Source organism: Myxocyprinus asiaticus, chromosome 47 (assembly GCF_019703515.2).
Source record: "Myxocyprinus asiaticus isolate MX2 ecotype Aquarium Trade chromosome 47, UBuf_Myxa_2, whole genome shotgun sequence".
Classification (NCBI taxonomy): domain Eukaryota; kingdom Metazoa; phylum Chordata; class Actinopteri; order Cypriniformes; family Catostomidae; genus Myxocyprinus; species Myxocyprinus asiaticus.
The window spans coordinates 24726472-24788224 of record NC_059390.1 but is presented as its reverse complement, the minus strand read 5'-3'; the positions used below and the strand labels follow the sequence as shown (position 1 = coordinate 24788224).

General features: G+C 36.0%; 1 protein-coding gene across 1 annotated transcript; it reads right to left on the bottom strand.

Moving 5' to 3' along the window:
* Nucleotides 1-15930: 15930 nt before the first annotated feature.
* On the bottom strand, nucleotides 15931-51708 carry LOC127436859 (protein kinase C theta type-like). The gene is made up of 19 exons (XM_051691308.1): nucleotides 51629-51708; nucleotides 44894-44914; nucleotides 39532-40066; nucleotides 33806-34005; nucleotides 33100-33160; nucleotides 31924-32104; nucleotides 29297-29328; nucleotides 29091-29176; nucleotides 28243-28372; nucleotides 26662-26771; nucleotides 25102-25237; nucleotides 21583-21743; nucleotides 20799-20972; nucleotides 20599-20690; nucleotides 20415-20477; nucleotides 20170-20308; nucleotides 17295-17483; nucleotides 17031-17159; nucleotides 15931-16914 (listed from the first exon to the last, which is right to left on the bottom strand). Exons 3-19 carry the CDS (start codon nucleotides 39647-39649, stop codon nucleotides 16756-16758), a joined length of 2160 nt encoding a protein of 719 aa, XP_051547268.1. The 5' UTR covers nucleotides 39650-40066; nucleotides 44894-44914; nucleotides 51629-51708; the 3' UTR covers nucleotides 15931-16755.
* Between the last annotated feature and the right edge of the window lie 10045 nt (nucleotides 51709-61753).

Below are 61753 nucleotides of genomic sequence, written 5' to 3'. Positions count from 1 at the left end.
TTGGGTCAGTTGTTCGTAAAACCCTGAGTCATTTCTTTTGTTGCCATGGCGATTAGTTCTCATGAGGACAGGAAGGCCAGTTTCTAACCTTGTCAGTCAAAGCTGACCCATCAGGCACAGATTTACCTGCATCACAGACCTAAAAACACAAGACCGCTACGTGCTCCGCAAGACCTCTCAGGAGAGAGAGAAGGAGACGTGACTGCAATTTTATCTTGACGGAGACCACACAAACTCACTTACTGTGTCTGTGCTACAGGGTCTGGTAAAGGAATGTTTCAGACTCAGTGCAAGTCCTATTACTTCAGAAAAGAATTTTGACTCATACCTCAGTTTGTAATAACAAACAAAAATGGCACTTTGAATGGAAGTCTATGGAGAAGGGCATTTCAGATAGTCTCAGAGCAGAAATGTGAAGCTTGCATTTTTATTTAAGCATTTACATTAATTCTTCTGAACAAAAATTTTGTTATTTGAGCATTAAAGTTATCTTAATAAAAAAAAGTCATCCTTTTAGTGGTGGGACTACTAAGGTGAAGTTTGCTCCATGTAGATTGTGCTTTGCGGATAGTTATATCACATCCCTTTCTGGGATCCTTGCGTGTCATGCAAAAGTTACCAGGTTTACTGGCTTTACATGGTCATAACCAACATGATCACCTTATTATACGTAGTTATTCGTAGTTACTCACATGTAAAATGTATATATAATGTACATTTTTGAGACGTTTCATTTTTTTTCTTCTTTTTTTTTTAAGTTTAGTGTTTGTTAAAGTGATATAATCCTTTGAAACGTGTTGAATAGAAGCACCAGAAATAAAACAGAACAGAATGAAATGCTATAATGTTATTTTAGATAAATGTGTCAACTGCATTAAATAAATGTGATGGCATTGAACACCAGCCGATTTATTCTGGTGTTTCAGTATTTATAGATTTAATAAGGATTCGTAAACATCTATAAAGTTGCTTATAAGTAAAATTATTTATGTTTTAGATGCTGTCAATACATCAGTATTCTACATTTCAGTGTCTATGCAAACGTAAGCAAATGTACATTTGCTAGAACCGCACTTTACGTAAGAATACATACGAATACTCATGAGATCACGTTGTCATAACACGATGCAAAACATTGGATATAGCATTGCACAGCGACATAGAAGACTAGTAAGCAATTTATCACACTGGTCTCATGCTAACACGTGTATTTTAGTGTTTATCCTGGTGCAATGTCTCGCCCCATAGATATTCATCTTAAGTGCATTACTGTAAATTATTTAGCTTGTTTTACAAACTGGAAAGAGTCAAAATGATTGCCTGTGGTATTCAACAGCATGTCACAAATTCGATCGATAGAGAGTGACTTCACTCCAGGAATTGAATTTGGAACATTCCTTTTTTAAATTCAGGTCAGAGAGCGCAGAAACGTGACATATATTGAAATGTGTCATAGGAACGTGGCAAAGAGTGAGACTACCTGAGTCAACTGCATATATCAGCCAGAAGATGACATCTTTTATGTCATTATGGTCTGCTATGGCCACATAAGGAAGCCTTAGTTCAATTACACAGCACTGGTGACGGGAATGAGCCAAAAAGGAAACTAATATGTGAACCTGTTATGGAGATTAAAGGTTTTGTCCATGGATTGTGTCGACACTGAATGGAATTGTGCATTTAACAAAGGGATAATCCAACATCCGTTACACGCTACTGACATCACCTCGTACTACATTGTGAAACAATACATTCAAAACAAGATGAATGAATGAAAGATGCAGGCAGACAGATGCATAATGGTGTTTCTTTAACTATGGGCTCTTTTGACCCTTTGAACTTTTAGAAAATGAACTCCCACACTTTTCATACTCTTACTAGTTTATTTAATTTGTCTACTAACAGTGGATATACAGTACATGCATTACAGGAGAAATGTTCTTTTTTTTTACTTCACTAGAATTTCCACAATGTACACAATGCACAATGTAAAATTTTCACACAATAAATATTTACATGGGTTATCAAATGCATAAAAAATAAAAGCGTTCATAGTGTAAAATATGCAATATTTATAAGGATTGTTATATTCCAAGATTGAAAGTCTGGGTGGGGCAAGGTAAGACAATAAAATCAATACATAAAAAAAAAAAAAATTATCCTGAAAAAATAAAAAAAAATGTTTCCAGACTGTTTAAATGTGACCTTACACTGTTCATTTTTTTTAATTTAATTTTCAAAGGCTGTATATTTAATGCAATTTTATTTTAATTGTATTTATTTTCTTATTTTTTTAATTTTTATTTTATTTTATTTTATTTTATTTTCAAAGTCTGGATAGTTATTTTTTTTTTTTCTGAATATATTTTTTAAATATTCAAGAATATTTTTTTTAATATGACTGACTACATTAGGTTATATAAAGTCATTTTTAATGGTTAAATCAGGTAACAAATGGATCATTAAGGTAAAAAATGCATGTTACCACTTTTTACAGTGTGTAACTAAAAGTTCAAATCTGTAGTTTTAATAAAAATCAACCCCAGGTAAAAACAAGTGACCGTAGTTGAATAAATACCAATTTAAAAACAAAGTATGAATATGTTTTATACACTGAATGAAATGTGAAAAATCCTTGTTTTCCCCTCAGACTGTAAGGATGAATAGATCATTGGGTTCATGGGGTATTAAGATAGTCAGAGATGGCAAACGGGCACAACTGTCCTCGCGTGGCACGCTGCTCTCTTTCACGTTCTCCCTCCTTTTTTTCTCTTTATCCCTCATTCACGGCTGAATAATTAATCCCAGCGTATGCTCTGTTCAGACTCACATACTCACGCTCTATCTCTCCACCCCACTGCAAACCTGCTTTAACATGTGCACACTACCAATGAAAACACAGAAATGAAACAGAAAGGTTTAGTCAGCATATTTTTTTTTTTCACAAGAGACTACATGTAGTCTTTTATATAGTCGTGGCATCTTTAAAGGTTTCCATGGAAAATTCTTCCATCTATCCATCTGTATATTTCAAACTTTTTGGACAAGTTTTTTTCAGGTCAACATAAAAGTATGTCTTGACGAACTTTCCTTTTTTAGTTTCGTTGTTCTTTTTCTTTATTTCTTTATAATGCTGAAGAAAAACAAAACAAGATGATGTCTTGGTCTCATAAGCTCATTTACCAGTTCTCTCTCCAAGTTATTGGATTTGCACAGTGGAGGAAGAATAAGCCGGCTGGAGAGAAAGAGAGGGATGGAGATGAGAGTGGAGAACAAACATTCAGGTGGATTCACTTCTCACATTCACTAGATGAGGCTTGGTTTAGTTCATCCTTTTTTTTTTACTTCACATGTAGCCTCAAAGGAGTGACTGTGTGCATCAATAAATCTATACCAGTCTCTGAATGTCATCCTACAACTGTCCCTGGAGTCCTGAGCTGACAAAACTCAGGTGAGCGGCAAGCGCATACTTATTAATCGTGCTAATGGATGAAAATAAGCATAGCTGTTTGATTATGAAGCACTGACCCCAGGTTAACTGTGTCTATGTAACCATGTATATGAAGTACAGTTATCATTACTACAATTGCCCAAGCAAATCTGACTTAACTGAGTTACAAAACATCAAAAAACTGTCTTTCCCAAACATTTGAGGATGCACAGACACAAGTACGCACAAATACAGTTATCGGCATAAACTATTAAAAAAGGACTTTACACTCATTTACACACTTTTGTTAAAGTAAAATTGCAAATAGTGGCATTTCCAAAGAGTTAATGTGTGCAAGTATGGCCTAGACATCTAACAATGACCACAAAAGCTTCATTGTGCTTCAAAATGTATAGGAAGTATACTGTCGTGAGCCAGTATAGCATATGAGATTGTAATCATTTTATTTTACTTTATTTATTTTATAAATTTTATTTTATTTTGGGGGAAAAAAAGGCTAGACAATGTCTTGAATTGATTAATTTTTTTGTTTTATTTGATGCTATTTTTGTTATTTTTATTTAATTTTCAAAGCTAAACAATTCCTTGATTTGATTTGATTTGATTTCCAAAAGCTGGATCATTTCATGAATTTAATTTATTGTATTTTTGTATTATTTTTATTTCCAAAGGCAGGAGAATGTATTTATTTTATTTTATTTTATTTTCAAAAGCTTAATAATTTCTTACATTTATTTTATTTTTCATTTTATGTTCAATTGCTGAATAATTTCTTACATTTATTAAATGTTTTTATTTTATGTTCAAATGCTAGGTAATTTCTTGAATTTATTTTTTTATTTCAAAATCTGGATAATTTCCTGAATTTACTTTTATTTTATTTTTAAAGGCTGGATCATTTTTAAAATTTATTTTAAAGATTAAATTCTTTATTTCATTTTCTAAGGTAATTCGTTCTGTATCACAGAGAACAGAAGCAACATTGATGTAAACATGTGAGTCTGTTGGTGAACTCATTAGACGGCTCAGTAAATTTCCTTTGCCCTCTTTTGCGATTATGTCATTGGACTGGACAGAAATCCAAAGGAGGAAAATAAACAAACACTGCATTTGCTAGACTATTACATCACAATCACAAGGTTACTGGCATTGTTATGCCAGATATGGTTTGGCAGTATTTCTGACTTACATCCCGGAGATTGTGAGGAGGGAAAATGACGACAATTAAAGTGATTTAAGCTGTACAGCAAGTAGATATTCAGCTTTGGCTATGTTATAGTTCACACAAAAAATTATGATTTTTTTCATCATTTACTCACCCTCATGTTGAGTCAGAAATTATATTTTTGGGTGAACTATACCTTTAAAGATTTACTTAGTGCTAATGTCACTGTTTCAATGCTACTGTGACTGTATTTCTGAGCATAGTAAACATAGAATATATTCTTAAGTATGAGCAATCGTAATAGAGACGCTTGCCTTATCAAACACCACTGATAACAGTGAATTTGCCTTGTGACCAAATAAATACATAAAATCAGAAATAAAGCAAGAGATAAAAGTTAGAGGTCACATCATGAGTTTGTCAGGAGCTCTTTCAATATTACCAAAGTGTTTTTGGAAACTCCAGTATCAGTCTTGTGTTAATCCAGTGTTCCAATATATTGATATATAAAGCTGCTGTGATTGGTGTGTGTGTGTGTTTGTCCAGAGTTGCTACATCGACAAACTTGAGGCAAATGTTTGACTGTTTCGTATAGGCCTACATCTCATCAACAGCCTGTTACAACAAGATGAAAGCACATTGTGTGTGGGAACAACCCTCTGAACTTCCTGTTTCTCACTTTTGTCTCACTTACTCAAGGCGTCACATTTCTCACATTCCCTTTTGAACCATCAATGAACGTCGAGAGTTTCACATTTCTGGCAATGTGAGTGTGTTAAGTAGGGCTGGGGAAAAATATAGATTTTTCGATTAATTGCGATCTTCATTTGAACGATTCCAATTTCGATTCTTAAAGTCTCAAGATCAATCTTTTAAAGTTTTTTTTAGTTTGGGTTGTTTTGATTATTATGTCTGTTAAATAAAAAGCAACTGAACTGTTGGACCCCCTTAATATTTCCGTAATGTAACAAGTTAGAAGGTTCCTTGTATAATTTGTAGCATTAACTGAGAGAATTTATTTCATATGTAAGCAAAATGGACATTATACTGATATATAACCAAACGAATCCGAATCAAATCGAATTGAGAGCTTGTGAATCCAAATGTAATCAAATTGTATTGCTGTAATGCACTGCTCCTTTTTGAGGAAAGAAAAAAAAAAAATAGCAAAACAGATACACTATATTGCCAAAAGTATTCGCTCACCCATCCAAATAATTGAATTCAGGTGTTCCAATCACTTCCATGGCCACAGGTGTATAAAATGAAGCACCTAGTTATGCAGACTGCTTCTACAAACATTTGTGAAAGAATGGGCCTCTCTCAGGAGCTCAGTGAATTTCAGCGTGGTACTGTGATAGGATGCCATCTGTGCAACAAGTCCAGTCGTGAAATTTCCTCGCTACTAAATATTCCACAGTCAACTGTCAGTGGTATTATAACAAAGTGGAAGCGACTGGGAATGACAGCAACTCAGCCACGAAGTGGTAGGCCACGTAAAATGACAGAGCGGGGTCAGCGGATGCTGAGGCGCATAGTGCGCAGAGGTCGCCAACTTTCTGCAGAGTCAATCACTACAGACCTCCAAAGTTCATGTGGCCTTCAGATTAGCTCAAGAACAGTGCGTAGAGAGCTTCATGGAATGGGTTTCCATGGCTGAGCAGCTGCATCCAAGCCATACATCACCAAATGCAGTGGTGAATGGACTCTAGGGCAGTGGAGACGCGTTCTCTGGAGTGACGAATCACTCTTCTCCATCTGGCATTCTGATGGACGAGTCTGGGTTTGGCGGTTGCCAGGAGAACGGTACTTGTCTGACTGCATTGTGCCAACTGTGAAGTTTGGTGGAGGGGGGATTATGGTGTGGGGTTGTTTTTCAGGAGCTGGGCTTGGCCCCTTAGTTCCAGTGAAAGGAACTCTGAATGCTTCAGCATACCAAGAGATTTTGTACAATTCCATGCTCCCAACTTTGTGGGAACAGTTTGGGGATGGCCCCTTCCTGTTCCAACATGACTGCGCACCAGTGCACAAAGCAAGGTCCATAAAGACATGGATGAGCGAGTTTGGTGTGGAAGAACTTGACTGGCCTGCACAGAGTCCTGACCTCAACCCGATAGAGCACCTTTGGGGTGAATTAGAGCGAAGACTGCGAGCCAGGCCTTCTCGTCCAACATCAGTGTCTGACCTCACAAATGCGCTTCTGGAAGAATGGTCAAAAATTCCCATAAACACACTCCTAAACCTTGTGGAAAGCCTTCCCAGAAGAGTTGAAGCTGTTATAGCTGCAAAGGGTGGGCCGACGTCATATTAAACCCTATGGATTAAGAATGGGATGTCACTTAAGTTCATATGCGACTAAAGGCAGATGAGCGAATACTTTTGGCAATATAGTGTATATAAAAAAGCTGTTTCCTTAATAGCACTAAACTTTTCTGAAAGCAGAATTTGTAACTGTAGACATTCTTAATAAATTAACCTAACTGCTACTCACTAGGCTCAACTAGCTTAAGGAGATATAACGTTAGTCAATATCTCTGAAGAATAAAAAAACTGAAACTGACACTACAAATATAGTTTCTATATAGCGTAATTCACTTAAAATAATTAAGACATATTGGAAGTTTACCAAGACTGATCTCACTGTGAATTTGGCGATAGTATGTCAAAAGTTCTGCTGCTGAAATCGGTCTGTGCTTACCGAAAATCAACCATTGTCCCCAGTGACTGAAGCTGGAAGTGTTTTTAAACCTATGGGCATGCGTGAGCCCCAGTTTCAGAGTGAAATGTCCACAGAGTGGCCCTAATATAATACTTAGAATACAGTTAACAGGAATGCACATTTTATTAAGTATACTGTATGTCCTAATCCAAACCCCAACCCTAAACCTAAATGTCAGAGGCTATTTGCACTAAGTGTAAAAAGTGTTAGATGATATTACACTGTTTAAATACTAGCATACAGTATAGTGGCATCACTGCAGCATTTTTATTGTGTTTATTTGGAGGAGTCCCACAGACACCCTACATCAACCCTTACCCCTAACTTACAAAAATTCACCATGGTTTTACTACATTAACCATAGGAGCACCATTGTATTTTTCTAGTAAAATTATAGTAACCACAAAATTAAACATGGTTACTATATTAACAACATATGGTTAATTGCATCAAAACTATATTTCCACCAAATTACTACAGTAAAACCATTGTTAATTTAATCCAGATCAAATCCTTCTCTCATCTCCTCAACCTTCACTGTGACCAAATCACTGCGAGGAATCACTTTTTTTTTCACTTTATTGGCAAGAAGTAAACTGCAGGGATTACTTATATTATCCACCATTATGGCTCGGCTACGATAGACGTCCAGAAACAGAGTGCAATGAATTACATAAACGATAGCATTATTGTGCTAACAGGTGTGTGAACATGTGCTGAAAGTTCATTAGACATTTTGAGAGTTTGTTCATTTCAATTCAGCATTTGCCTTTGTGAATGTTGCACGTGTTTTGAAATGGCATTATTACTGAGTATAAAAAGGAACGGTGTTTTACCTGAACTGTCTGTGAGTAGTGACGATGTTTTCAACTGTTTTCATGCTGTGATGCTAAATGAATCAATTCTACAGTGAAAGTCCATAATTATTAGATGAGACATGTACAGTAGTGAGATGTTTTATGATGTTTGAAATTAACTGTATTCTGATTTTCCTCTTTCCTACATTTTTCCTGACTTTCACTTTCTTTTGAGTGTCTTTGCAGAATGTGCATGTCTCCCCTTAAAGGGAAAAGGTGATTTGGAAAACGGTGTGGACATTAATTCAGTATCAATTACATTTATTTGTACAGTGCTTTTAATAATACATACAGTTTTATAGTTGCTTTACAGAGAACATTGAAATTTTGTGTATGTTTATAATGCATGTCCAAATAAATGTTTATTTCTATTGCATGTAGTTCTTTTTATACGGTGCAGTTTATTGTGTGGCTGCTAATACATTGTTATTTCCTACACAAGAACAATAAATTCAATCTGTCAACAGGATCAGCTGTTTAGTCAACACTAAAACATTTCATGTAGGTTATAGCATTTAGATACGGAGATTATGTGTGTAAACTAACAACTATAAAGCTTATTTAGCTTACTACACAGTCATCTCCCACTAAATAATAGTATTTTATCAGAACAACAGCAGCATGACAGTCTCATCACCTGAGTCCTGTAATACACGAGCATCCTGCTGTCTAGACCTCCCCTGTATCTGCAGTAAGTACATAATCTCAGTACAACAAAATCTTCAGGTTCTGACTACACTCAGTATATGCTTTAAAATAAACTTAATTATCTACAGTTCTCAAAACATGTCCAACTTTACAGCTGTGAAGGCGCTAATAGGCTACATAGCTTTTAAGATCAGTCTGCTCGGGTTCTTCCTTCGATGGATAAAGACTCAACAAAATAACTCAAATGGTTCTATTTACGATATTTGTCCATCAACCTGAAACCCATTATCATTAACAGATAGGTGGGGAAGAACAATATCACCTCGCTATAATTCTGTGATCATTTGTTCGCGAGTTTCTGTCATTTTTAATGCTGCTTTAGTACAAAACATAATGACTGTTTACGCTTAACTGGAAGCTCCACCAGCATCGCCGGCAAAGCATCACAGGACTCAGGAATATTATGGATTGTAGTGCAAATAGTCACTCCGCTCTCCATTCTCTTGACCCACTAAAGGTCTAACCTGTTAACCTCTAAGCGTCTCTGCCCCATTGCAAAAAATTCAGATATGCCCACCTTCAGTTGACCCCTGAGAAATTGGTTGTGGCTGTTGGGCGGAGTTAGTGTAAAAAGCCTTCGCCAACCAGATGGGCTATTTGCACTTAGTGTAAACAGATGCTCTGAACTTTTACTTTAGAGCTAAAATGCAACTTCTGAAAGGTACCCAACATTGTTTATGTGGATGCAATTACTTACTGTTTTCCATGGGATCAGAACCCGTATCTCTGAGGTTTCTCATGCAACATGCTATCAGTAGCACCACAAGAAAGGATAAATGTTCTTAACTCTTAAACGCATACCTTGGGTCTTTACCTTACCCCACACCTCTTTAGTATTCCTTAATCTTTCTCTTATGAATAGCGTGACACACAAAATTGCACACACACACATTTTTTAATTTGTTTTTATTTTTTTTTATAATGGCTTAAGTACCAACTGAGTACCAAATGAGGGACATTTGAGACCCTAGGTATGTAATAGTATCATTTTTTTTTTTTTTTTTTTTTTTTTTTTTGCAGTTCCATAAATGATATTTTTATGATTATTTCATATATATATATATATATATATATATATATATATATATATATATATATATATGTTTTCTATCATAGGATATCTATTTCTTTGTTTATTACAAGAGAAATGAGAACTATATTCATACAAATAAATACTATATTATGTTGATTTTTGTGTGACAATGGTAAATTATCAGTATCCCATATGCATGTACACATGCATATTAAACATGCTATTTGTTGACTTGATTTACATTTTACATTGCTATTTGATAGAGAAACAATGTGGAAGTAAACTATTGCAAGTGTAACACATGAACAGTTAGATATGACTATTGTCATTTGGGTGTACTACTGAAATTATGTAAGTTGTGCATCTATTTAGATTCAATTCGTGCCTGAGAAAATACTTATGGGTAGCTTTTGTGTTATGTGTAGTTCATTATGTTTTTGACAGCCAGTAGCGTCTCATGAAGTTTCAGTATGAAAGTAATGAATCCTATTCTAGATTTATCCTGATTTGTTGCATCAGATCTATGATATATAAAAAATAAAACATAAAAATACATCAGTATATATTCTGTTCTATTATTTTCTAATATAATCTTGAAAATGTAAAAAAAAAAAAAAAAATCTGGGCATTTTTGTAGATCCATTTGTGATAGACATATGTGCCGTGTTACTAAATACCCGAATATGTAAGAGTGTTTGGTACAATTCCCATGCATTTAAGGGTTAAATTGATGCAATAAATATCTGATGGAAGTTGGCGCTAGTCAGTGATTGCACAGACTGTGGCCAATGTTTGGTACTGGAACATTCGGTATCAACATGTTGAGTTCCCATGTGATCGTGTTGCATGGGTCACAGCCGCCCCTGTGGAGAAACATTGTGCTATGGCATGCTGATGCTTTAGGCCAGCCCATTTCCTCTAGTTCAGCTGACATGCAAATAACCTTGTATCATGCCAACTTAATCTTAACCCTAATCCCGTTAGCACACCAAAAGAGTAATGTATAATTTCCTATTCATGTCACATTATGCTGTTGGCTGTTGGCCAGTGTTTCAGCCTAACAACAAAATCGAATAATCTACATGCAATTTCCATTGTGCCATTTCTTAATGTATTATCTCAAATAATGTACTGACTGCAGTATGACAACTTTTCGAAGTGGTCAAATATATTGCCCGGTGGACGATAAAATGGGCCAATAGATTTACTTTGAAGGAGGGTCACAAGCCATATCTAGAAATCAGAATATCACAGAGACGTATGTGTGGGCTCTTAGTAGGTAACACCCAGAACACCCTAGCAACTGCATAGCAACATGCTAACAAACACTCAGGACACCTTAGCAACCACACAGAACCACCCAGAACACCATAGCATTGTGGTAGTGAGTTTTGCACGGCCAGACATCACATACATTATCTCCAGAAAATTTTGAAATCTAGTTATTTTCCATTTGGTGCAACTAACAGTGCAGAAACCACACAAATCACTATTAAAAATGTCAATTTAGATTAAGAAAATATGGTTTGGGGATGCCTCCAAAGCCCACTGTCAAGTTAATTTAGACTGTCAGTCATACGTCATCAGAGGCTGCCTAACCAAGTGTAAGAAAGCATGACAGACTTCTGCTGGACTCTTCAATAGCATCTCATTGTTTAAGATATAGGAAGGCTAATCTTGAATGTCTGTATGCTGGATGTGTGTGATTGTTCCCTGCTCTTGACCCTGTTCTCTTTATATCCCATTACTTCACACAGCAATCCTGACCCCCATCCAGATTAACTTACGCTCAACACTGCACTGTCAGCCAAGCACGTTGAGCACATTCAAGAAGAGAAACACAAGCCTACATTCAGGTACACACAAGACACTAACAGATGCCAACCTACGTGCACTGAATCATGCAACATCCCAAATGAATGCTGCCCGTATATATCTTTGCCTGTCGATAGATAGATGGATGGATGGATGGATGTCCTTGATCAAAGTAACTCCTATGTGCATTTGTGTAAGTTTCATAGTCTTATAATTTACTAATTATCCTGTATGTGACCTGCTGCATCATTTTGAGTCACTTTGACCCCAACATGATCAAATGGAAAAGTTGGCATGTTGTTTCCAAGAGTTCCAGTACCCTACTGGCAGAGGCGCAAGAAACCACCTCCCACCTCCCCAGAAAGCGAAAACATTAAAGGGGCCGCCAATGTAGGTATCACATACAGTCTTCTTCTTTCGGCTGCTCCCGTTATGGGTCGCCACAGCGGACCATCCGTGATCTGCATATCTGACTTGGCACAGGTTTTACACCATATGCCCTTCCTGACGCAACCCCCAGTGGCTTGGGGACTCTCACTCATACCTACGGGGCAATTTAGAGTCTCCAGTTCACTTAACTTGCATGATTTTGGACTTGTGGGGGAAACCGGAGCACCTGGAGGAAACCCACGTGAACACGGAGAGAACATGCAAACTCCACACAGAGAGGCCCAGTTGAGCCGAGGTATCATATACAATACATCCTCGAAAATAGGTGGTTGCACCAATACCTACAGGTAACATCTCCTATCAGACATTTTTGCATCGGCTCCAGTATGTTTATCTTCCCCTGTGGCACAGCCGGAATCATGCTGCATCAGCAGCACAGGAGACACGGGTTGGAATCCACATTAAAACCAGAAAGTAATCGCATCCATATATTCACCGACAAGCGTGAACATTAAATTTTTACTCCACTGATGGTTAGGCTGGGGATATAGTTTATAAATAATGCATTCCTCTTTACTTTATTACTGCCTGTACAGCTGGAAACAACACACTTCACAATTATCTTTTGGCATCCTTCCATGGACATTACACCCTGACAAGTTATTTCTAACAATAGCAACTTTTCTTCTTGCAACTGAGAGTTTATATCACGCAATTGTGACTTTATTTCTCAGAATTGCAAGTTATGAAGTTGCCATTGCGAGACATAAAGTCAGAATTGTGATTTATAAAGTCAGAATTACCTTTTTATATTTTTTCTTCCATGTCAGGATCAAAGCACCATATGTATAAACTCCACAAGTTTGAGCAAAACTTGTGATCCATGTTATTAGAGACTATTTAGCCTGAGACGGAGAACTTAAAAAATTGGAATGCCCATATGGCAGATGTAGAAAGGGAGATCCCACCTTACAGGTGAAAGAGCCAATCACCTTTTAAGTACAGACATCACTTGTCAGTAAACTTTAGAACGCGCATGCGCATTAGCTGGAGTAGCTTGAAAATTTTTCAATGTGATCTGAGCTAAAGAAGCACAATTTATGATACCATTGTTGTCCGAGTTTACTGCTGATTTGAAATTTGTTCTTTGATCTTAATCCTGGCCAACCGATTTGGAGATTTTGGTCTTTCCCCATTCAAGTAGAAAGGAGATGTACATTTATGTCCATAGAAAATAGCTGCCCATGAGCGTTCTAAAGCAAAACAAGACGGCATGGGAAGTCGGCATGTTGTTTCCGAAAGTTCCGGCAACCTAGGATCGACCACATAATGCCGACTCCTTCCACAGAGGAAATTACTTACACAAATTTGCTTATTTGTTTAGTGACATAAGCATAGTGCAGATGCAGAATATGTTAGTTTTTTTCTCCATGGTAACGCTTCAAAATTGTCACAATCAAAAAACATTTTTTTATTATTAACAGGTTTAAATTAGGGTTTGAATCACTGATTTGTAATGTAGACTATTAAATAACAAGTCCACTAAACTAGTACTAGATAGAGGTTTACAGCTGGCAATTGAGTGCATGCAGACAGTTAAATGGAGAGAAAACTGAAGCCAACAAATTTATGTTGAGATACATGGGCTAACAAATGTTAACCTCTTGCATTTACAAGCATGTAATCATGGCAAGACTGCAGTCAGAGAGCATGTGAGAGACAATTACAGTGGATAACCACCATTTAAGGTCTTACACATGCATAACATCATCATTATCATAAAAATGATATGTGTATGTGCAGAGGGTGTGGTGTAGGGAAAGTATCACAGGGAAGTGTACTACCACCTGAAGCACAAGGTGATGAAATATGTCGTCTGAAGGTGAAAGATAATAGTCTGAATATTCAGGGCATTTGTCGAGACATTTCAGACAATAATCTCTCACTGGGCCAGCGCTCATACTGTATGCCTGTATCTTTAGGCTGTAACTATGCAAGACCACACAAATACAACAAACAAGCTCTAATTGAGCAGTCAGATCATGAAGGGATCAAAGAATGCTTTGTTCTTGTCTGGGATGGACAGAAAATCACATGGGCTAGTGTAGTTAACTTATATCACATTGATATGGGACAATGACTCATTTTCCTGGTTTTGATGACTCAGTCAGTCATGTGCACTAAAGCTTTGTCCTTGTGTTTCCTGTCACCCTGAAAGGATTCAGAAGATATTATAGACCTCTAGCGGACAAATACTGCAATTGCCCATTTTCACCTGAGGATGCTGGAAAAACAAAAGGTTTGCTTCAAGCACACTTTATTTTGAAAAAGTATGCTGGATTTAAGCAATGTTGGGTAATAAATTACTAAGTAATTAATTACTGTGAATTACTTTTTAATGAAAAAATAAAGTATGGGATTACTCTTAATTTTTCAGTAATTTAATTACAGTTACTGATGTAATTGCATTAAATACTGTATAGACTCTAGAACAAGTCTATATAAAACAATAGTGAATTTAAAATTGAAATTTAACGTCTAATGTTAAAATGTATGTTTTCTAATTTAACACTGCCCCCTTAAATTCTTTGGCCAGTTCATGAATAATTTATTTGATTTTATATGATTTATTTGAAAGAATTCAAACAATTTCATGTCTATCCTTGTATTTTTCATCTGGTCGAGGTTAATAAAGGTTTTAGAACGTAATTAGGAATAAGTAATGCAATTACTTTTCAGACAGAGTAAGTAGTACAGTAATCTAATTACACTGTAGAAGATGTAATTACTAGTTAGTAATTAATGACTTTTTAAGAGTAACTTACCCAACACTGGATTTAAGATTAAAAATCTTTGATCTACTGAAAACTGAAATGATTTCGTTAGTAGCTGAAGAAAGCTAAATTTAATTTCAGATTTTAATCAATAAATTTGTTTCCTTTATAATTAATTCTCCTTTTCATTTCCATTCTCCATGTAAAGAGACAAGTTGACATAAATTCCATTTGGAACTCTATGTCTTTGGTTCTTTGTAGAAAACAAAGTTATTTAGTTACCTATAGGCCTATTTCCTTTCGTCAGGACACTTCATCAACTTTGTGATCAGCTTCAACAATCCGAAATGATCATGAAAGGCCTTATTTTGCAGTTTGTCCCAAAGTTGGTTCATGTTTCAGTTCTTGATTTTTAGGTAAAATTGCTCAGATACTATTACACATTAAAGTGCTAGATAACACATGGTGTCATGAATCCCACCTTTGTTGTTCCTCCCGCTCACCACCAGAGGGCTCCATCACTTGGGGATTGACTTTAACTCTCTGGACTGCATTTCCTATAATCCCTGTACCTGTCACTGATTACCTGCTCAGCTGTTTCTCATCTACTCAGCTATTTAAGTCTCACTTTCACTCTCTATCATTGCAAGTCTTGTTTTGCCCAGGCTGACATTTCTGAGCATTTTCTGAGTTTGTTGCATTTCCTGTGTATTATCCTGGACTGTTTACCCTGTTTTTGATCCATTGCTGCCTGCCTACTATTACTGCCTTTTTTTATCTGGATTTAACCTGTGATTGTCTGCTGCCTGCCCAGACCTCTTGCCTGTTTATTGAATATCCCTCTGGACTGCCTTTGATATTACTTCTGCTGATGAATTACCTCTGCCTGTCTGTATTACTACATTTATTGTTATTAAAAGCTGCACATGGATCTCAACACTGTTGATTCATCATTACACATGGTGAAGTGCTGAGTTACTCCAAAGAAATGATTAAACGGCTGATGTTTATTGCCAAGTGCATCCAAGTTAGCTTAATTTATTTAGAAATACTGAGATTGTCCATAGATACATCAATTGACTATGACTGTGATAAAGGCCTATTATGGAACACAACAAAACTGGTTATTAGTACAGTAATTTTCATTGTCCAGTTTCATGTAAAATCACAGAAAAGCTCATTGGCTAAAGAAGACTTTCACAAACTTTCTGTTATTCCAAATAATACTTAAGCAAACTCACACAGACACCAACACATTTATTCTGATACAAAACAATAGAAATGGATTTCATTTTTTCTGTTGATTATAAATGGATGCACAACTGGGCACAAGTATTTTGATCTAAAAGTTAAATACTTTTTACAGAAATACAAACAGTGGTTTAAATAATTTGGGAAAGTTTGCCACCATTAAATATATTTCTATTACATTTCTTAAGTTCTGCCATTTTCCACGAATAGGTTGTGAAATATCACAAAATCATCAAAATTTAGAATATGCCTGAATACTAAACACAGATCAAAGAAAAATAATTTCTTGACCATTTTCATCTTAATCATGTTATCTTAGCTCTCAGCTGAATTAAATTTGATGGGAATTAGTCTTGTGAAGACTGCTGAAAGTATGGAAATGTTTTATACTCTGTAGAAGACTTTCCACTGCTAGCTTGTGTGCTTGGTGCTTATCCTCTCCTTAAACTCTTTTGAATGTTATTCACTGTCCATGCCATGAAATGTGCTTGACTTGAGACTGTAACAATATTCAGGTAAGTGTTTGCATTTTGGTTTTGAGCTATTCACAGTATGTGTGTATGAATGTCTTTAATAAATGCAGGGTTCTAGGTCAAAGGTTCTTGAGGCGGGCCATAACAGGGTTAAAGAAGGAGAAGTTGTTAAACATGCTCTGGTCCATGCTGTTGATAAGGGTGCGATCTGTGATTGAAAGTCGAGGCTTCTCATTTATAAACTCCTTGTCGAAGTTACTACAGTCACTGGCTGATTTCTGTAAACAGAGAAATATTCAAGTCAATCCTTCTTGTGTAATGTATGTCAGACACGTAAACGTATTACTATATTCTAGATGTAAATGCCATTGACATGCAGGTGTAATGATCTTACCACAGTTGGTTTGAAGGGCGGTTCCACCTGCCGTTTCTCTAGTGCATTCCAGTCTATATCTCTGAAGAACGCATGTTGCCGTATATTTCCTTTTACACCAAGCCTCCGCTCTGGTTCCCTCACAAATAACTGTAACCAGCCAGTTACAGTTTTTAATAGAATCATAGAGCAAATGAGTCTTCTATTAAAGTTGGCTTATAATGGAATTTAAAGAGACATACTGACAATGTCTATACAGACAAATACCATAGATTTAGGTTGTACCTTAACAAGAATATCCCGTGCATCTCTAGTTAGCCAGCGTGGGTAGCATGGGTCATCTGTACGAATCGACTGAAACAGCTCTTCCTCGTCATGCCCATGGAACGGTGACTGGCCGATCAACATCTCATAAAGTAGTACACCAAACGACCACCAATCTACAGAGGTCCCATATTTCTGCCCAAGCAAAATCTGTGGGAAAAATATCCTAGTTTCTAAGATGTCATTTTTCCAGGTCATTTCTACAATTTGCTGCAATGACTTTGTTTACTTGCACAAGAATATTGTTATTACTTAGAATTTGGTCATTTTCCAATTATTTACACTAAGCACGCATTAACCTGATTTCCATAACCAGATTAACCCAATATTCTGGTTTCTAGAAATTTTAATAAAACCTTAACAGAATCAGAATCAGCTTTGCAGGATTATGCAGGATATGATGCAATCCTATGTTGACTGCATCATCCACAGACCTGTTTGCTCGATAAACAAATTGAAGGGGATCTAGAAAGGGTCCAGTGATGTTCTTCAGGTGGGCTAACACCAGTCTCTCAAATGATTTCATGACCACAGACATCAGGGCAACAGGTCTGTAGTCATTAAGTCCTGTGATTTTTGGTTTCTTTGGGACAGGAATAATGATTGAGCGTTTGAAGCAGCATGGGACTTCGCACTGCTCCAGTGATCTATTGAAGATCTGTGTGAAGATGGGGGCCAGCTGGTTAGCACAGGATCGAAGACACGCTGGTGAGACGCAATCTGGGCCTGAAGCCTTCCTCGTCTTTTGTTTCCGAAAGACGTGGCTCACATCATATTCACAGATCTTAAGTGCAGGTTGAGAATCAGGATGGGGGAGGAGGGGGGTTGCAGGAGGTGTTGGTGTTTGTGTGAAGTGAAGGTCAGAGTGGGTGTGGGGTGTGAGATTGGGCCTTTCAAGTCTGCAGTAATTCTGCAGTAGTGCAAGTTCTGAGCAAGTAACAAGGTAATTCTGGGTGATATCAGATACACACAGATGGGAAAATTGAAGCTACTGAAGAAACATATTTCTGAAGGAGACTCTCCTACATTTTTGCAAAACATCACAATCTTGCTCTTGTGTGTTATTATTAAGGATATGAATGAGAGGTAATTAAGCTACTGTCCAAAATCACAAAAAATTCAGCGTACAAAAATGACAAGAGAGAAAATCTCCAGTATTTTTCAAGATGAGAATAGTTCAATAGAATGTGCAAGTTTATTCAGAATATGCTGATTACAGGTATAATCCAAAAGCTGTGGAGCATTTAAACATCTTGACCAGAATATGAACCTTTATCAGAAAGTGATGTGCTTGTAAATGTGGTCATTGACAGAAAATCATTACTGCATAGAGTAAATTTGTATACAAGCCACTCATTTTCTTATAGGGGGGGCTAGGTATTGATACTGACTTCCAGATTCAATTGAATTCCAATTTACAAGCTCTCGATTCAGTTAGATTCAGATTTTGATTAGATTTGAATTTGACTAATTTGGATATATTTCATTAGTCTATTTTGCTTATATAAATAAAATTCTGTCAGGTAATGCAGTTAATTATACACAGGATTCTAAGTACAGTACGTGTCATTTTATCATTAGTTTATTTTCATTTTGGTCACATTTTACCCTATGATTTAAAAATGTACAAATTCCATGTATTCCATCCATAAATATGATGTCTTGAGATTTTATAAATTATACTGTTACATGTTTATTGTTTACATGCTTCATTTTTCTATTTATATTGATAAGTAGAAAAGCACTAAAATGGCACTGTCTCTTTAAGAATAGTGGCAGTTTAGTAGAGTGTCTCACAAAAGTGTTTTGGTTGAGCGCATATTACTAAGATTGGAGTCAAATGGCTTCTTTACGGCACCTGTGCTATGCGTGATTAGAATGAATGTTTCTTTTTTGTTGTGGCAGTAGAAAGGGTATTAAAAGAGACATTATTCAGTAACAAATGGATTGAGTGGATTTCGTCTTTGGACACACACTACACGGAACAAGTCAAACCAAACTTTTACTCTCAACACATAGTGGAAGGATCTTGGTGCTGTTTTCCACTATAATACTCGGCCACTGGTAAGCAGATGAAAATTGTACCAATTTACCAGCCAGTGGCCAATAACAGACATTTTCAGTCACATAGCGCAAAATTTGGTAGCATATGCAAGTGATTTGCACACATTGTAGAGGGCATGGAGTAAACCCCAAAGTATATTTTGGTTTTGATGCAAATGCGTACAATCAAACACTCAGCATTTCAGGCTATATTGTGAGTGTTGCTACCTTGTGGACACACTAATTATTGCAAATATTCCTGGTGCAAGTGGATACAGCATGTTCAGATTACATGTGTTTAGAAATATCAGGCTGCACGCGTTCAGTGCTTGAGCACTCTGTTGATGACAAAATGTATATCCTATATGCAGACGATTAGCATGCACGTCTAACCGAAGTATGCTTTGGGCTTTAAAGAATGATCTTGGGATTTTAAGAAATTATATCAGGATCATTCAAATAAAGATCATGGATCGTGATTAATAGGAAAATCATTATTTTCACCCAGCCCTACATATTTTTAACTAAATATTAATGTCTCCTAACCAGGCGCAACACGACAGGTTCCAGCGACAAATAATTTTTCTGTGAACACTGAAATCGAAAATGATGTCACACAATTACAGCCAACTAGTACATAATTGATGTTTAATATGCAGCTATAAAATGAGATTTCCCAATGGCTGGGTGGGACACAACACCACAGAAATGGAAACCAAGCGATGGACCTGTTTACACCTGTGGCCAAAGGTGGCCATACATTAAATGTGTAAAAATGTGTAAAAATGATCACCTCAGGGGCGATGTAGTCTGGAGTTCCACAGAAGGTGCATGTTCTAGCTTCCCCAAACATGTTCTCTTTACACATGCCAAAATCTGCGATTTTGATGTGGCCTTCAATGTCCAGCAAAATGTTATCCAGCTTAAGATCTCTGCATAAGGGCAACATACACGTAGGGGTTACAAATACTGTACTTATTAACAAAGTCATAGCTCATATTTTGTGGTGCATACTGTTGTTTGCACAGTAATACGTACCTGTACACAATGCCTTTAGTATGTAGAAACTGCAGCCCACAGATGATCTCAGCAGCGTAGAACCTTTTAACAGAGAGTAGGAGAGAAGAGAGGAGGTGGAAGACATTGAAAACCATAGAAAAAGAAGAGTGGGCAGAATCTCAGCTTTTAGAATTTGTTTGTGAGGGCTACATGTTTGTCTCACGTGGATCGTGGGATGTCAAATCGGTGGCAGGTCTGGATGTGGAACATTAGGTCGCCTCCGTTTAAGTACTCCATCACAAAGAATAGATTTTCCTACAGAGACCAACACAAACAGATCAGTTCAGACCAGTCAAACGAAACTACATGATGTATGTGAGTGTGAACAACTTAATGTGTATTGAGTGTGTCAATATGTGTTACCTTGGTCTGGAAGGTGCAGTAGAGATGTGTTAGGAAGGGGTGTTCCCAAGCCAAAGACAGCACTCTCCTCTCCACCAAAGTGCATTCAACATCATCATCCATCAGAACTACATCTTTCTTCAGCGCCTTTACCGCAAAGTACTGCCCTGCTCCCTTCAACTCGGCTAGGAACACCTACAAACCCACACATATGCACTCCAAGATTAGTAGATAATTACCTGGGTATGCATCCACGTGGATGTGGGTTTCAGTCCCAGATGTAATTTATGTTGTGTTCTGTCCTAGCTCTGATCAGCTCTAATGAATCTGTGTTCAAAGTGGTCTGACTGATACAATAATATGCCAGACACATTTGGTCAAAGCATTTTACAGTGGATAAAGCAGGTTAAAATTAAATAAATGTTAAATAAAATGACTTTATGGCAATCGATTTGAAAGGGTACACATGGACTATAACTACGATAAGGATGTGAGTTGACGTGCTTGATGAATAGAGCATAACAGTCTGGTTCCGGAAGTAAAAATCCATGTTTTAGGTGTGACTGTGTGTAATTTATGTTGTAGAACATAAATGGGAAAGTCTCTTCAAATAATGTTAACCACAGACCCTATTTACTAATAAAAGGAAACCCCACCAATTTAGAATTTCCAGAGAGAACCCATGGCCTTCAGGGTTGGCCTACAAATTGATGTCCTGACTGAACTGGCTCCAATAACGGAACATGTAATATGCACTAATCACTTTGACATACAGTTTATAATGTGTCAAGAGTATTTCTCTTACCTTTCCAAAGCTTCCCTTGCCCAGCATCTTGTGCAGAATGAAGTTCTCTAGGACGAATTTGTGGAGCTCTTTGCGTGGGGTAGCGTACAATGGCTCAGGTTCTTCAGTCAGGCTTGGTCTGCCACCCTCTGTTGGGGCGTCCCATGCTATACCCTGCTGCTCTGTAGGGAGGAATAGAACATCATTGAACAGTGGATAACAGGACTGCATTAATGTATCAATAACTCTTCCTCTGCCATATGTGTGTCTTTAGCAGAAAAAGAATGAGTAGTATGGTAGTGTGCCATTCCGGACTCAGCCAATGTCTCTGGAGTACCTGAGGTCATTTGAAAGCACCATCATTTTTAGTTAGTTGAATGTTCACTGGAATATGTTTAGCCTGATCTCATGAAATATACGTCACTGTGGCAACATTTTTGCAGAATGATATTACATGCTTCCTTGCACTTATCATGGCAGTTATGAAGTGAAATGTTCACTGTGTGGGGCTAAAAGTGAGTTACATTTTATCACAAACAGATGAGGTTTTTAAAGCTACACTATGTAATTTTAGCCCTCTAGCAGTTTAAGCATAAAACTGAAAGTTACTTGCAGAGGAATATTTTTATGGAAATTACAAGAGTTGGGCTTCAGCTCTGCTCATCTGCGCGAATGAATCTGATGGTTTGAGGAGTACTGGTGTGACCATGGTTACAGGTGATCAACTTATCAGAGCGAGTGTCACTAACAACAACAAAACTAGCCCCCTCCTAAATAACGAAAGGAAGAAAAAGACGGATATCTGAAAAATATGTCTTATGAGCAGGTAAGCAGCACATCTTCCGCTGTTTTGACTTATCGAATTTTTAAAAATAAATAAATAGTGTTACAAACGTTACGCAACGATGACATTAGACATAACGATTGCTAGTCATATCAGATAAAGTCAAAAGATGGAAATTATAACTTGGCTAGCAGGCAAATAGACCAAAGTAGTAACTGGTTTAGAAATTGGCATGGTTACCAGCATGAGCATACAGTTATTATATTTTTTCCATTGTCCTTCCTCAAAAATGAAATGGAAAGCACTACAGTACCACAATCCATAATAAAATGCCCCATTAGAGTGGCTAACACTATCTAACAAACTACAGCACTAAGAGAGCTACCTGGCTAACTAATGGTCCAATAAAATATCTTACCTGTCGAGCAAGAAAAACTCCAACTCTGGGTAGGTTTTAAATCCTTTAAGATCTCTGAGTTGTTGCCACCTCTGAAAAGCCAATCCGATGTTGTTTTGTGTTCTGTTACAGGCTCTGTTGCTTTCCTTTTTTGCTTGCAGACTCTTTTCGGTTCAAGATTTCTTTATTTTGAAAACGGGTGATTCCCCAGAGGGTTGCCTTTTTTAATGATCCATGGTCAATGTCGCTCATTTTTTGTGGCTACAAGCTATCAGCTTCAAACTACTACAGTGCTGTGAAAAAGTATTTACTATTTTTTTTCTGTTTTTGTGTATATCTCATTCTAAGTTGTTTAAAAAATTAAAACAAAATCTAATGTAAAACAATTGCAATCTGAGTAAACACAAAATACAGTTTTTAAATGATAATGTTATTTATTGAAGCAAAACACTGGGCCTTTGTGAAAAAGTATTTGCCCCCTTAGTTACTAAATCCCAAATCTATGAAACTGCATTCATAATGGGGTTCAGCTGGACTAGACACAAACAAGCCTGATTACTGCCAGCCCTGTTCAATCAAATAAACACCTAAATAGAACTTGTTGAGCAGCATGAAGTTGGCTAATGAGAGCCATTATCTCCAAATGGAGAAAACTTAGCACAGTAGTGAACCTTCCCAGAAGTGGCCGACCTTCCAAAATTCCTCCAAGTGCACAGCGACGACTCATCCAGGAAGTCACAAAAAAGCCAAGGACAACACCCAAGGAACTGCAGGCCTCTCTCACATCAATTAAGGTTACTGTCCATGACTCCACTACCAGATGGACACTGTCCAAAAATGGCATCCATGTGAGGTGAGGGCAAAAATCATTGCTAAACCAGAAGAACATTAAGACTTGTCTGACTTTTGCCAAAACACACCTTGATGACTCTCAAACATTTTGGGAGAATGTTCTGTGGACTGATGAGTTGAAAGTGGAACTGTTTGGAAGACAGGAGTCCCGTTACATCTGGTGTAAATCAAACACAGAATTCCACCAAAAAAAAAACATCATACCTATGGTCAAGCATGGTGGTGGTAGTGTGATGGTGTGGGGATGCTTTGCTGCTCCAGGGTCAGGGTGACTTGCAATAATTGAGGGAATCATGAAGCCTATTCTCTACCAGAATATCCTAAAGGAGAACGTCCGGCCTGCAGTCCATGAGTTGAAGTTCAAGCGCAACTGGATTATGCAGCAAGACAATGATCCAAAGCTTAGGAGTAAGTCCACCTCTGAATGGCTTAAAAGAAGCAAAACGTTTTGGAGTGGCCTAGTCAAAGTCCTGACTTGACTTGTTCACGCTCAAAAACTCTCCAGTGTGGCTGAACTAAAGCAGTTCTGCAAAGAAGAGTGGGCCAAAATTCCACCACAGCTTTGTGAAAGACTGATCTCCAGTTATCAGGAGCGTTTGGTTGCAGTTGTTGCTGCTAAAGGTGGCACAAACAGCTATTAAGTTTAAGGGGGCAGTTAGTTTTTCACATAGGTGATATATGTGTTGGATAACTTTTTTGCTTCAATAAAAAATATATATATTTTTGAAAACTGTATTTTGTGTTTACTCAGGTTGCCTTTGTTTTATGTTGTATCTAGTTTGAAGATCTAAAACAATTTAGAATGAAAAATACACAAAAATAGTGCTTTTTCACAGCACTGCACACCTATCACCGCACATATACACGCACTGTAGTAGCTCCAGACCTTCTTTTCTTTATTTACGGACATGATGTAAACATGCACTGACAACGGAAGTATGCAATTTCCCGCCAAATCTGTCCTGACAGCTCTAAAAATAAATAATTATTATATGGTTTGGAAAATGGATTGTTGGTGTACTTGCTCATTAATTAAAATTTGTTCATTTCTAACAAAAAAAACGTACATAGTGTAGCTTTAAGGTTAATGCTCTAGCGAGCAACCAAGTGCAGTGCTCTATCAGTTGAACTACCGCAAAATTTGGTTGTGCTCAAATAAGCTTGTAAATGTAGTTGGTTATAAAATGCAAATGTTAAAATGTATCACTTCATTCATGCATTAAAATTAAAATGTTTAAATGTCATAAGATAGCATTGTGTGAGGAAAAGGGTGAAAAGTACAGTAAGTGTTTATGAACCCATACTCTGCCATTTTACTCATGATTTGTGTGAAGTGGAATGAAAGTCAATGTTGCAGTGCCTCTAGTGTTCATTTCACCAGGAAATTGCTGCGATACATACAACAAGCCACGTAAAAATAATTTTGCAAATATGTAGGTATGCACTGAGACCAGGTTGAATATGTTCTTAAGTGTGTGAGTGTTTGTCATTTAGGTATATGGCATACCTTTGCATGGTACTGCTGGTGCAGGTGTGAGTGGAGAAATCGGTATGTGGGCAGAGGGCTCTCGGATGACCTCTGCCTGGCCTATGCCAACCGGCCCCTCATGACCAATGATCTCACTATCCCTGGAGCTCCTAGCCTGAGATGGACAGAAACACAATCACATTTTTAATCCACATCCTATTACACAGTCTGTACCACATAATGTATGCTACATACATTTAGGCTTCTTTGTTGTGTTGTGCAGTGTTGCTACGAAATACGTTCAGTTAGGCCTTAAACATACTTTATGCAAGTGCACAAATGCAGATGTGAATGTATGGCCAACACATTGCAAACCCCCATCCCATTGTACTGTACATACTTAATGCACGTTCTTGCATTACTGTGGTGCTAACAAGCCTCAGAACTCAAGGGCAACATGCGACAAGTTTGCGGCTAATTTGCAATGAACTCTCGATTTTTGTAAGGGATTTTGGAACACAACGACGAAGTATTTGCGTTCACATTCTTTGCGGATATTTTGGGCCTTATGTCAGGGTGACCATATTCTGGTTTTCCAAAAAGAGGACACCTTTTTTTTTTTGTGATTGTGATTGTGGTGGGGTGGAATAATAGGGTTCAAAACAGTGTTACTATGAATGCAAACTTTAATACAGTGAAAAAGACACTCTATTAGCATAACATAAATATATATAAATAAATAAAAATGTCCAACATTCCTTTGAATGTCCATGTACTAAAATAAAATAGTTGATGCCATGAGTGTACCTTCATTTACTATTATTAATATTTTGAATGGCCATGGAAAATGAAACAATGTGATAACAATTTTACCTGGTCGCAAAAAGTAGTCTGTTAATTTACCTGATGAACTTACACCTTTTGCTGACCCTTTATGCTTTGTAGAGCTAATGTGTGCTTCTAAATGACTTGCACCTTTATTAGCAACTGACACATAAGTGTCATACATTCTGCTCCCACGGATCTCGACCTGGACGAAAGCATGGGAATTTTTTGTGCAAATCTTCTGTAAATTTGCACTTTCGTTTGGGCAATGTTTCCACTCATCTGTCATTTGCTGCTACTGTCAAGCAACTGTTTGATGCCGAACACAACAGCGCTTCACGCGTTCGCGGAGAGATTGACAGGCAGGAATTTGGCCAATAGTTGCTGCAAGCCTCTTATAATCGATTAATTGGTGTGCGAAAAGGTGGGACTTACAAAGAGGGGTTAAAGCAATGAAATATGCGCGCACACAATGAAGTATTAGAACAAATGCACATCATAATGCAACTAAAGCCGAATCCCGGACATTTTCGCAAATTTAGAAATCCCAGCCGGACACTTTTTTAAGGTCCGAAAAAGAGGACATGTCTGGGAAAAAGAGGACGTATGGTCACCCTACGTTATGCAGCACTCATTTGTACTGTCTTACTAATAAGCACAGGCTACATTTAGTAAACTAGTTGTAAATAAACTGAATGCTGGTGCAGAATTTGTTATATAACTGTGTCTAGCTGTGTAGCATTTGTGGTTCAGCAGATGTGTGTGCCCTCTGACCTGTTGAGTGCTCTCAATCATAGCCAGAGCCTCTGCCATTAGCTTCTGGTTGACACCACAAAGGTTAGCTACTTTTTTCTGACATTTATGGTGAACGTTCATGCCACACTCTGCAAAGAGAACACATTAAAAACAAAGCCCAATAGAGTCAAACACTACTGAATTAAAAAGGCTAAAAAGAAAGTAAATATTTCTAAATGTAAATAATTTAATACAGGTTAACCTATATTAACAGCAACTTTGTTGATTACCACAGAAAAATGTTTGACCTCAGTTTGTAAAAACAGTAGGTAATGCAACCCGTTTCAATTAATGCACAAGTAGTTTCATATCTGATAAACGATTGAATGAATAATTTTTTTATTTTATTTTAACAACTTTTTGTCAGGAGGATCTGTAGATGATGTATACCACATTTCATTCTAATGGTAAAAACAGCCTAGGATGAGTTCGAAGTAGGTGATTAAAAAAATCAAAGTGACTCAAAAAATTTCTTTCAGAAATTGAAATCCACATGACCAAATGATTTGAGGGCACTGATGGCTATTTATTCTAGCCCTTACAGTTCTGAAGTTATTAGCAATAAATGAAAATTAGCTTATTATAGCGCCACCTTGTGGCCAATTCTCACCAAATTTGGGATAAAGCCTAACTTTGTATGTACTTCGTTGCTAAGGGCAAATGTAAAGCTTGTATTTTTGTTAAAGTGCTCTTATTCTCATTCATTCTTCCATATATAAATGTGTGTTAACAGTGGCCATACTCCGATCTGTTTTTTTTTTTTTTTTAATGAAGCCGGCAACAAATGGAATTGAATAGTCATTTATATATGACTAAAATGTTCATATTCTCCTAGCAGAATATGCAAGCTTAGCATGCTAATCGGTTAGCATGCTAACTGTAGCGTATGCTATCTTAGCAGGCAGCTGACTCCCATTGCAGTATGTATCTTTAGCTATGTTCATATTTGTGAACCCCACCCAGCCTAGTCTTACTCTTACAAAAAATCAAGAGTTCTGACAAACTTGCTGCAACTTTTCCACTCATTATTTTCACATGCAAATGAGCTTGCGATTCACCGCAAATGTTTGCCAGAATTTGCAGCTCTCCACCGGTAGTGGTGAACTTGCAGCAAACCTCTGGCGACAATGAAGAGTTTGGCTCAAAGCTCATTTGCATATGAAAATAATGAGTGATGCATTTGCAGCAAGTTTGCCAGACTTGCTTGTTTTTGTAAGGGTTATGAGCTTGTCATGGCCCCATCATTGCTGCTTGCAGCTATGTTTCGAGCTGTAATATTGTCTAAGTTGCCCTTTAGAGGTGTGACTACATTTCTAGGTGGATGAACAATATTACTAAGTGATTTTATCACACTAAATATATGCATGAAAGAGTGTGTATTTTAACATTTATCCCGGGTGCAATGCCTTGCCCCATCGACTTCACATAGTCGAGCATTTTTGAGAATTTTTTTTTTTTTTTTTTTAACAGAATCAGGGATGTCAAAAAAAATACATTCTGTGGTAATCAATAGCTTGTCATAGATGTTCATAGTTGGCATTTATAGTTCATGTAGATCACCTTCACATTTAAGGCCCTGCCGAGCGATACCCCACAACAAAGTCCCACAGTGCTCACAGAACGTCGGACTCTTGTAGTTATACACCTTAAATCTGTGAGGCATGTCAATCTTAAAGCGCTCTTTGTGGATCTGAAATACACACATATACATATTTAGTGCTGATGTCATTTTAAAACACACAAACACTGGTGCAGTGTCATATGTCCAAAACATCATTAATCATTGTCACTGTGAATCAGTTAGACACACACAGAAGTGGCACTTTATAGTGCCATCTGACACATACAACAAGAGGAAGGAATCTGAGACAAACAGATGATTCATTTTCTTTAGTCTTTATTAATATACTTTCCTCTGAACCTTACTAAAGCTTTGCTGGAGCCATACTAGATTACAGATGCCCAAGCAGTCCAAAGGTCCCTTGGTATTAACAAGGGCACCAAAGGCCCATAATATTAACTGAGGAGTTTAGATTATACAGGAAAAAATTCCTGTTATTCTAAATGGTGAATCTTAATATATTTTTATTACTGCAATACAGTTAGGCCCATTGTTTACACAATTACAGTAAAAAATACTGTAAAACAATAATTTACATTTAAATCACCATAAATAAAAAAAATGGCAGTAAAAAATATAATACTATAATATAATGTGTAATAATAATTGTTTCAAATTGTAATGAGAATAATGCCAAAATGGCAAAAAAAAAAACAAAAAAAAATTGTTTTGTCGAAAAATATTCTTTCTTTCTTTCAGAAATGTTTGAGAGATTTCATGAAATTTTCCCAAAAGAACAAACAAAATACACAGAAACAGTTGAAGGTATTACAGTAAATGTAGTTACCATGGTTTCTTTACTGTTTATCGCCGAACCTGTGCATTTGGCGATTACTTTGTCAATACACTTTTTATGGATTGCAGCGTTACATTCTGAAAAAAAAAAAAAAAAAGAGAAGTGAGTGGGCAGTGTTCTCATGCTGGTTCAATGGAAACTCTTTTAGGAACTTTTAAGGAACTGCAACAACAATGAAGATGTGAAGAAGCACTTACGTCGACACTGATATCCCTGTTTATTCAGGCCCCTGGAGCAGGAGAAGAGACCATGAGAAAATATTCACTGTTTCATGCATGTGTTAAATAGATAAAATATTCACTAATATGTTTCATGATGTTACTATATGTTACTACATATATTAATATTGATTCCAGTTGAACTCAGTTAACATTTTTTTATTGATTTATTCAAAAATGGAATTATAATATATTATATATCATAATATAATATATTATTATAATATATATATATATATATATATATATATATATATATATATATATATATATATATACACTGGCAGCCAAACATTTGGAATAATGTACAGACTTTGATCTTATGGAAAGATATGTGTACTTTTTTTCACCAAAGTGGCATTCAGGACATTAATAACAGGAAAATTACTATTACAATTTGAATTTTTTTTTTCAGAACTTCTTAAACTACTTCAAAGTGTACTCCATGTGCAGCAATTTGCAGATCCTTGGCATTCTAGTTGTCAGTTTGTCCAGATGCTCAGGTGACATTTCACCCCACACTTCCTGTAGCACTTGCCATAGATGTGGCTGTCCTGTCGGGCACTTCTCACACACCTTACAGTCTACCTGATCCCACAAAAGCTCAATGGGGTTAAGATCCATAACACTCTTTTCCAATTATCTGTTGTCCAATGTCTGTTTCTTTGCCCACTCTAACCTTTTCTATTTGTTTTTCTGTTTCAAAAGTGGCTTTTTCCTTGCAACTCTTTCCATAAGACCTGCACCCCTGAGTCTTCTCTTTACTGTTGTACATGAAACTGGTGTTGAGCGGGTAGAATTCAATGAAGCTGTCAGCTGAGGACATGTGAGGCGTCTATTTCTCAATCTAGAGACTCTGATGAACTTATCCTCTTGTTTAGTTGTACATCTGGGCCTTCCACATCTCTTTCTGTCCTTGTTAGAGCCAGTTGTCCTTTGTCTTTGAAGACTGTAGTGTACACCTTTGTATGAAATCTTTTTCAAGCATTGTATAGCCTTCATTCCTCAAAACAATGATTGACTGATGAGTTTCTAGAGAAAGCTGTTTCTTTTTTGCCATTTTTTATCTAATATTGACCTTAAGACATGCCAGTCTATTGCATACTGTGGCAACTCAAAAACAAACACAAAGACAATGTTAAGCTTCATTTAATGAACCAAATAACTTTCAACTGTGTTTGATATAATGGCAAGTGATTTTCTAGTACCAAATTAGCAATTTAGCATGATTACTCAAGGATAAGGTGTTGGAGTGATGGCTGCTGGAAATGGGGCCTGTCTAGATTTGATCAAAAATTACTTTTTTCAAATAGTGATGGTGCTGTTTTTTACATCAGTGATGTCCTGACTATACTTTGTGATCAGATGAATTCCACTTTGGTGAATTAAAGTACCAGTTTCCTTCCGAAACACTAAAATCTGTACATTATTCCAAACAAGAATGGATGATAATAGCACCGTACAGTACAAAGGGATAATCAAAAGATAAACAAAGATAATTAAATCACAAAATAAGATGTGCCCCATGCTCATACAGTCTTCATACACTGACATGCAGTTTCTTTCTCCTAAAAACAAGAACATTGAGTATTTGAACTTGAGCTCTTTATCACTTTTTAGCGAAGTTCACACCAGCTGAAGTCGTGTAAGTAAATTATATTTAACTATATTTTGCCTAAAATGCACAAAGAATCAATTCTCTTTGTCTTTGAGTTTCCTAATTTTTAACGTTTATTTATCTCATTTTATTTTAGTCTATTTTAACAGATGGGGAGAAAAAAGAATATTCAAATAAAATTACCAATAGCCTATTAACTGTTCGTCTTTGTTACGAGGGAAAAAAGGCGACGTTAATTTCAGAGCTTAAAGGGAATTGCTGTCCAAAGGCCGCCAAAAATATGATATAAAAGACCTTTTCACTCAGAAAGGAAAAATCATGATACTGTCATAGTGGATAATTTCTGATTTCAATAGATACGAGGTGAACGTAACGACTTTTACAACGAATTTGTGGAGACTCTAAAGGTGGGATGCATGGAATTCATGTTCAAGTAACATTAGGAATACATTAGAAAATCTGTGTTAAGGACTATAGGTCATAGCAGTTGCATAGCTTTATTTCTGGTTAGTCTGATATGTGGGTATGATTTGGTGAACTGAACTGACTGCTGTGGAGGATTAGATGAGCTAGTTATATGGTGCTTTTGAATTTTGACTCCCTGCAAAACTGTATTGCAAAAGGCTTGGGTGTCAGAGATGAAGAGGAGACGAGGATGAGGAGCCAATATACAGATGATTTTCATGCACGGAAGCAAGTTATTGACATTTTTCCTTCTCTCTCTGACGATTGTATAATGATATTAAATGATCATACAGTTTAGCTATCAAAGAGTCTGCTTTAAATAGATAATTTAAGGGTGCGGAGGAACAGATACTGTATATCTATATGCATTTATATGCACTTTGTTTGCCCAGTGAAAAGCATTGTGCGTTGTTGGTTGCCATGGGTGGGGGGAGTTCATTCTTAAAATGTGGCCCCCTCTGAAATTCCACATGCCCCCCCCCCCATATTTCATCCTGGCATGGACTCTGGAGTGTGGACATACCAGACAAACTCCTTGCAGACGGAACAGAACGTAGGCTGAGGGAAAAAGGTGGCAGTGAACTCGTGACATTTGACCACATGAACTTTGGCCTGTTTGATGGCTCCACGTCTGTGATGCAGAGCGAACACCCCATCTTTTTCCCGTTCACTCTCTCCATCACCTTCACCATGACCCGCAGCGTCTAAAAAGCGTGTGTGTAAGTGCAAGAATTACTTTTGAACTTGGCATTTATGCAGTCTGTACAGAAATGATCTACATGTGAATTTACTTTTTTAAATAAATGATTTCTGCATGGACTGCATTTCACCATTTTACCAGCTTCACTGAGCAGAAAGACAAATGCAATGTTAAGAGAAATAAATTGATGAATTTATATGAACTATTAATAGTGTTAAAGTGCAAATGGCTGAATCGCATGAAAAAAAATGTCCGTCATTTTTCACCCCAAAACTTTTATTATGCAAAAAGAGAATTTTGCCTACTTTTTAGACCATAAATATTCAGTTTGATTTTTGTTTTAATATTTTGATAATTGATATTGCAGTGTGACATTATTTTCATGAAAAAAACTATTATTATGTATTCTATTTTTTTTAAATAATTGTATATACATTTTATTTGTACTTTTTATTATATTCTCTTTTTTTATTAATAATATTATTATTTTATATTCATTTTATTTCATTTTTTGTTTTAGGATTTTGATTATTAATATTGCATTGTGACTATTTTCATGACAATATATTATTATTTATTCTATTTGTATTTATTTTAATATTATATAAATTATATTTTTATTTTTTATATGTTTGTATTCATTTTATTTTTAATTTTATAAGGATTTTTTTATTATTAATTTTTAATTTAAATTTGATTAGTTTAAATGTTTTATTACTTTGTATTAACTTTATTATTATTTGATTTCCAATTCATTCATCCATCTTTAACCACTTTTATTTTATTTTATTTTATTTTTGTTTTAAGATTTTGAGCATTCATTTTGCATTGTGACATTACTGTATATTCATGAAAATTAATCTATTATTATGACTTCTATTTGTATTTGTATTTTTTAAATTTTATTAATTTTATTAGTAAATAAGCTTGTTATTTATTTTATTTTTGGGGTGAAAAATGATTTACTTATGTGTGTGTCTGAATTTAGGAGACACTCACCACTTCTTTCCAAAAAATAGCGTGCTTCCATCAGTAACCGACCCTGTGGTTTCAGTTCAACCTGTAATACACAAAAATATCTTAAATTGCAGGGGGCCTGGGTAGCTCAGCGAGTAAAGATGCTGACTACCACCCCTGGAGTTGCGAGTTCAAATCCAGGGCGTGCTGAGTGACTCCAGCCAGGTGTCCTAAGCAACCAAATTGGCCTGGTTGCTAAGGAGGGTAGAGTCACATGGGGTAACCTCCTTGTGGTCGCTATAATGTGGTTCTCGCTCTCAGTGGGGCGTGTGGTGAGTTGTACGTGGATGCTGCAGAGAATAGCGTGAAGACTCCACACATGCTATGTCTCTGCGGTAACGCGCACAACAAGCCACATGATAAGATGCATGGATTGACGGTCTCAGATGCGGAGGCAACTGAGATTCGTCCTCTGCCACCTGAATTGAGGTGAGCCACTACGCCACCACGAGGACTTAGAGTGCATTGGGAATTGGGCTTTCCAAATTGGGGAGAAAAGAGGAGAAAAACAATATCTTAAATTATCAAATTATACCCTAAAATAATATACAATCAATAGTTAATATTTTAGATAAAAATGTAACCAAACACACGAAGTAGGTTATCCAGAATGTAAAGTATTCTCATGCACACAATTAAATACAATCATGTAAAATTTTGACGCAAACATACACACACAATTTCTCACCCAGATCTCCAGTTTGCCATTCTCTTTCTTGCAGCGTGAGGCGAGGGTGTCGAGCTGGACTGTGGCCTCGGTCTTCAGCTCTGCCGTCTTGTCCTTGACCACCACATGCATCACTCGTCCCCTGTGGACGTGAGCGTCAAACGTGCTGCTCCAGGGGGGATACATGGTGGGCCGCTTCTGCTTGTACAACTGACCCTTTTCTATAGACCCGCACACACAAAAACAAACACAGATATGCCACCAAATTAAATTAGCTACATGGCACTAAGAACCTGATTGATTTTCACCTCCTAAAGTACCAATGTGAGTAAAACAATTCACAATGTGTTTTACAACATTCTAACTGTTTTTACAACCTCTGAAACTAATGCTACTTTAATGACACAATGCAGGTACTGTTTGATTGTAATCTGATGGCTTTTTCATGCAGGGAAACAAATACAGAACCTTGAAAGTGGAGCATTTTGATAAAATGTCAACACTTGGGGCCTGGGTAGCTCAGCAAGTATTGACGCTGACTGCCACCCCTGGAGTCGTGAGTTCGAATCCAGGGTGTGCTGAGTGACTCCAGCCAGGTCTCCTAAGCAACCAAATTGGCCCAGTTGCTAGGGAGGGTAGCGTCACATGGGGTAACCTCCTCGTGGTCACGATTAGTGGTTCTCGCTCTCAATGTGGTGCGTGGTAAGTTGTGATTGTCTTGCAGAGAGTAGCATGAGCCTCCCGTGCTGTGAGTCTCTGCGGTGTCATGCACATTGAGCCACATGATAAGATGCGCGGATTAATGGTCTCAGAAGCGGAGGCAACTGAGATTTGTCCTCCGCCACCCGAATTGAGGTGAGTAACTGCACCACCATGAGGACCTACTAAGTAGTGGGAATTGGGTATTCCAAAATGGGAGAAAAGAGGATAAAAAAAATGTATTAAAAAAATAAAAATGTCAACACTTTCCCCTAGATAAAGGTTTAGATGTGAAAATACCTTCTCGTATCCTAGCTTAATATGCAAAGACAATTTTAAGTAAGCCATTTGCTGGTTGATTTCCCTGAAGAATGTAAACATTGTGGCTTTGTGGTGCTTTCGAATATTGCTCTGTTTGTGAGCAATCCTAACCATCCTGACACACCAACACTGGCACAACAACTGGCATGAGTTTGGGGACAACATGATAACACAAGAAGTTGAGATGTTGTTTCCAGGAGTTCCAGTACTCTAATAGACTTTATTCACGCTAGCGCCATCTTTGATTTTTCATGGGAATGACAACGAGGTTGTGAGGGATAGACTTACAGTCTCTTCAATGGCATGAAAGGTATAAAGCTGTATAAAGTGCCTAGATTACATCTGGTTTTCCACAGCTCTTGTTGTCTGGAGTTCTTTGTATACTGAATGTTCTTGGACAGATATTTTATCAATATTTTGTCCACGAAATGATCCAAAAACACTTAAAACTGGAGTTCAGCCCATTGAAGAGACTGTAAGACTATCCCATCCCTCACAGCCTCATTGTCATTCCCATTAAAAATCAAAGATGGCGCTAGCGTGAATAAGGTCTTTAAGACACATTATAGGCCCTTTCCCACGGTAGGAACTAAAGCCCGTTTTACATACTTTTCCCTGGAACTAGTACTTTTTGTCATTTTTGCTAATAAGGAACTATGGTTCCTTTTAGCCATTAAGAGGGACTTTAGACTTAAAGGGGTAGGTACTTTTACCCACAGAAGAGGGACTGTGAGAGGTGCTGCAGCCTGTTTGACGCACAAAGAAATGAGAAGCGCGAGGAGCCTGCATTAGTAAACAACTTGTAGCTGCTAGCCTGCTATTTAGAAGACTGTGCATATTTTCCAATTCCCTTAACAGAAATAAAATAAAACCAACAATTTATCCAAAGAACATCACCTGTTTCACATGTTTGTGTGAGGGGTGAGCAGAGCTGCTGCGTGACTTTAACGGGAGTGGGAGACGCTATGAGTTTTCATTGCATCTGTACTCTTTGACTATACGGAAAGTAAAGTCATTTCTGGATTACTGCATTGTTTTTTCTTGGGAAAATGGACATAAATAATAAGATGTACGTATATCGAGAGTAGGTAAATTAAATCTTATATAAACTTTAACCATCATGAAGTTTAATTTACATGAGGAAAGCCTGTTACTACGTGGTTAACTTGCATCAAGATGTCTTTTTTTAAGTAAATGAGGGGGTAGTTCAGTACAGTATTTTTTGTTGAGTCATAAAAGCCTTTATTGTAAAAGATCGTGTTGATAGGTTTAAAGTGCATTTCCAAAATGTTTTCACTGAGTTCAGTATGTGCTGCTTGGTTAAAGACTGCCTCATCTCTCCTCTCACTTCAGCTTCAGGGACACCGGACACACAGCTACTCGTCCAGTGTAAAGACTGTAACCTGAAGACACAGGCTGTGTCTGAAAACTGTAAAATGCTGCCTTCAGAGGGTGTATAAGGAGGTAGGATGAAAATAAAGTGCTTTTCAAACTGTTCTGAGACAAGTTTCCTTAAAGAGTTCCATTCATTCATAAACGCTATCGTTTAAGCCATTAACTAATAAGGCGGCAAGGCAGCTGGCCATGTTTTCCAAGTCAAGTGGTCAAGTCTAGTTTGTGTAAAACAGCCCTAAAAAACTGGAGCTCCGATCCTGGCGTCCTCTGTCGGTGTTACTGATTGTGTTGTTGTTGCTGCTTTTGAATAACATGTGCAAACAGACTTTGAAATAAAATGGTCAACACTAGATGACGTCACTACAGGGGTTTCTTTTGTTCGTGCGAATACAAGAGGGGAAAAGTCTCGTTGGGTGTGCCGTTCCTCTTAAAGGGATAGTTCACCCAAAAATGAAAATTCTCTCATTATTTACTCACCCTCATGATATTCCAGGTGTGTATGACTTTCTTTCTTCACCAGAACACATTTGAAGAAAAATAGTTAGAAAAATATTTTAGTTCAGTAGGTCCTTAAAATGCAAGTGAGAGCAGAACGTTTCCACTCGATGATCATGCGCTACACGGACAGGTTTAGCAGTTGCGCACACTCTCTATGTTTACATCAGCGTCTCCCGCAGAACGCGTTTACATACGCCCTCCCGAGAAGGTCGACGAGACAATACCGTGACTGTGCTTTGCTAAAGAAAAGTCAACCCACTGTTTGTGAGATCATCTGTTGGGGAGAGATTATCTATTTAGCCGACTAGTGTCAGAGGAGGGAGTTTTTGGGTAGCCAGTTTGAAAACAGTCATCAATCTATCAGACAAGAATTCGTCAAGCCAACATCAAAGTTTGTCAAGACAAACTAGATATCTAGTTATTTTTGAAATTCCATTTGGTCAGAAATTGTGCCAAAAAGTGGTGCAGAAATGACGCAATTCACATTTAAAGTCAACAGGGATATGACCCTATTTACTTTCCTAGTACAGAATCCAAATGTTATTGTGCACGATTTCTTATTTCATTATTCCAAAAGAATGAATGTTCCTCTTCCTAATCTTTTGTCAAAATGTAATTACAAGCCCTTTGTAACAAGGCACAGATGTGGAATGAGGATCTAAATGCAGCTTTTAATGGAAACCAAAAATAAACAAAGTAACTCAGAATAGAATAGAGAGTAGGAATAGAAAAAATATATATATATATATATATATATATATATATATATATATATATATATATATATGGGAAACCAAGCACAGAACATGACAACACATGTGAAGACTGACAAAGAAACCAGGGGAAAACAAGGGCTTAAATACACATGGGCAAACAAGGAAATAAGGAACACCTGGGAAAAACAATCAGGGGAAAACCAATCATAAAATAAAACTACAAAAGGACTACAAACTAACAGGAAACAGGAACTAAACAAGAATTTCAACATAAAAGTCAACACAAAAACAGGGAATATGTGACACCCTTTTATTTTTCATCCCCTCCCTTCGAACCACCTTGCTCCTTTCTGGTATGCAATGCCCACTTTTCATGATCCAATCAATTCTCAGTGGATTAATTCAAGTTCCACCCTACTTTTTTTGTCTCATCAATTATGTAAAATGAATTGTGAATGCTTGTTGACTTTAATGTGTGATTTTACATCCAACATTGATAAAACATAAATGGTGTGGTCTATTTGACAGTGCTGAAGTTATAAGCATGCAAGAGGTTTGAGACTGACTTGGCTCTTTAGAGTTTGACAGGTAATTGTGGTTGTGGTCAGTTACAAAGAATGAAACCAAGTGCTTGCTGGGAACTCCTCGTGTCAGAAAAATTAAGCTTTCATGTCTATGAGTGCACAAGTGTGTTCAATTAAATCTAAAGTATGTTCATAGTGAGTTCAAACGCTTATCATTGAATCTATGTAATCATTATCAGTTCTTTCCGATTTACACCCACACATTTATAGATACTCAGGTTAGTGCAAGCAAATAAAATGTGTAAAATAATTTTGTAGAATTGTGGCCCCTTAAAGCATTTGGACTATTAAGCCATATTAAATAATGTATGAATGTCACTGCATTAGATAACAAAATGTTAAACCAAGTGGCATTTATTTTAACAATTAAAAGAATACCTCATTTCACCCGCTCTACCTCATCTATTTTTTGGGAAGTTATGCCCTCCACCTCTTTAGTATTCCTCAACCATTCTCTTATGAATGGTGATATATAAAATGCCAAAACTGCACACACACACACACACACACACACACACACACAAAGATTTATTATGTAATTGCTAAATTATGCTCTTAAAAAGTGCATAGGGTCATAAGTGACCCAAGATATGTAAAAGTGTAATAGTCAATATAAAGTGTATACTGCACTTCCATTAATCATATTTTTATTATTATATATATATATATATATATATATATATATATATATATATATATATATATATATATATATTTACTATCATAGGATTTCAACTGCAAAAAAACAAACAAAAAATAGCAAAAATAAGTTTTGAATTATATCATGTAGAAGATATCCTGTCATAGTACACTTATATAGATACATAAAATAATAATAAAAATATGATTTATGGAAGCACAATAAAAGTGTGTCTTAAGCATCTAATACTGATAGTTCTATATTAATAATCTAATACATTTTGGGCCACTGTATCTAATGAGTCCCATTTAAAAAATAAAAAATCTAAATCGATGAAATCCACAGTTACTGCATATTTTGGCTGTGAATGATATGAAAATAGTAAGAATCTTTAGTAATATCTCCATATTTTGATAACTAATCACACTTGTCCTTCTGCTATCATAAAGTCACATATACATTACTGCTGAATGGCAGAGATCTAATGACTAATAAGTGACAAATAGTATAAGTTCTTCATCGAAATGGTGGGATGTGCATGTGATAAACAAGAAAAATGTGCTGCATGAATCATGCGTGAAAGGTGTGCTTGATAGGAAAGAAACAGATACCTGCTCTTTACTGACAATGACACTTATGACACACACACACACACACACACAGGCATGCAAAACATTGGCAGGTTGTCATTAACTGTTCAGACAGATGTTCACGCACACTTGTTTTTTTAATTTTTATTTATTTATTTATTTATTTATTTATTTATTTATTTATTTATTTTTCTAAGTGCTGTCCAGATATTTTTTTGTGTGTGTGTGTGTGTGTGTGTGTGTGTGTGTGTGTGTTTTGGGGGGGTGGGGGGGGGGGGTGTAAAGTGAAGCTATAGTGTCTTACCCGTCTCCACTGCCTCTTTCATGTATACAGCGCAGTATGGATTGAGCACTTCCTCATGGTAGGCAAGCCCAGGGTCCATCTCAAAGTTGGAAAAGCCAATCCTCAGGAATGGAGACATGACTCCAAACTCTCAGATCCAACAGTAATCGCCTCTGATATACGATGTTTAATTCCACTGTGGGTCTCTTCTGTACAATGATGTACTCTTATTCACTGCTTGATTTTACATTTATGATGTCATTATATGGGTCCTTGGACTCAGATGGCTTTCAGTAGTGGACAGGGTAAGGACAGGGTTGGACAACTTGGACAATCCTTAGATGGTCCCCTGGAATTGTGTGTCCTTAGCTCTGTGACATCCAGAATTTATTTTGTGTGAGTGTTTAGTGTTGAAACGTTGTTCTTTGTCCAACAAATCCCCCACAGGTATCTCCTCAGATGAACGACTGTGTTTATCTCACCAATCCTGTCCTTCAACGCTGTTTTAGAAGGAATGTTGCTGGGATTCAAATTTGATGGTCATCAATCCCTCAAACTTGGAAAAGATTACAAAAACAGAATAAAGTATAATATATTTAATCGTATATAATAGTAATTGAATCATAAAAAAGTTTGTAATACATGGTAAATTAATAGTTAAAAATATAATGAATAGTATAGCAATAGTATTATAAGTAGTAATAATAGTAAATGGTATAATAATACATTTATAGTAAATGAATAATCATTAGTATATCATAAATATTAAATTAATTCTAAATAAAAGTATAGTAGTAAATAAATAATAAAAAGGTAATACATAGTAAATTAATAATAAATGGTAGGTATAATAATGATAGTGTAAGTGGTAATTGTAGAAAACAGTACAATAATAAATTTGTAGTAAATTAATAATCAATAGTATATCATAAATTGTAACTTGATTATACATATCCATATAAAAAACAAAAATAATAATTGTATATAATTATAGTATTATAATTAGTAATAAAAAAAATACAATAGTATATATTAGTAAATGAATCATCATAAGTATATCATAATTAGTAAATTAGTTTTACATATCAGTATAAGAAATAATAATAGTAATAATTATATATTATTATAGCATAATAATTAATAATAAATAAAATATAATAGTATATAATAGTAAATTAATAATAGAAAGTTAACAATACATAGTAGATTAATAGTAAATAGTAAAAGTAAAATAAACAGTATAATAGTAGTACTAATAAGTAGTAATAATAGTAAATAGCATCATAATAAGTGAATAGTAAATTAATAATTAGTAGTATATCATAAAGTGTAAATTAATTATCATTTTATGTATAAGAAATAAAAGTATAACAATAAATTGGCCTGTTCACTTTTTAGCAGATTCAATGTGCAACAATTTGAACGAATTTTTATTTGATTTTACCTATAGAAAAGTAAATGTTTTTTAATGATTTTGTATAAAAAATTTAATAAAATATTTATTAACATTTTCATATTTTTTAATCAAGTTAGTAAGATGACCCTCCTTTGATTAATTTAATTGCAGAATAGCAATCAGAATAAAATCACCTGTAACTCTTTATATAACAATATAATAACAATAATATGTCAGTTCAAGCACTTATACGAAAGTAGTAAGTATATGTAGGACATTAGTATTACTTAGCAATTACTTTGTAATTACACCAAAACATGAACACTGTAAAACAATGTGTGACCAGTAACATTTACCAATATTATTATATGATCAAATGCTTAACAAATTTTGCAAAGCAAATTAAAATAGTTACAAATGTCATAAAACTTCATCAAATGTTATCAGAGCTTTCATAAAACTTAATATATTTGTAAACATTTTCACATATTTGAATGTTTATATACTACTGATCTTTCAGTATTATTTAATGTGTTAATAAAGTTATGATGATAGAACTCGTGGAGTTGGAAGGGAATATTAAAATTGCCAAGGCAGAGCTGAAGCACCAAATGTTGTCTGATGGCCTCAGAGAATTGACTCGATTGAAATACAGATATAATACTGTTTTGTTGCAGAAGGTGGAATTTTGGCTATTCAGGGCAAGACAGTCATACTTTGAGTCGGGGGACAAAGCAGGGAAGCTTTTGGATAGATATATAAAGCAGAGAGAGTCTTTTTCTATCATTCCCTCAGTGAAATCTGCTGGTGGTGAAATATTTACCTCAGCCATTGTTATTAATAATGCTTTTAAAGAATTCTATCTTGATCTCTATAGTTCCATGTCTTTGTCTACTGATGAAGATATTAGAAACTTTGTGGAACCATTTGAACTCCCTAAACTGACGACTGAGCAACATTTTTTTTCTTGATTCTGAGATAACTTTGGAGGATCTTGGTGAGGTAATTAAGGCCTTGCCTACAGGCAAGGCTCCGGGGTCAGGCAGCTTTGCCGCTGAATTAGATTTTATTCTACAGAACTGGCTCCACTTTTGTTTGAAGTTTATATGGAATCATTAAAGAATGGAAAGCTTCCGCCAACCATGACACAAGCCTGGATCAGTCTGATTCTTAAAAAGGACAAAGATCCAAGTGAGTGTAAGAGTTACCGTCCAATCTCCATGATCCATCTAGACGTAAAAATATTATCAAACATTTTGGCTAACCGATTAAGTAAAGTTATGACATCTCTTATACATATAGATCAGGTGGGGTTTATTTGGGGCCACAGCTCTTCTGTTAACATGAGGCGTTTCATCAAAATTATGTGGTCAGTGGCGAATGATCAGACTCTCATTTGACACCGAAAAGGCGCTTGATATGATAGAATGGGATTATCTCTTTAAGATTTTGGAAATGTATGGGTTCAGGAATACTTTTATTGGTTGGATTAAGTTACTTTATAGACTTTATACTTTATAGTAACAGCGGTACAAACAAATGGATTAATTTCAGATTATTTTACTCTGGATAGGGGCACCCGGCAGGGTTGCCCTCTTTCCCCATTATTGTTCTGTCTTGCCCTGGAACCATTAGCAGCCATGACAAGAAAGGAGGACGATTTTCCAGGGGTGGTGGCGGGAGGCGTGGTGCATAAGCTTTTGCTTTATGCAGATGATATTTTCTTATTCGTCTCCGACCCCACTAGATCTATGCCTTGCCTCCACAGAATTATTAATTCCTTTTCTAAATTCTTGGGATACAGTGTTAATTGGTCTAAATCCGAAGCTTTGGCTCTGACAGCGTACTGCCCGGTAACAGCTTTTCAGCCGAGCGCCTTCCAGTGGCCAAAACAGGGCATTAAGTATTTGTGTATTTTATTCCCAGCAAATTTGTCTGATTTAGTTAGAGTTCATTTTGTCCTTTTAATAAAAAGGATTTCGAGCGATGTTGGCAGGTGGGCTTCATTAAATTTATCTATGATTGGGAAGGTTAATGTTCTTAAAATGAATTGTATTCCAAAATTTAACTACCTGCTACAATCTCTCCCTATATATGTCCCCCTCTCTTATTTCAAGCAAACTGATAGCACAGCGAAGTCCTTCATTTGGAATGGTAAACGTCCCAGATTACATTTCAGTAAGTTGCATAGGCCGATTGACAAAGGTGGGCTAGGCCTACCCAAGATTTAGTTTTATTATTGTACATTCAGTCTCAGACATTTGGCACATTGGTCGCTTCCACCTGAGAGAGACCCTCCCTGGTTTTGTATTGAACAGGAAGTTCTTGCCCCTATTTCGCCATTACAAAGCCTTTCTATCAAACTAATCTGAGAAGTTAAGTTACACCCCGTTATCTCGTATTTGCACTCGATATGGACAAAAGTGTCCAGAGTGTTTAATTCGGACATTTATTTAAATGTTGCCTCGAGCATATGGCGGAACCCAAAATTATGTATTAATAAGTCCCCTTTCTGCTGGACAGAGTGGATTGTGAGGAAGGTTAATACACTCGGTGACCTATATGAGAGAAGAGTATTGAGATCCTTTGAAAATTTGGTTCAACATTTTGGGATTCCCAGATCTCAGTTCTTTAGGTATTTACAGCTGCACCACCTGCTCTGCACTACCTTTGGGAGTAGCATACACCCCCCTAAAGTGGCAGATACTCTGGGAATGTGATTATTGCTTTTGGGAAAGGTCATGAGGCAACAGTGTATTACTCCCTGCTAATTCAGAGTCTGGGGGATGGAGCTTTAACTTCTGTCGAAAGATTATGGGAGAAAGATTTAAACTTGGTGTTGGAAGAGGGAGTGTGGTATAGGATTCTAAAGAAGGTCAAGTCTGCATCTAGAGATGCAAGGGTTCGCCTTATGCAATTCAAGATTTTATATCGATTCTATTGGACCCCCTCTAGATTGTATAGACTTGGTCTCAAAGACACACCCACGTGCTGGCGATGCCAATCAGAAGATGGAGACACAACCCATGTTTTTTGGTGGTGTGTTAAGATCCAAGAATTTTGGTTGAGAGTTCAGAGTTTTATGTGTGACATATTGGGAACTCAAATTTCACTGTGCCCCAGACTCTGTATTTTAGGGCGATGGTGCAGTCATCAATATAGGGAATAAACACGTAAAACATTGGGTCCTAACCAGTGTTATGATCGCCAGCCAAGTGATCTTAAGGGGTTGGAATTCGGCTGGAGCACCCCAATTTTAGGAGTGGTGCTCAGAAATGGGGAGGGTGGCGGCTTTCGAAGAAGGGGCATATAGAAGACTGGGGAATTTGGATTTGTTTGTTGGGAAATGGGGCAGATACTTGGTGTTCTTGGAGGGTTCTCGGAGTGGAGCAGTGGAGAGAGAGGGGTAGTAGTTAATGTGTGTGATTATTATATTTTGTTTTTTTGTGTGTTGTTTTTGTTTTTCTTTTGTGTGTATGTGCTCATGTGTGACCACAGGGGTGTTTGTTGAGGGTTGGGGTGGGGTTGGGGATGGGGAGGGGGACGGGAGGTAGTGGGAGTAAATGTTGATTCTGTGTTTATATATGTTTTGCTTTTCTGTTTTCAATGTATGAATCAATAAATATTTTAATCTTAAAAAAATAAATAAAGTTATGATGATTAAAACAGTAGCCTGTAAAATGAGTCTTCAAGAGTAAACATGAGTTTAACAATTGACAGCATATAAAATATCACTATGATTTGTTTTGTAACCAGATCAAAACAGCTGAAGGCTTGTGTTAACTTCTTTCCATACACATGCCCTTTAAATTACAGTGACACCAATTAATAACCACCTCCTAATGTCTCAACCAATAACACACAGTTGAAAACATGTAACACACACAACTAGGCAAAAACGACAGTAAAAATAAACTGCTAGGAACAGGACAGTTAATTTACATTGGAAATACTTATTAGAGAGAGAGTGCTGGTTTCAGTACTTACCAGTTAAAAACTGTGAAGTATCTATGACAGGAGAGAGAGAGAGAGAGAGAGAGAGAGAGAGAGAGAGAGAGAGAGAGAGAGAGAGAGAACTATTATTAGATGTGAAATACAAAACTGTCATCCTGAACAGCCTACCAGGATTCACACAAACATCATGGCCAAACATATAAATTTAGCTCAACCTCTATTGTGGAGACCGGGGCTAGTTGCCACACTTTTTTATTTCCAGTGAACATTTTTCAGGTTAGGTTTATTTTTGGGTCAATTTTTGAATGGGCATATAAAGTCATAACTACAGAAAATGTATTGAACATTTCCACCGTCACTGGCCAGGAAAAAAGACAAAGCTCATGTTACACACATTGACATTATAGTGGGGCATGTTGTCACACTGTATGGGGTTGTTTGTCCTGAAACATAATCACACAATTTACTTGCCAAATTACTGTCAAGCACCATCCACCATCAGACATTTTTCATCTATTCCAACATATTCACTAGGGGTGTAAATATTTGCTCTTACAATGATTTGATTCGATTACATTCTTTACCTAATGATTATGATGCATCATAAAATCTGTAATTTGGCCACGATTCAATTGGATTATTTTAGAACGATTCATAATTATTTTCAAAAATATTCAGACGAAGGAGTTTTCACTGAACGTTCTTAATTTAGACATCACTGCCATGCACCTGAGCATTTGTCACAGATGCTTTTAGGAACATGGAGGTTTGGCTTATTTGTGGATACATATATAAACAGAAAAATAATTCTAGAATTCAAAAATTCTAAACTGTTATTGGCAGGAGAGGTGCAAAATGGCCATTTACTGTTGGCGTGATGCGACTTACGCATCCATTGAAGACAGCATAATTGATTATAATGGGATCTATTTACTTTTGTCACGTTGTACCGCACCTCTTGTGTCTGGTGTACACAGGGTGCGAATCCTCCTCAGCCAAATCAGTGCTTAAAAATGGGAAAGTAGGTGGCCCATACCGTACATCATAATTTCCACCAAAATAGGATGTCCCGGCTAACATGGGACAGTTGAAAAACATGTATACCAGCCAAAGGTTTTGTAAAAGAAAAAATAATAATACTAAATGTCAACTAATATATGTAGCTCAAAATAATTAATATTTGGCTACAAAACAAATTTAAGCATTTAAGTTTGAGCCTTTAGATCAAAAGATCTAAAGAAACATAATGTAAATTCAGTGAAATTTGTCAAATTTTTGACTGGCACTGTACTAACACATTAATTTATACACACTGCACTCAAACTCATTGTTTTAGTGAAAATTGAAAAAGGTACAGTATATAATACTAAAACATGTCTCTTTCTTTCAAATGTTGCTGTTTTTGTAAGATCACATGTCTTTTTACTCTATTTAGCTGTTTGTATGCATTAAACTCGCTTTTTTGCTTTGTAAGTGTGTCTGCATATCTGCCAGGCACTTCCTGTCATTTGAGTAACAGCTCAAACCACACTTCCTGTACCATGGAAGCAATGCAGCACAGAAGTTGCTGCTCTTACCTGCTTCTGCTACAAGTATAGACAAAAGAAAGACAAACAGCGGCAAACAGATGGAATTTGGGGACACAAACAGCAGGACACAAACAGACACTTTAATGCCATAACTTTGACTCTGAACGTGATTTTTAATGTTTTATCTAACAGAGTGTGAGGTCATTACTGACTCTATGGTTGAACTGTCCCAGCATGTGAGAGCTGCATGGGTCGCAAGAGTGTGGGATCAAACGGCAAACACTTCCATTGAACTGCATTAACGGACACACACTGGACTTCAGCTACAAATACATTTGACCTTTCACAAGCCTTTTGGGGGTTCGATTCATAAAGCTTGTGTGGGTTCACATGTGCACATAACAGGGCTGGCGCTGGCCAAATTGATGCCCTACGTAGAGTTCTGCGATCATCAGACCGGAGTGGGTGGGCAGTATATGGGATTGAGGCAGTCGTCTATGTTCAGAGACTGCTATCGGGTCCTTGAATAATGCAATAATGCCGGTGAAGTTCCTGGTAAAGGAATTTCATGACGACATACATCAACCACTATGTCAGAGTGCTACTGCATGATAATAAAACCATGTGCGGTTTCGTTAACTCACGGAGATGGAGATATTAGCTGGTTGTTGTCATCCGAAGACATCCGAAGATGCGAGGCGCGTGACACAATATCTGCGCTCTGTACTTGGTTAAAAAGCATTCAAAGCCACGTCGGTTAATTATGATCTGATGGATGAACTCACGCCTCAATTGGACTTGTTTATTTAATAACGTGGTGTCAATTGTGATAAGACATACCGGTGTTATGGACATTGCCATTGTCACTGTCACTATGGTTACAGCTGTTAGAATACAGTTGTGACTTTGTTGTTTGTTTATACTGAGAGTATTCAAGCCTCTACTGTAAGCTGTCGAATGAACAGGACATTTCAAGACTCATTCAAGTAAATACAGTTGTCAATCCCAAAAACTGACTGTGTGAACATAACCCTAGTGTGATGTTTCTCCCAGATGTAGTTGAAATTCAATCTAAGAACAAATGCAACATTTCGTTCAGATTCTCCGTTATTTTATTGGAGTACTCTACCTGTATTAACTGAGTTTCAGATGTCCATGCTTGTCATCTGTGTCCCTGCATGTTGATATCAGACACATTGAAGAAGATTCCTGAAGTTCTCATGCTTGTGTATATTTTTGCTCTTTCAGGTTTTCCGATATAATGGTTATTTCCTTTTAAATCCGCTTGTAACTGGCAAAGTTTAAACTCTTGTTTTAGCACAGCGGTTGAATTACAGTAGAGGGGTGACACGGCACATCTGTCCAGAAAACATTCTGGCCAGATTAGCGTTTTACACCTCAAATGCGATGTGGTCATATGTGTTTTTTGGGGTTATTTATTTATTGGGGCACTTCATGCGCTTTTACTGATCTGATTGCTATCCTATTGAATATGCACATTCCATTTACACTTGGCCACATCAATGTGTCTCCACCAAACGGATATAAATATGGTCTTCAATTCCCACGCTATATGCAAATAAAACGAAATTCACTTCCTTGATTATGCTAATGTCAGGCAGTGAATTTAAAAGATGTGATTTATTATATGATTCCAAGTGACTTTGTGTCTGTGTGTGCACACGCTGTGTATTTTTCCCCACAGGGCTTGTCGTAGATAAGATGCATCATGCACATCAGTTGCGCTTATTGTCAGTGTTCCTTTTCATTTTCGTCTGTGATCTGCATCAAATAAATGAAGAAAAATGTTCTGTCTCTCCTACAACATGCATCCGTTTCTTAATTTGTTATTATGTATTGCATGATGTGAGCCCTTTGCAAATACTCAATAACAGCTGTTATGTGTTGCAATTCTCCTATGCTGTCGTAGCACTGATTGGCCGGAGTAAAATTTACATATGTTGCTTGAACAGCCAGATGAATTTAGACTTGACCAAGTTTTGCATGGAATGCATCTCACACCACATCTCGAGGTTTATACTCATCTTGAATCCACTTGGAGGGCATTTACACTTGGTCTTTTAATGAACGGGTTGTAATTTGATGAGCAAAAATGCATGATGTGACCAAGCATAAATACGCTCTTTGTCTACCTCCGTATGTGGTTTTTGTGATCCGATCACAAATCATTTTAGACCCCTTTTACACCTGTAATTGGCACTGACCATTTGTAAATGGATCACCTGAAATGCATCTTAATACCAGGTGTTAATGGGGTTGCAGAAGCACCACAAAATAAAGTGGTTGCTTCAGCAATTGTGTTTTTAATCTCACATGTGCTTCTTATGACACTGTCGGTTAGGGTTAAAGTTTAGGGTTGTGTAGGTTGTCGGGTTTGTTGATTAAAAATTGATAGAGCGTTAACCTTAAAAACCTCATCTGTTTGAGAGAAAATGTGACACAATGCCATTCAATAATATAATACATGACACAAACTATTATTGCACTGTTAAGCATCTTTGCGGTTCACTACATGTTAGCCTTTCTGGAGTCAACATATTACACCACCATTACAATGTAATATAATTACAGTGAGTGGCACAATTTTGGTCTTCATTTTGGTTAACATAATTTTTGATGGCAAACCTTGTAGTTTGGTGACATTTACATTTAGGAATTCAGACTATATTCTATGTAAGATAAAGTGCATGTGTACTGTAGATATACAAAAAGTGTGTTATACAATCATAAGAAATGTGCTGAATACAGATAATTGAGCATTTAAAAACAGTTACATTGAGTAAGATCTGTTAAATTAAACAGTGTACCATTGAAATTATTTGGGTTCTTGGTTAAAATATGTGGTTGGAAACTGCAGTTTGATGTGAGTAAGATGTTCCAATGCCTGACATTTGAAGTTCCTCTAATTCACACTATCACTTCATGGTACAGAAGGACTGAAGACTGAACCACACATACAGTAGTATGTATGTTCTTTTCATATTATTTGATGGTTTCGATTATCTGAGCTCATTGGATACCACTGTTTTTCCAGATTTCAGATCCAGAATGTTCAATGCAAGTGATTTTGTGTTCCTAGTTACAAATCTTTCTACAAACATCACACACTATGGTCTCTATTTTTCTTCCGTGAGCTACATCTTATCCAATTTTCGTGAGAGCACTAATTCTAAGTGCAATTTTCATGCCAGCGCATGAGGGGGTGGGTGGGAGTGTTTGCGCTATCTGTGGGTGTATGCGCGCTAACTCTGGGTGTATTGAATGTTAATGAAGTGACGCAAAGCGCAATTTGCTATTTTCCTGAGAAATAGGTCATTGAGCTATGGCGTTTTAAAAGTAGATCTGTTTTCAGTGCAAAGTCTAAACTCAGTAGAGGTCTCTGAAACCCGACCCCAGCCTGACGGGACCCTTGAACCCGACGGGTTTCGGGCCGGGTTCGGGTCAGGTTTTCAAGTAGGACTTCGGGTTTATAATGAATGGAAAAATAAACAGGCTTACCTAACTTGTTTCGCACACGCGCTCTCACTCACAGACTCATGCGAACGGACGAGTTAGGGGTCGTTCACACTAAATGTGTTTTTGCACGCGTCTGTTCTGTTTTCCCATTGTTTTCCTATGTAAACACATGATGGACGAATGTCTTTGACTGTTGCACCACGTCTCACTTTTTCTTCAGTGTCTCGCACAGGACCGGCATATTTTAAACACCATGTCAAGTTAAAAAGAACTTCAAATTTTCAAAAATTCATATTGAGACACCTGCGCTCTGTTTTATTCTTTGGGCTGCGTCCAGATTGTTTTTAGAGCAGTTGTCACAAAGATTCAACATTCTAAACAAGTTCAGGCTGCATAGAGGGGAAGTTTCAGCAAATAAACGGTAAGTCAATGCTTTTTTCCCTTCTGTTCTGGTGTACTAAGGGGCTGCTGTGCCTTGTTAAAACTGTTTCAGTACTGTTACAAATGTTGCCTATATGCTTATATAAACAGTACTTGCTAGGAGAAGAAATTAGATAGTAAGCGTCGGGTTCAGGCTTAAAATCTGACAGAATAGTTCATGCCGGGTAGGGTCGGGCTACACGGTCTCGGGTATAGTTCGGGTTCAGGTTTCATTTTAAGACCTGTGCAGACCTCTAAAACATAGTTCCTGCATTTGCAGTTTGGAGATTCCACCAGCAGGTGGTAATAAAGTTCATGTCCTCTGAAAATATAGTGGAACATCAGATTATGTCCCTGACAATCAGATCATAGCTGTCTTATGAAACAAACATTTATGAGATGTGTTCTTTTTAGAGATCATGGTTTATTTTACAATTATTTTTATTTTGTTTATATTCACAATTGTATTTATGATCTAATATGTATTAGTATTTTTCCACCTGTTGTCATAGTGATTTTTAAGTCAATGCAAAAGGTGCACTGCAATTTCTTTTGACCATTTCATTATTTTAATGATATTTTTGTTTCGTTTGAATTATAATTTTAATTTAAAAGATATCTTTGGTTTAATTTTTTCATGTTTCAATAAATGAATTTAATTGTTCAAAATCAAAATCAACCGGTAGAAGTGAAGAGCCTGTCGATACAATCACTGTTAATACTAGCCATTATTTGTGTGTCAGTTGATGAAAATTATTAATAATACCTACATTACCTATAATTTAACATAGCATACATCCAAATCCTGATTAGAATAACATTTTCTAAGCATATAAAAACAGCATTTCCAAATTTCTATTATTTTAACATACTGCATACAGTCCATTTACGCCAACTTCTTAGAATGTGCTGTCTTTGTTTATATTGCTGGTGCTTGAGGGAATGGACTATATAATAATATGATGCAGATGCTGCAATAACTGAAGAAGAGCCTCTGAATGAAATTGCACTTCATCCAGCCCATTAGCGCATTGTGCACGCAATTTCACCAAACCCACTTGCAACCTAGACTTAGCGCATTCTTGCACGAAAATACCAAAATTTCATGGCTATGCCCACTGACTTTACACTTATGACTTATGGCATAGCACTGCGCTTATTTGATGATATTTGAACTTCTTATACTGAAATGCTGGAAATTTGACAGTCACATCAGCAGCAATCCGTATGCATAAGTCTTATCAAATGTAATAAATTATTAAAGAAAACTTATATATAAACTTAGCATGAATATATCCTGAAGGCTCATGAATACAGTGGAGGTTATCAAAACAGCACTTACCCAAAGCAGTTCACATCAGATTTGGAAAGTCTGTCTGTGTGTAGAACTTCTCTAGAGGATCATGGTGCATTCACGTCATGTGTGGGTGTGTGCATGTGAGTGTGTTTCACAGTCACACTTCTGACCGCTGCCGCCCCTTCTCCTCTCATCACACACTAAAGGAAGCAGAAACAAGTGCTCTGCGGTTTGCAAAATTGCAAGATTTCAGGCAACTTGCTACCTGCACAAGTATAGTTCATGCTCTGCATTTATTGGAATGTAGTGTTGTATGCATGCATGTTTAATATAATGACATTAAAGGTGCACTCTGTAAAATAAACTGTGCCCAGAAAGAATAGTAATTAAAGAATAGTATTGTTATAATGGTATTTTTTGTTTTTTAAAATATCTTTAAAATGAAGTACACTCACATGAGGAGCGAGAAGAAGCTGCTTTATTTATGTATGGAGCTGGGCGCACATTCATGAGCACCGCCATGTTGAGATCATAATATGACTAGCTGAATATTACTTGCTTTATCTCAAAAATCCCATGTAATTGGCCACTTTCCCTCATGGAATATATTAATTATGGCTTAATGCTAAAAGTGCATTTTTGCAATGACCTTGGTAGCTGAGAATGTTTTAGCTTGATGTTGCATAGGCTATGCTAGGTGGCAGCGAACATAAACACAAATTTTACTGAATGCACCTTTAAACTTTAATTGAATTTCTCTGCATGTTTGCATGCATGCAAAGACATTTATTTATTTATTTTGCTGTTAAAAAAATCGACATTATTCTTAGTCTCGAAACCTAAAGCAGACCAGTTTAAAGAGATAGTTAACCCAAAAATGAAAATGACCTAATCATTTACTCACCCTCATGCCATCCCAGATGTGTATGACTTTCTTTCTTCACCAGAACACAAACAAAGGTTTTTAGAAAAATATCTCAGCATTATAGGTCCATACAATGCAAGTGAATGGTGATCAGACCTTTGTAGCTCCAAAAATCACATAAAGATCATATAGAAGTCAAGTCATTTTTATTTGTATAGCACTTTTTACAGCACACATCTTTTCAAAGCAGCTTTACAGAAGATCATGCATTAACAAAAAAATTAAATTGTAATATCTATAAAGTCTTAGAGTCATCATTGTGTAGTTTGATAAAATACGATTGTAAATTAAATAATTAAATAATAATTGTATTTATAACCCCAGTGAGCAAGCCAAAGGCGACTGTGTCAAGGAACACAAAACTCCATAAGATGTTGGTTAATGGAGAAAAATAACCTTGGGAGAAACCAGGCTCACTGTGGGGGCCAGCTCCCCTCTGATAACAGCATTAATATAACACCAATATTACTTATTTATATGCAATGCAGGTCATGGTTTAAAAAAATGTAATTAAGTAAGCGTTAAGGTCCAGTGTTTTTTAAAAAAAAAAGATTTTTTATGAACTGTAAGCTGAATGATTAATGTCTTTGTAGTTCATCCTGGATTAACTGCTGAAGTTCACATAGATGCATTGTCCTTTGTTAGTTGGACAATGCATCTACTGTATGTGAACATCTGTAGTTAATCCAGGATGGACAGGATAATCCATAAAACTCCAGTGGTTTAATCAATGTCTTCAGAAGTGATATAAAAGGTGTGGATTAGAAACAGATCAAAATTTACTAATTTTTTACTCTAAATCTCCACTTTCACTTTTAAATCTGAAAGTCACATGTGGTGCCTGTTTAGTTTCACGTTTACATTTGAAAGTGAAAGTTAAAGTGGAAATATAGGGTAAAAAAAAAAAAAAAAACTATATCCATACTTATTATATCACTTCTGAAGACATGGATTAAACCACTGGAGTTTTATGGATTACTTTCATGTTTCATTTATGTGATTTTTGGAGTTACAAAGGTCTGATCACCATTCACTTGCATTGTATGGACCTACAATGCTGAGATTGTTTTCTAAAAATCTTTGTTTGTTTTCTGCTGAAGAAAGAAAGTCATACACATTTGGGATGGTATGAGGGTGAGTAAATGATGAGAGAATTATTTTTATTTTTTTCTCCCAATTTTGACTGTCTAATTCCCACTACTTAGTAGGTCCTCGTGGTGGCGCGGTTACTCACCTCAATCTGGGTGGCATAGGACAAGTCTCAGTTGCCTCTGCTTCTGAGATCATCAAACTGTGCATCTTATCATGTGGCTCGCTGTGCATGACACTGCGGAGACTCCGCACGTGGAGGCTCATGCTACCCTCCATGATCCATACACAATTTACCATCCGCCCATTGAGAGCGAGAACCACTAATTGTGACCACGAGGAGGTTACCCCATGCGACTCTACCCTCCCTAGCAACCGGGCCAATTTTGTTGCTTAGGAGACCTGGCTGGAGTCACTCAGCACACCCTGGATTCGAACTCGAGACTCCAGGGGTGGTAGTCAGCATCAATACTCGCTGAGCTACCCAGGCCCCCTGAGAATTTTCATTTTTAGGTGAACTATCCCTTTAAATTCGAGAAAATAGTATTAAATAGTGTAAAAAGTTTCAGATTTGTGGCTTTTGTTTTATGGGTGGTAGCTTTTAGACTAACACTGATTTGCGAGTGTACTCAGGAAAATGGACCAAAATATTGACTACAGTATCTTGCACTCAGAGGACTCCAACTTCCTTTTTCAATAGAAAATACAAATACCTCAACACAGAAATTAACACTATACTCGTCAAGCAATTACAATGTTTTATTTTTAAATATCAGTAGTGTTAACATTAGCTGCATCTGAATATGCATACTTCCCTACAATAAAGTGTGAACCCCCCCCCAGATGTTACAACTGTCCCCTTCTGATCACCTTGAATGTTTGCCTGCCAGTGACCTCACATCCTAACATGTCCCAAAATATGTTAATTTTAAGTAGACAAATCAGTTATTACAACAAGGAACCAAAGATTCAAATCACTAAATAATTTTTAACTTAGAAAATGTTAGATGAAACAGACCAAATTCAGACTTCCAAACTCTAGCAGGTTCTTCCAGCAGTCGGCGCCAAATCACAACAGGCCAAAGATTCACTGTTTTCCTCAAGCAGACAGGGAAATGTAAATCACTACTCTAATTAGAAGCTATATCACATCATTTTTAACCATTCATTTTAACTAGTTCAAAATTACTTTACCAACATTTGATGCTTTACCAACAGGTGATTCACCCCTGTGACACTGTGGTGTGTTTCAGTGATGTAGTAGTGTCTGAAGAGGTGAGCATACTGTGAATTTATTAATCAGTTTATGCATCAGACCTGGAAATGACCTGCCCCTTACTGAAACAGAAAATATTACTGGTTAGCAAATATCCAATCATGTCTGAAATGAACATTCTGATTGGTGGATCAGTTTATTCGGACTGTCTGTCTTGCACGTCATCAGTTGCGCTCCTGCAGCTCCATGCCTTTAGAGGGAATCTCTGTACACTTTAAACAGAATATACAAGGGCGTAGCAGTCACAGGGGACGTGGGAGACACATCCCCTGAACTCTTTAAAAAGGTGATTTTTGTCCCCCACACTTTTCCAAGATAAACCCATACCAAGTCCAGATGGTGGATTTGTATACAGGATTCTTTGCGTTTTGTTACTTTGGGCTGATTTAGCAACCATCCAGCCAATCACAGGTGAGTTTCATGAGCCAAAACAACCCTTCCGTAATAGGCCTTCAGTCAGACAGTCTAATCAACAATGCTCCATTCATTTCTACAATCTATGTTTTTTTATCGGCATTGATGTTGATCTAAATGAATAGTCAAGAGATGAGGAACACACAAATGAGAGTTACTGTATTTATCGGCATATCGTTCTTGATTGGCAGCGTTACGTGAAATGCACTGCAGAAAAAAAAAAAGGACAATCCTTCTTTTAACAAATATTGTAAGTGGAGTTTATATCAGCATATGAGTCTTCATTAAGTTATGCTTTTTACATTATGTTTGTGAGGTAATAGTTTGATCAGTTGTCAGTTTAAGCAGATTATAGATCTGTGTTAAATATGTAAAGCTATTTTTAATATCAGCTCCTGTTTTTTACTTCTATGTTGGTGTGCAGTCGACAAACTGTAGGAAAAAAGATTGATCTGCTGTGTTCTTAGAACATTTTACTTGTTGTGTGAATAGATATGTAGACATGCTTTTTTATACATGAATTCATACGGACATTATTGAAACTCATAATTATTATAAGACTATTGTTGTCTTTTGATAAAAGTCATACTCAGCAGCTCACAAACTGTAGGGAAAAGATAGATTTGCTTTGTGTTATAAAGCTTAAAACCTCTAATAAAGTCTCTTTGTAGGTCTGTAGACACAAATTTTAAAGGATTAAAATTTTCTTTTGATCGTTGATTCAGTGACTAACTAATTTCACACAAGACACTCATTTGTCACCACCTTCTGGCATCACCAGAAATGGTCACTGAATCATTAAATGGATCTGAATGAATTTTGGTGTATGTAGTCAAAACACTCGAGCCACTTGGATACATTTAAATCCCACAATGCACAAGCACAGAGTAAAAAAATAAAATTGTGCACATGCACAATTGTCATTATTGTGATTGATTAAATAATTGATTCAGGACCAGCTTGTGCTCAGTCTTTTATTTTCATGTGTGAAACAGAAGCAAGTGCTCCACAAGAACCTTTATTTTTGCAGCTAATTTTGCTAAATTGTGCAATTATTTTGCAATACTTGAATCTTTTAAATACTACAAATATTAAAAGTCAATAATGTGTATATATTAATATAATACATATACTTATGTATTAATATATACTGAAATATATTAACACTGCACTGGAAGTGTTGGGTCTGTGCGAGCACACATTATTTTTGTATCTGATGATGTTCATACATATTGAGTGATAGGCAAGGAAATAAAAAAAAACATTATTTATTTTTTTATTATTTTGTGAGAAAATAGAATAAATTGCACCTAAATGGTGTGTGAATAACTTGATAATTCCTTCGTACATAAACTTTTAATTTTACAATTCTGTTTTGTCCAGGTACTAAAGTGAGCTGTTTTAGAAGAGTATATATATATATATATACATATACATACATATATATATATATATATATATATATATATATATATATATATATATATATATATATATATATATTTCACTCTTTGTCTTTGGGGAGAAAAATATCAAAGATAAATGGGGTGGGGAGGTGAAAATATGGGGGGATGGGACAAAGAGTAAGAGAATTGTAAAAGTTGCATTGCATCAGGGACGTGCCTTCACTCTATATTTCTGTTGCTATGGAAACCCATGTGGGAGCTGGCGGATGTCTGGGAGACCCCCAGCAAAAGTCCTCCACCCTCTTTCACACAAACACACACACAAATCCTGTGTCGTGGTGTGGGTATGTCTGAATACATTGCATTTTAATTATTTGAATTGAATCCAGAGCTTTTGGAATGAAGCGACTGTTGTGTCTCTAATTTAGATTTATTATGATAAAATCCCATGGATTTGCCAAAAGCCCCACTTAATCTCAGTGTAGCTAATTAATAAAAGCTCTAGGGAGAATAACTCATCTCTTCATTTTATTTAATGAGATTGTAATTATGATTTACACACATCATAAAAGAATGAAATACTGAATGCTTTTTTATGTCACTGTTAAAGATTCTTTAGATAATGATTTAGATGACTGATATTTTGATTGCTAATATCACATTTCATATGATAATTAAATGTGATCTCAGATTGTGTATAACAGAATCAGAACAATATTTAAATATGTACTGTTATATATATATATATATATATATATATATATATATATATATATATATATATATATATTCATTACAGTTTTTGTGACTAAATCACCTACACAATTAAACTCTCATAACAGATGTGATTATAGGTAAATGTTTGTGTCAGTCACAGTTCACTTTCATTGTATGGAAAAAAAGATTCAATAAAAGTGATATTTATTTTACAGAGTTGCATACTTTGAGAATACTTTACTGTACTGCTTTTGAATTTTGTAGTCTTAATGTTTTACTGTTATTCAACTCAGTTGACTGTACAGTACAAACATTTCTGAAATTTGATGAGACAAAGTTAGGAAAAGTATAATGTTAATTTTAAAAAACCTGATTCTTTTCAGTAAGTTATGACCATATTATTTTTCATTAATCTCACTCATGCCTGATGGGTATTCAGATTTGTTTGGGCATGTTGGCTTGTGTGTGTCAAAGTGTGAATTAATTTGAGTTTGTCATATAGGCATAAGTTTGAGGTTTGCACTTATCATGTGTGGTTCTTATAGTTTTAAGAAAATGCAGCTACATCTCAGGGAAAGTGTCTTTGCTATTGAAAAAAAATAATAATTTGACATAGCAAATATCAGAAGCCATCTGCATAAAGACAAAAAGTTGTGAACTTGTCAGCTTGTCTTAGGTTATTGTCTGCAATAAGTTAAATAATTAAATCCCATTAGACTTTACTGTTAAAAGCATGATTACAACTGTCAGGCATAAAAGAATAAATTACGTGATAACTATATTACTATATAATAATTTACTATCTGTGAAAACAATATCTTTCAACTTTTTTATATTGAATAGATAATGCCAAAACACATGTAACATGTTCAGGCCTGTGCACACTTAATAGAAATGATAAGATGGCAATCTTTATATTTTCTAATCTTTCTTCTGTTAGCGTTGAGTTCAGTTGAATATGTTTTTGAGCATTTCATTTTTAAAGTAAATGTGAAAGAACATGGAACCATTTCCTCAAAACCATCTCTGTTTAGCCAGCCAGTGTGCTGAGATTATACTGAGTCATTCACAATGAATGCAAATGATAGTACAACACACACACACACACAGAGAGAGATTGCTGGAATGCCCCATACACTGATATATCCAGCAGTGTGTGACTAAATTGCCTGATGACAGAAACTGTGGAAAAGTTTAGTGGTTAAGTAAATCATCTTTTCATGGTCAATGACACAAACAGCTTCCAGAAAAACATAAAATACTAAATAAAATTAAAAATAAAAATGCTACCATGACATCTTTTTTATTTTTTTGTCCCTACATAATTCCCATACTTCAATATGTGTAGAAAATAGTAATGGTAATGTTTTACACGAATGTTTCCTTTGTTAAGGGTTTATTTGTAAAGAAGTTCATTAATGACTAATAATTCATTTACTAATGCATTATACACCTTAGACATGTGGTTATAACAACATGCATAAAAAGAGTGACATTCATGCAATACCTGCCAAACAGTAAGACATTTTACCCCACATGTTATAAATGCTTAATAACACTTATTCAACATTAGTAACCTGTGAAAGTATACTGTAAAGTGGAAAGTGGAAACCTGTTAACATTTATTAAGGAATTGAAAACATTAGAAACCTATGTCATCAGGCTTCATTTTAAAAGCTGTTAATGAACAAGAAGACAAAAAAGTGTTTTTGCAGAGGACTTGAGGTGACTAGGATGAGTTAAAATCATTCTTTTGACCTCAACGTGACAAGGAAACTGACAACACAAGTGAGTCAAGACATTAAAATAATGGTTATAAACACAAAGCGGACTGTAGCAAATTAGGGCATTTTATGTTTTTGATTTAAATAGGTATGAATAAGTGTATTTACTAAATATTTATAAAATGTAAGTCAAAATGCTCACTATTTGGTAAGTATTGCACGAAAGTCAACACTTTTATTTATGGTTGTTATAATTGCATATAAATGGTCTATAATGCATTTGTAAATGACTTATTAGTCATTAATAAGCCATTTAAAAACCCTTAACAAAGGGAACTTAAAATGTTGCCATAGTAATAATTAATAGATTATATATATATATATATATATATATATATATATATATATATATATATATATATATATATATATATATATCATTGGCCTAAGAACTTCTGATTTAAGATAATTAAAAACAACTTCAAAGGTTTGACAATGTTTAATTACAAGGTAAAGATGGGAAAAAGTATTTTCCTACATTTCTTATTTGCAGATTCATGATGATTACAGACACAAAAGATAATAAAGAAGGTTATTCTTCAACACATCTAGAATAATAATTTATTCTATAAATCTTTTATCATGATATTCTTCATATATATGTATATATCATGCACTGTTTGCACAGTTTACACAAAAAGCACAAGTAATGCAATGAGTCATAACCGATTTTCTCATCAACTTGGTTTACCAGTGCACAGCTTTCTCTCTCTTTCTGTCTCAATCATTCTTTCCCTCTCTTCCTCTCAATCTGAAATAAGCTCATTGCAGTTCCCCTCTGAACTCTGACTCTCTGCTACTGTAAATGTCATGCTTGACTTTATGCTCTGCCTACAAATTTCAAGTGTATATTTTGCTAAATTTTTTTCAATACAAAAGTTGGGTTCTGAAACTAATACAAAATATATATATTTCTTTGACCTCATATGTAAAATTAAGATAATTTTAAGGACTGAAAGTCTGTACTGTATATTTTTTTTTTTTCATTTTTTTTTTTTAGATCGAATCTGTTCTTGTGATGAAAAAATGCTAGGTGCAGCGCAACGAATGGAATAGAATGCAGGTGTCTCAAAGCACGTTTTTAAAAGCTGAAGTTCTTTTAAACAGAGTACAACAGTCTGGAAGTAAAAATCCCTTTTTATATACGTATATATATATATAAATATATATATATATATATATATATATATATATATATATATATATATATATATATATATATATATATATATATATATACTATACAGGGGAATTGATTATTAATGACAACCTATAAACCTTTAAAAAATAGACCCAATTAGAGAATCAAGGCAAATAAAGCACACTAAAAGAGCTCTGCATTGACCGCCCACTCCCAAGTCATGTCCCTATGCTCTCAAAATACTTATATATTTGTATATATTTAAATATTTGGCAATTTTCTTTAAGTATACTGTTTATATATTTTCATCATTTTTAATATGATTAAATACACAATGCTTTATCTGATGTAGTTCATTCCCTTTAAAAACGTTAAGTACACAGTAACTTTGTTGTACCTTTTTGTCCAATTTTCAAATACTTTTTGCTTAACATCAAAATTTGTTATATTGTAATTCACCCCAGAGCTGATTGGTTTGGTTCATGGCTTAGAACTCTTTAATGAAGGATTCTATGAAATCCCTATGGAAAAACTGAATAGGAAAAACACTAAGACGGCTGAAAAAGTGGACAGACACTGTTGCACTCTATTGACACAGCATCTAAAAATGTGACGCTCATGTGCAAGACTTTGTTAAAACAGCAAGATGATCAGCAACGGTTAAAGACGTCTGGCTAGCTCATGTTTACATAGAACAACAATTGAAATTTGAAATCATCCTTGAAGCCCGTTCTCACCCTTTCATCTTATTTTAACATTTAACCTTTCCTCTATATGTTTTGTCTCTCTATTTCAGAATTAAAAAAAAAATAAAAAAAATCTTGAAGACCATTAGCATGGGCAATATGCAAGCTATTTTCTGAACATTGGGTTAAAATGATATAGTGAATATGAATAGTTCACCCAAAAACAGTCTATTCACATTCATTTATTCACTCAAGATACATAATTTTTTCTTTCTGTTTCCCATACATCAAAACTAATCTGCAAGCAAAGACAAAACTCATTAACTCAACATTTTGTCAAAATGTAGTTATTACCGAAATTGTGTCTCTTAGATATGATCTATCCCGTAACAGACGGTATTGGATCAAATATGCATACTATAGTTTTAGAGAAAACAGACTGAGACTATTTTATATTCCCAATTTGGTTGGACAATCAAAATCTAATAAGTATTATTTAAAGAGAACTAATTCTATTCTTCATGCACCATTCGACTGCAGATGGATATGACCACGTAATAATTCCATGCCAATATGACATCATGATATTTTTTTTAATAATAATAATGATAATAATAATAAAATATTCTCCAGAATGCAAACACTTTTTGAATTAAGTTTTGTGCATGCTAAAAGAATGCACATAAATATATTTGTCTGTTCTCCTTGAAAAAAAGGGAGATGGGTATTCAT

Excerpts from the sequence above, each read along its gene's own strand:
- LOC127436859 (XM_051691308.1), bottom strand. The coding sequence starts at position 39,649 with ATGTCTCCATTCCTGAGGATTGGCTTTTCCAACTTTGAGATGGACCCT. Across the intron at positions 20,973-21,582 it reads GCAAGGGAAGCTTTGGAAAG|GTGTTCCTAGCCGAGTTGAA; the intron begins GTAAGAGAAATA and ends GTGGGTTTGTAG. Across the intron at positions 20,691-20,798 it reads ACTGCACCTTCCAGACCAAG|GAAAATCTATTCTTTGTGAT; the intron begins GTAACACATATT and ends TGGTCTCTGTAG.